The sequence below is a fragment of the Cnephaeus nilssonii genome (assembly GCF_951640355.1).
Source record: "Cnephaeus nilssonii genome assembly, chromosome: 18".
Lineage (NCBI taxonomy): Eukaryota > Metazoa > Chordata > Mammalia > Chiroptera > Vespertilionidae > Cnephaeus > Cnephaeus nilssonii.
Genome location: NC_137089.1, coordinates 44,949,617 through 45,021,705, shown reverse-complemented (window position 1 = coordinate 45,021,705; position 72,089 = coordinate 44,949,617). Strand labels below are relative to the sequence as shown.

The 72,089-nt window shown below is 46.0% G+C and overlaps 1 protein-coding gene across 1 annotated transcript; it reads left to right on the top strand.

Moving 5' to 3' along the window:
* Window positions 1-38,686: 38,686 nt before the first annotated feature.
* Window positions 38,687-71,751, top strand: FBXO32 (F-box protein 32). Its single transcript, XM_079796136.1, has 9 exons — window positions 38,687-39,495; window positions 45,793-45,905; window positions 46,758-46,807; window positions 48,228-48,320; window positions 60,055-60,148; window positions 60,950-61,134; window positions 67,077-67,259; window positions 68,456-68,599; window positions 69,028-71,751. The coding sequence occupies exons 1-9, from the start codon at window positions 39,380-39,382 to the stop codon at window positions 69,115-69,117; spliced, it is 1,068 nt and encodes a 355-aa protein (XP_079652262.1). The 5' UTR covers window positions 38,687-39,379; the 3' UTR covers window positions 69,118-71,751.
* Window positions 71,752-72,089: the final 338 nt, after the last annotated feature.

Here is a 72,089-nt window from a genome sequence, read left to right as displayed (position 1 = left end):
TTAGATTTATGGTTATAACCATAACATTAATTTATGAAAAGTAATATCAGAAAAGAAGGCAGTGTGCCCCTCTAAGAAGTGGGGTGGTGGGGTCAGGTAGAGCAGAAAGCTTTTTAATTTTACATATACCTTTTTCTACTATTTGAAATCTTAAATCAGAAATATGTATTATTATTACTATAATAAAAATAAAAGGACCACAAATTATAAAATTATATATCCATATATATGTCTATCTATGTGTATACATATGCATGTACATACACATGTTTACATGGAAACATGCATATATGTCTATATGCATTCTTTGAGATATTTTTTCCTTTGAGGGTATTTGTAAAACTCATATAGGTACCTATTTTCAGACAACTAATGCTGTCTTTTGATCAAAATCTGTATTATTTTTTAAAAGTGACTCTGAGAACTTCTAGCTAAAGATCCTTCTGCTACAGGTGGAGAAGGGAAAATACTGGTACTCTGTTAATTAACATTTATGGAGTAGCTACAAGTACCAGAAGACATGGTGTTAGGCCTTGAGGCACAGGGATGAATAAGTCCGAGGGCTTCTGATTATGATGAAGGACAAAAATGTAAATGGCTTAACTATTATCACAACACAAATGCAATAAGTGGCCAAACTAAAGGACAATTCAAGACTAAGCAGAAAGAAGCACCAAATTGCAGGTGTGAGCTCTTCCTTGGGAGGGGGAAGGATGTTCTAGAAGGCAGAGAATTGGAAGTCACTTCCACTTGCCCAAAGGGCTGGGACCCAAAAGATGCCCCACTCAATTCTCCCCATCCGCCATCCTGCTCCAGCCAGATCAAGGCCAAAGCAGAGCCCAGGGATCCAGGCACAAAGAGAAATCCTTTCCCAGCCTCTCTTCACTGGAGCCGGGTTATTTTAGGAGCCAGGGAACTAGAGGATGTTTTTCATTTTCCTAGAATATAGATCCCTGGAAGTCTGGGCTAACAAGTACATCCTATTCCTGCTCATGAACATGCTTCTGAAACAAGAGGCACATGAAAATCCCTCCCTAGTAACCAGTGAAACAGCAGTCTGGTGCTTTCATTTCTTACTCATCAGATTGGCAAACTGTCTAAAGACTGAGAAACCCTGTGTTGTTGAGGACGTAAGGAAAAGGACACCTCATTCACCGCAGGTGGGAGTATAAACTGGCTTAACTTCTTGGTAGGGCAACTGGAAGCATGTATAAAAAGTTCAAATGCAAACCCTTCCACCCACAGCTCCACAAGAATATATGGACAAGGATATCTTTGCACAGGGTTATATAGACAAAATGCTCACAGAGATGCTCACAATAGCAGAAACTTGTAAATAATCTAAATGCCCATCAATAAAGAAATGGTTAGCCGAGACCGGTTTGGCTCAGTGGATAGAGCGTCGGCCTGCGGACTCAAGGGTCCCGGGTTCGATTCCGGTCAAGGGCATGTGCCTTGGTTGCGGGCGCATCCCCAGTAGGGGGTGTGCAGGAGGCAGCTGATCGATGTTTCTCTCTCATCGATGTTTCTAACTCTCTATCCCTCTCTCTTCCTCTCTGTAAAAAATCAATAAAATATATTAAAAAAAAAAAAAAGAAATGGTTAAATCAACTCCAACGAATCCATACTAGGGAGTATCATGTGCAACAATGAAAAAGAATAAGGAAGATCTCTTTGTCTGTCATGGATATAATGGTACATGAAGAATGCAAGTATTATAATAGTACAATGTAATCTTATCTCTCTTTTCAAAAATCTGTGTTTGTGTGAATGCAAATGTGTGAGAGAAGGGTTGCCTATTTTTTGTTATTTAAAATATTACAATATATATTTATATTTGACTTACTAAATTTTTAAGTGAAAGAAAAATATAAGTATTTTCATGACAAGAGAAAGTTGAAAGAATTTTTAAGTGAGGAGAGAGTGTTACTTGGTGAGTTCAGCCCAGTCCAGGTGTTGGTCTTCAGACTGACTGGCTAAGATACTTGATTATATCGTAACTGAGAGTGGCTTAGTCTCCCAGCAGCAAGTTCAAACTGACTAAACTTGCAAGAGACTGAAATATCAATGTCATTGACAGCAGGGTTTCTGCATCTTAGTACCCTGACATTTGGGGCTGGACAATTCTTTGTTGTGTGTGATAGGACAATGTAGATGTTTAGCAACATCAGGCTTCTACTCACCAGATGTCACCACCAGCTGTGATAACCAAAAATGTCTCCACATCTTGCCACTTGTCCCCAGTAGGGAAATTGCCAGAATTATCCCAATTTGAAAACCACTGATTAGTTGCAGTGAGAAATATAACTGCCAAGACAGCTAGGTGCTCACTGCAGGAAACAACATGGACAACCAACTTCTAAAGAAAGGTAGCTGGCAGAGCTGGAAATCAGAACAAAGGCAGCTTATTGAGGTGGGGGGAGGAGGAGGAGAGGGAGGGTATGATTTAAATATTCATTGGCGTTGCCCTGGGATAGCCTGGGGATCCTCCCTCATTCCAGGAAATACCTGTTCCGGGACAGGACCTTGGTTGGGCACTGCCACTACCAGCTCTCTCCCCTCTGGCCCACACTGATGCATTGTTCCCCTTCTGATCAACACTTTTCCCCAGAGACACCAATGCTGTCGATTGTGTTCATGCTTCTCAAACATGCCAATAACCTTGAACAGCAGGGCAGCATCCACCCACGGAAGCAGGTGACCTCTAAGGGAGGCAGAGCCTCAAATGTACACCCCACCCCGCCCGTAAGTACATTATCTCTTTGAAGTTGTATTTCCACCTTAAAAGTTCATGTGATTTTGCCTTCTGTTCTATGTTTTATTTATATATCGATATCGATATATGCATATATGTGCTTGCTTGTTAGTTTTAACAAGAAGCAAGTAAATTTCCCCCAATAACCTTTGGGAAGGCACACAAGTTTATCCTGTGGCTTCATGCACTCCCAGGCACGCTCCAAGATAAAAAGAATACACAACTTCCTGCTCTTCCTTCATCTCATTCAAAAAGAATATTTCCATGAGCGGGAATAAGGCTCATGGAAGTTACTCAGGAAGTCATCTCTCTCTAGGGTGCGTCCACTCCCAGGTCTAAGGAAAGTCCTTTCGTGGCTGCCTGGGGCTCACAGCTTCTGCCCTAGCCAAGCTCCAGCCGCATCAACAAGGGAGTGAGTGATGCTGTCTCGGGGCAGAATTCCAGTTTAAGATAACCAAGTGGCTCGTTTTGGTTTCAAGTAATATAGCCTCCTGAGATTTATATTTTTAGAGAAATGTCTCATAGCCAAAAAGATGGGAAGCTCTATTTCTGAATCCTTGGGATTTCATGTTTTATTTTGAGGGGGTGGGGGGGATCTTAAATATAGAAGTCTATTTCAATAATGGCTCCTTTAAAGCATGTATCAAGACTGGCTTTTGCAGAGGACGGTGACTTATGGATTATAAGATAACAAAAAAGCATGGCGGGGGAGCAAGAAATGTGGAGCTTTGCTTGTCAGTCCCCCGAAGTTGGAGTGCTGGACCCAGCAGTGCTGGGTGGTTGCAGTCAGGACTTCATAAATCTCATGTCAGTGTATTCTGGAAGCCTAAGTTCATTTCTAGTTCCCATCTCTCCTCTTCAATCCCTTCTTTATGTATATGCCATAAATGCAAAACCTGAGAAAGGGCAGAACCGGACACAGCTTTTCTCTTCTGTTTCTTCCCAGAACTGGGGTGGAATTTCATGTTTTGCTGTTGCCTCCCTTACCAGGTTCTGTACGTGATTCTGATGTACTTTCATCCTTAAATAGTATCTTAATAGAACAAGATTTTTTTTTTTTTTACATTTTCCTTTAAAAACGGTCAAGAGAAATGGGCTCTGCATTTTCACCTTTTCTTCCCTCCAGAACGTTTTTCAAGGACTCAAATCTCAACCCTACCGGGCCGGCGTGGCTCAGTGGTTGAGCATCGACCTATGAACCAGGCCGTGGTTTGATTCCCAGTCAGGGCAGATGCCCGAGTTCTGGGCTCAATCCCCAGTGGGGGGCATGCAGAAGACAGTTGATCAATATTCTCTCATCATTGATGTTTTTATCTCTCTTTCTCTCTCCCTTCCTAAAATAAAAAAATTAAATTAAATTAAAATCTCAATCCTATTTGTCCTGAGTACCATGATATCTAGGGAGGGAACCAAAGTGAGGGCAAATGTGAAGCCCTTTGGAGAGACAGGTGGAGACATAACCATGCTGGTTCCTGCAAGTTTCCAGGTCCGTGGAAAAAACGCTCAGTCTCGCCAAGGAACATTTATGCCGAGGGGAGGTAGGGAGAGATGAGAGGTACAGTTCTGGGAGATCGTGTTCCATGTTAAGAAACGCAGGCTCAGCACCAATTGGGTGGCATGCCAGAACAGAAAAGGAATCCAGCCAGGAAGAGAAATCAGGCAGGGCAAGGTCACAGCACCATGAGGATGGTAATATATCAGGAGGAAGGGTGTCTGTCTGGAGACAGGCAACTTGGGTTCGAACCCCAGCTCTGCCAGTGTACTAACTGCAAGTTACTTAGTGGCTCTCGGCTGTAATTTTCTCATCTTTGAAACAGTGATAATAGCATTAATTCATTCTGCAAATGTTTATGAACATGTAGTTATGTCAGGAAAAACCGTCTTTCCTCCTGTTTCTCCTTTGTGCTCACCTTACTACCAGACTCACAACACGGCCAACACCAGTTGTGTGGGGGGTTTTCCCCACAACAAGCAATTCTGCAACCAGCTGTAGGATCAGCTGGGTGTCCTACAATTTATAGCATCAGCTATCCCACAGCTGAGGGCTCAGGCCCACAAGAAGGCCCTCCCCCTACCCTCTTCAGGTGCCAATCAGAAGTAGCAGGTCCCAGGTTACCCACAACTTCAGTCCAGCTTGGCTACAAACCAGAGGTTCCCAGGACATCCCTTTTATTTGGTAGAACAGTTCATAGAACTCAGGAAAACAATTATGCTACCACTGGATTGCCTTTAATTACCTATGATAAAGGATACAGATGGGTAGCCGGATGAAGACATGTATGGAGTAAAGCTGGAGGGTCCCGAGCACAGGAGCTTGTGTCCCTATGGAGTTGGGGCATCATACTCCCAGTACACAAATATATTCACCAACCTGGATGCTCCTCGAACACTTTACTATTGGGATTCTATGAAAACTTCTTCACAAAGGCATGATCAATTATTATTTCCATTTCCAACTCCTCTCCCCTCTCTGCAGGATAGGGGGTGGGGCTGAAAATCCCAAGCTTCTAATCATGGCTTGGTCTTTCTGATGACCAAACCCCAAACAGGAAGCCACCAAAAATCACCTCATTAGAACTAAAGATGTTCCTAATGCTCTTATCACTTAGGAATTTACAAGGGTTTCAGAGCTCTGTGCCAGGAACCAGGGACAGAATTCAACATGTATTTTTCATGTTATCTCATATATGCCAGGCACTCTTCTGGGTGCTAAAGGTGGGGAAGGGCAGCCTAGTCACCGGTCTTGGGGAGTTTACATCTTAGGGAGGAAAAACAAGCAATATAAAAATCCTATCTAATAAAAGAGAAACATGCAAATTGACCATACCTCCGCTACGCCCACTAGCCAATCAGAGCAAGTATGCAAATTAACCCAACCAAGATGGCAGCGGCCACAGAGCTGGAGCGAGCAGGAGGCTTGGGTTGCTCCTGGTGATGGAGGAAGCCAAGCTTCCCGCCTGCCCTGGCCGACCCTGGCCTCCACTCAAGGCTACAAAGTTTCAATACAGAAGATAAATAAATCCCAACAAAGATGGTGGCCGCCACGGAGCTGGAGCAAACAGGAGGCTTGGGTTGCCCCCAGCAATGGAGGAAGCCAAGCTTCCCACCCGCCCTGGCTGGCCCTGGCCTCCGCTCAAGGCAAAAAGTTTCAATTATAGATGATAAATAAATCCCAGATACCTGCTTCCAGCTGGCCCTGGCCTCCACTCAAGGAAGTGCTGAAAAAGAAAAAAGAAAAAAAGGAGGGGCTGGGAGCTTGGGTCGCCAGGGGGCGTGGCCAGCCTGCAAACAGCCATCAGCCCTCACCCAGGTTGGCCAGGCACCCCAGTGGGGACCCCCACCCTGAAGGGGGTGTGGCCAGCCTGAAAATGGCCCTCAGCCCCTCACCCAGGCCACCCCACACCCCAAAACCCCCACCCTGATCCAGGACACCCTTCAGGGCAAACCAGCCGGCCCCCACCAGTGCACCAGGCCTCTATCTATACTAATAAAAGGGTAATATGCTAATTAGACTGAGAGACCTTTCAGGAGACCTTCCAGATGTTCTTCTGGACAAAGCCATGGTGGCGGGGCTGAGGTAGAGGCGGTTAGAGGCCAAGTGGGGAGGGCAGTTGTGGGTGCCAGGATGGGATGGCAGTTGTGGGTGATCAGGCTGGTGGGGGGCAGGGCCGTTGGGGGTAAGCAGACCAGCAGGGGGGCCAGATGGGGGCAAGCAGGCTGTCAGTGGCGGTCAGTTGGAGGTGATCAGGACAGTGCTGGGGAGGCAGTTTAGAATGAGCAGGCCAGCAGGGGGGCAGTTAGGGGTAAGCAGGCCAGTGGGGAGGGAAAGTGGGGGCGAGCAGGCCAGCAGGGGGGGGCAGTTGGGGTGAGCACACTGGCACGGGGGGCAGTTGGGGATGATCAGGCTGGTAGGGGGGGCATTTGGGGGCAAACAGGCTGCTAGCGGGGGGTCAGTTGGGGGCAAGCAGGCCGGCAGGCAGGCAGGCGAGCGGTTAGGAGCCAGCAGTCCAGGATTGCGAGAGGGATGTCCGACTGCCGATTTAGGCCCAATCCCTGTAAACCGGCAGTACGACATCCTTCGAGAGGTCCCAGATTGGAGAGGGTGTAGGCCGGGTAGAGGAATACCCCCTCCCCCCGTGCATGAATTTTGTGCACCAGGCCACTAGTATATAGAATAATTCCCATAATAAATTCTATAAAGAAAATAAAACAAAATATGGTATGATAGAAAGTGATTGGGGGGTAGGGGGTGGTAAAACATTAGAAGACAACTGAGCTGATGCATGAATCATGGAAACAAACTAGCCATGTGAAGATGAGAAGAAGGGTGTTGGGCAGAACCTAATTCAGAGGGTATTTCATAAGGACTCAACGAGATAAAGTGTGGAAAATCTTAGTACAGTACCAGACACAACAAATGTAAGTTACTCAACAAATGTAGGCAGCCATTGTGATTCAGAGAGCTTGGAAAAGTTCCCAGAGTCAAGTCATAGGGAAAATGAGAGAGGGATTATCAAGAACATTGGGCAGGAAATTGCAGCTGGAGAGTTGACTGTATAGCCTCAACCATGGAGAGCAGATGGAATATAGGAATTGTGGGGGCTGTAAAGGAGACCAAGGGAAACTGGAGAGCTCACAGCCCATCTAGAAGGAAAAGCCAGAGCACACTCCACTTCCTCCATTTATCCTGATCCCTGTGACTTGAGTTTGCCACCCTGGCCTACACATGGCATTCCTCTCAACTCACTCTACCCATTACCTCCCCTCCTACACCTGGGCTGCCTCTGCCCAGCCTGTCCTGAAATCTTGGGCAGGAGGTGGACAACAAGTCAAAGGCCATCTGCCTAATCTTCCTGTTTCATATTCCGATAAAGAAACTGGGGCCCAGGGAGGTGATAAGATTCTAGAAGGAAACACAGTCTTGGCTGAAGACTGTACCTCGCCTCCCCGAGAAGGCTGTCTTCTTCCACCATGGCTCTCTCTATGTCTGTCTATAGCTCAAGAGGTGGCATACACAGAGCAGTAGGAGAGAGAGGGACACCTGCCCAGCCAACCAATCCTGGTGATCCATGGGGACACCAGTGTCACAGTGGGAATATCCCTCATACCCAGAGAAATAAAGCTCCAGTGCACCTAGGTTTTCAGAATTGTCAGAGGTATTTGGGGGCAGGTTGTGGGGATAGAGAGGGGGGCCTTGGTGTTATTACCATCAGGGGTGCTGATTGAGCAGGCCATGCACACATCAGGGCAGGACATTGGAGCACAGCCCTGGAAAGCAAATCTGACCAAGTGAACAATTCCATCAAAGAGTGTTGATGCTCCAGCCTCAGACACACAACGGCAGAGGAGCCCGAGAAAAGTAGTGATACCCATTCCATTTGAAAATTACTTTCCCATTCCTTGTCTCGGACAGTTTACAGAGGAGACAACCACGGCCCAAAGAGGTTGACTAAGATGTTTTGACTCCCACGTGCACTCCTCTCTTATAAGTCAAAGCCCATGGTATTTGGGGATGGCTTCCATTTGTGGGGAACACAATGATCACGCGTGAAACGATGAGAGAACAGAACAACATGCACAATCCCAGGAGGACCTGCTAGTCAGGGCTCCGGACTTTTGAACAACTTCTAATTTCTGGATGACACTGACTCTTTCATCTGTAGGTTTTTGTAAATACCACTTCATCTACCTGAAATCCTCTTCCTCTACCTGAAATCCTCTTCCTCTCCCCACCATGACCCTCGCTCACCTGTCTAAATCCTATTCACTGTGTCACAACTTAAATATCACCTCCTCCAGGAAGCCTGCTCTGACGCCCATGTGCTGGTGCCCCATCCATGTGCCTCCTTGTCACTTGAGACCTCTTAGAGCATTCACCAACCACACTGTCCTCTAGTGACATTACTGTGTTTCAGTCTTCCCCACTGGACTGATGGCAGAGGCTATGGACTCAAATAGATACTCACTAGGTTGTCATTTACAGACTCATGAACAGGACCGGAGCCCTCTCAGAGCTCACAGTGTGATGGGGAAGCTCACTGCCCAGGATGTTTATTCTACAGCAGACTCACCCTGAGAGCTCAAGGCCTCTTATGGCTCGTACTCTCTCTTTTAGGAATGTCTACCCTCCTTCACTGTCAACAACTCCATGCTAGTCAGATGAGATCTGGATAATGCCAACCCATTCCGGGAGCCAGCCAGCTCCTCTCTGAAGACTGGGCACCAATCCATCTGATTTCTCTTCTCCACTGGCATGAGAGGTCCAAAGGCAGCCAGGAAATCGGTCTTGGGAATGTTTGTCCTTTCTAGGCCCTTGGGAATAGATCTAAAAACCTGATCCACGGAGACAAGCTAAGAACCCATTCCCTGTTTATTGGTGGGATTCCTTACTTTCACTCAGCTACCTGGACCCACCTGTCTTTTCTCTCTCATTCTCCCAGTTCTTTATCACCATTTGTAGGTTTAATTTTGTTTTTGACAGTGACTCTAGGTATTGGCTACAGTGAACATCTTTTGGGGTGTCTGCCCAGTTTACACGACTCCTTAGGCATACCACTTATTGGCATACCTCATACTCTGTCCCCTCACCAGTGTTGACTGAACCAGGATTGGGCACCTGGAAATTGGGACTAAGAGAGTCTAGTTCAGTCTAAGCTGGTCTCTTAATTGGAGGTGAGATGACTAAGCAGCTGCATGATGACCTTCTCTTACTCACTAAGCAGACTGGGAAACATGGAAGGCTGGTCGTCAGAGAAAGAAAAAGAAACCAGAGACACTAGATTAAGACGTCTGGATTGTTTTTCTCATTCCTGGTTGCAACTTCTTTCTGAGACCTAGTCATATTCCTTTCCGTAATTTCCTCTTCCACATTCAACAGTTATCCACTGAACACCTACTATGTGCCAAGCAAGAGGGTCTAAGAACTTGATCTAAGTGACAGGAAAAAAAAAATAGACAAAATCCCTGCCCTCATAGAGAGTACAATATAATTAATCAAATAATGCAAAACTCAATATATAATCACAAACTGGTTTAGCTAGTATGAAAAAAGGATAGGGTGATTTTAAAATATGTATGTACCAGAAATACCTGACCTAGCCTGGAGAATCAAGGAAGGCTTCCCTGAGGGAGTGACATCGGGTTGAATTCTTGAGACAGAGAAGCACCCATGGGATGGTAAAAGGATTCCTAAACCAAACCAGTGCAGCAGTGGCAGGGGTTCAGAACAGAAGCGACCATGGGAATGTAAAATTAGCTGTCAACAGGGAGGATTCTGGGAATTCAAGTGAATCTTATCTAGATCTTAAAAAGCAAGGTGATACCTGGGTCCATCTGATTTAACTGGTTGGGTGGTACTTGGGCACTGGGAGTTTTTAAACTCCTCAGGTAATTATAATGTGCAGCTATCGTGGAAAACCGCTGACTCCAGGACCACAGTGACAGCTAACGGACAAGCGAAACCATGACTTGAAGCACCCCAATCCTCACAGTCATGTAACTTCTCCAGCATCATCAACTGGCCCATTCCTGTGATCAAATCTTGCACACTCTGTGTCATACTGATGAGGCTCCTGCCAGGTGGCATGCTGGGAATTTAGACCAAAAAATAAATAGAGAGAGTGAACCTGAACCAGCCCAAGGTATGATCCAGGCTCACTGAATAAGAAAGAAAAGCTCAGATTTCAGGGAAAACAAATAGATATAAGGCCAAGAAAGGGAAGGATGGAGGACAGCTGGACTGGGGTAGGGCATACAGAACTGAGAACAACTCTCCTTAGCCACCTAAACTCAGTCAGAGAATCCCAGGAATTTAGGAGGCAGAAAGCCAAGCAAGGGCACCCCTGGGGTCTTGCATGAGAGCCAGAGAGAGGTATAGTGTCAGTGGCTGCAGCAGTGATGTGCTGGTAAGCGTTGAACAATCCACAGTCAGGGAGAAGCCCTGGTTTGTTGCACTTGCTAATTTCCATTGTGTAAATACTCCTGCTATGGCTGATTTCGAGTTACCTATGTGGCATTGCTGAAAGTGGAGCTGGGAAGAGATGTGCACAATTGGCACTTGTGAGCTGGTGTGAATCAGCTCTGGCACACCCCTGGCCACAGAAGGTAACCCCCTCCCTTCCCCGGATGAGTTTTGTAGGCTGGGGTCATCCAGGAGCTGTGGGAATGCAGCATTCACATTTATTGGTTGACATAAGCAATAAATAGCACTTTCTGTTCATTAACATTCTAAATGTGAGAAGGGAGAAGGTTACTTGTCCTCTAGTTTCCCTGCCTTCCAAGGAGGATCAATCCCAAAGAGGCTGTATTCAGGTAGCAGGAGTAGCTACTGAAAGGGGTGGGAGAATATTTGGGGAAGGAGGAGACATGAGGTTGCTTGTGTTGAAAAGGAGCTTTGGGAAAACAACAGAGATGCTTAAATTTTTTCAAGTTCTGCTATGTGGTATGCAATATCATCATCCAGATTTCCCTAAGAAGTCTTCAGTAAAGTCTGCATTTATCACCAAAACTATTGGGGTTCAATTTGGTTTGAAGGAGGGACCCCGTAAGGTGCTGAGCTGTTTTCAAGGTGGACACAGAGTGAGAGGAGGAGCTGCCCCAAGGGTCATAGTTACATTCAGGTCAGACGGGAAATAATAATAATACCACAACAACATTAACAAGCACCAACTTTGTGCCCACTCTGCTCAACTCACTTTATGAATATTAATCCATTTAATCTCACAACATCTCTATGTGATAGGAACTATACAGATTAGCAACTGATCTGAACTCAGACAGGCTAATGCATCTTTTTAAATAAACAGTATATATTTCACTATAGAACAATATAGATCTTTGTAGTTAGGATGCTTGATCTAAGATTCAGATATTTCCAAGAGAGCTGGAAACTGATCGCCCCTTTGGTAAGCTGTCTGAAGTGAATGAAAGCCTTACCTTAAGGGTGGCTCCAGACATCCGCCAGGGAGTTGAATATTTTCTTTTGGGGGGCTCCTGAAATCATAACAGAAATGCCTTGTACACCAGCTGCATACAATTCCATTCAACAGACACTATTAAGCACCCTTTGAGGGCTACAACAATGAGGATGACAGTCTCTTATGCATCTCGCCCAACCAGGGAGAGGAGACAGGAAGTGAAGTGGAAGAGCAAGTATCCCTTAACTGTGTGACAGGGAGAGTGAAATGGGTGCATGAGAGGCACATCAAAGGTGCAGCTAAGCATGTGGCATAGAAATCATGATAAAATTAATAGGCTGATAAAGTTAGGTCTCAACTTTGAGGGGTTCCAACAGGCACAGGTAGAGAGTGAGGACATTTTGTGGTGAGAGAAACACCCAAGCTAAGGTGCTGGGATGGCATAGACCAGGGCAAGGAGTGGGACTGTAGGCACGAGTAGAGAGAGCACACGACAGAAATCAGATGCTAGTCTCAGAGAGCTCAGTCTTCTTCACGTTGTTTTATAATAATAAGCCATGATATAATGATAATAAAGTTATTATGAAAATCTGAAAAGTCAACAGGACTATTTTAATTTTGACAAAATAAAGAGCACCTTAAAGTTTAAGTAAACATAACCATACTTCTATTAACCTTGATTCTAATAATTAAAAATCAACTAGTTCATTGAGGTTTAAAATTTTAAAGGCTAAGCATACTCTGCACAGATTTGTGACACGATGCATTTTATAAGTACCTCCATTGCTTTCTCCTGCTCCCCGTCTAGATTTTTCCATCTTCCTTTGCCCATTCCTCCCACACACACACACCCACCCCCTACCCTGCTCAGTTCTTGAGGTTCCATATCAAAAGTTGTCCCTTCTGTGCCAGGCCTTTGGTGTCTGAAATGACCCTAATCGGAGCTCAGGTGTTAATGGTTAATTATGATCTTCAGTGGGAATATGTTGGCTTAGAAACCAAAAGTGCAGGTAATGGGAGAATTTCAGGCCAATTAGAGAGATTAGGGAGGGGTCATCCAATTCTCCTCTATCACAACCAAAAGGAGACTCCTTATTCCAGCTACAGGGCTAGCATCGGTTGGGGAAATTTCTTTAGGAAACCATAGGCCAAATTTCATAGAGGAGGAGGTAGAACATGGCTAGAGTGTCCTCTGTGCCCTCTTGTGCCCTGATCCCTGTTTTCCTTCCTCCCCTGAGGAAATGCAGAGATGTTTTTGGAATGTAACTCTAGATAACTCAGGCTATCAGGTTACATTTCATCTGGCAATCCAGACAGGCTGCATGAGCCAGGGTAAAGGGAGACCAGTGGTGGGGGAGGGAGGAAAAAGCCACAGGGGAGAGCAGAGTAAAAAGAAAGGTGATGACATGAGGAGCTTCTGGAGGCAAAGACCTGGAAACCTGGACCCAGCAGGTTCAGCTTCTGAGCCAATGTTCTTCTGAAGGCCAAGGGCACTGCCAACAGCCCTATGGGAATCTCCAGAATTTCCTAATTGCCTTGGCCAGGGGCCACCACAAATCACATCTCCAGACATTTCACTGTTTACAGAGCCCTTTGCAGACAGAATGCCTCACAATTGCCCTGGGACAAGAAGAGCTGCCATTACTATCCCTGTTACAGATGAGTAAACTGAGGCTAAGAAGTCCAGTGATTTGCTCAAGTTTATGCAGTGAATGAGAAGGGAAACTGGAACTTCACTCAAAGTCCACTAATTTTAAAGCCAATCTTCTCCCACCTGCCCCTTCTTCTCCACTATCTTGAACAAATGACTACCCAGAATTCTCTCTGATGTCAGTGAGTTGATGTCCTCTCAGAGATCTACTATAACAAGTCTATGGTACTAGGCAATGTCATAGAAAATACGGAGATGGGGGTTTGGGGGTTGTCCTGTCTCCTCTAGTTACTCACAAGCTTGAGCAATTTTGAAATAACGATACAGAGCCTTTTGGCCTATGTGCTTTCAAACACATCCATGAACTCCACTCTCTTACCGTCATTCATTCATTCAACAAATATTTCTTGAGCACCTGCGCTATGCCAGGCCCTGTCCTAGGTACTAAAGTTACAAATGAGGACAGGACAATTAAGGCTCTTGCTCTCATGCAGCTCATATTCTACCAGCAAGAGACAAATAAGAAACCAGGGAAATAAACAAGTGCGTGCTAAAACTAAAACAGACACAGAGCTGCTCTTGGGCAAAAACAAGCTCAGATCACATGAATGTCAAGCTGGGCTTCAAAAAATCAGCCTACAGTCTTCTAAATTAATACCAAGAGTTCTTTATTTACCAGAACACATAAAAACAAGTCCCTTTATTAGGAAAACAACACAAAAAATCACATGAGAGCCCAGTCAAACAGGGATGGACTACTGCAAGACCTAAGGAAAGAGGTTATTGCTAATAAACCACAGCTCCATCTTCAAGGCTGTAATGGATGCAGAGCCTGAGAAAAGGGCAGATTCTTTCAACAATGGAATGATCCGCGAAGATGACATTATTGTTATGACTTCAGGGTCGAATTGGAGACTCTTGTAAATCAAAATTAAATTACACTTTCAGTATCACAAACAAGGATTTCAGCTTCCAGGGTACCAATATGTGTTTGTTCACATGTGGCTTTTAGATTTCAAAAGATAATACCAGCTGACGCTAGCCCAGCACACACCACGGAGAGTGTTCTCTTTTTGAACTTGATGCATTTGACATCCACTGTGCTTGTTTGGCAATTAACCAACCACGCACTGTCTGTGAACTCAAATTGTTGTCTTGCATTGTTCCTTATCTCTTCCATTGTTAAACTTCTCATGCAACGATGCCTCATCTACCACTGTCCTACAGGAATCACCTCTCACCCTTGTGCTGTTTTAACCTTGCACTATAATATAGCCTTCATTTAGTCCACAATTTGTTGAACGCCTACTATGTGCTGGGCACTGGATTTAGACACTGGGCAGGTAGCCTTCTTGGAGATTTCAGCCTACAGAAATAGGTAGACATTAGTCCTCACTCAAATGAGCCTACAGTTATGCATTGCAGATCAAGACAAGTGCAATGAAGGAAAATAATTAAATTCCATGAGAATGGATTATATTCAGGAAACCCAACCTGGACTGGAAGGAAGAAAAGGATTTCCTAAGAAAGTAGAACCAGAGCTGAGATGGGAAGCAGAGAAAGAATGTGCAAAGGCCCTGGAGGGGGGAAACATGGATCAATGTGTGCACTGCACAAACGTTTGCATTGTAGACCAGCACTGGGGCCAAAGCAGAGAGAGAAATGGGGAGGAGGGGAGTGAGGCAAGAGACTTAGATGGGTCCTTGCATATACAACTTTGATTTATGTAATTTTATGTAGTGTACATTTTTATACTCACATCTATATATATGAAAGCTTAAGTGACCGTTACCACTGAACGACTGGAACTACCGGTCGACCAGTCGCTACGATGCACACTGACCACCAGGGGCAGACTCTCAACGCAGGAGCTGCCCCCTGGTGACAGTGCACTCTCACAGCCAACCTCCTGCAGTCCCTCCCCTCCCATCCCTCCCTTCCCCTTCCCCTCCCCCCCTCCAGCAGGCCCCAATCGGCCTGCCCTGATTGGGACTGGGCGAGAGGGCCCCAATCAGCCAGGCCTAGGGACCCCACCCGTGCACGAATTCAGGCCTCTAGTATACTATATATAGAGAAAAATGTTTAACACGTTAAGCGCCCAGTCAGTCACCTGTGACTGACACTATACTTTCCATCCGGAAGACGAAACAGGCTGGGCGCTTAATGTGTTAAAGGAGTTAATGACAAAAGAAACACTTTTTAAAGCCTTGTTTTGACAAAATGCTGATAATTGTTGAGGCTCAGTGATAGGCACATGGGACTTAATTATTATACTTTCTATTTTGTGCATGTTTGAAAACGATGATGACTGCCTACTATCATTAGTTAATATCTCAAAGCACAATACACACTTAGGATGAGGTTTGTTACCAATAATAGTAGATGTTGTTCCACATTCCTTATCATAACTCCATGAGGTAGTTAACTGTATTTGCCTGCATTTTACAGATGAAAAAAGATAGAGAGGTCCAATACTTGTGTAAGGTCACATAGCATGAATGATGGAGCGAAGACTGTATTCAAGATGGCAGGGAATAAAGCACACTACACCATAATCAAGAGACTTGAGTTTCTTGAAGTTCAGCTTTACCAGTCAATATCTACATGGCCTTGGGCAACCTCAGAGCCTCAGTTTCCTCCTCTGTAAGTGAGGAATGAGATGATCTCCCAGGCTCCTTCCAGCTCCAACATCCTATGAATCTACTGAGATATAATCTTCCATCCATCTGTCCTCCAGTCTAACCAGCCACTTTCCCTTCAACACAGTTTAACTAGCCATTGTGTGCTCTAGCTCAAAGAACAGGCACTATTTTCAAAGGACAACCAGGTATTACAATGGTTGTGTTTCTTTAATTCTTAAACTGAAAAGGCTGCTCTGGGTATTCAAAGACTTGGGTGGAAAAGAAATAGCAACCTGCTGAGTGGACAGGGCAATTCGAAGTCACGCTGGTGTGCTTAGCACTGTGTTGCCGTAACCAAGGCTTGGGAGGCTTAGTGCTTCAGCTGTTCTATCAGCTGGGAACTATTCGTGTTTCTCAGTTCTCACAGTTACTCTGCCTTAGGCAGAATTATTTTCCACACAGACACAGGACAGGTGGCCTGGGGTCCCACATAGCGCCCAGGACAGTGGTAATGGCCTTTCCAGAAGAGGACATGCCTTCTTCTATAACCTGGAGGAGTCTTCCTCTGAAGCCTGCCTCTTCTTGATTCATCTCAAGTCTGCTTTGATCATCCCATTAATAAACTACACCCAGCTCTGGCCATGGGGGTCATAAATCTCAGTTTTGCCACTTATTAAGAACAGCACCTTGGTCAAGCCAACTAACACCTCTAAGCCTCAGCCTCCTCACCTGGAAAAATTGATATTATAGTGCCTTAGAGGGTCATTGAAAATATTAAATAAGAGATTATTATATGGGAACATGCCTAGCATAGGGTTTGCATACTTTATGCATTCAATAAACATTTCTTCAATCTGTAAGCTGGGAGAGGAAAGTCAAAGATTTTATGTCACTCAGAGAAAATGATTTTGGAATTTCTGCAACCCTCAAAAGTAAAAAGAAATGTAGTTCCATTTATTCAGGCAAGTCTTTATTGAGTGCCTACTATATAGCAGGCATTGTTCTAGGCACTGAGGAGAAAGACATGAATAATACACACAGGAACTTGCTCCCATGGAACTGATTTAGTGTAAGCCATTTGAACTTTTCAAAAGTTTAAAGTCACTAAGCCTGGCCTCAGTGGAGGGCAGCCACACACTCTTGCAATACTTTCATTGGTGGCCCTATCTGAGAGCCCTTTCCAGTGCTACAAAGACTATAGCCTTGACTCAGTGTGACATTTCTAATGTCCACAGGTGTCCTTTCTTGCCTGAGTGGACAGGCAGCATAGTATAACACAGCTTCTCTCCCCTCAGATATGTTCCTCAAGACATAACTCAATGATCAATGAGAAAAGAGTTCCTTGTCCACACAAGTTCAAGAAACAATGGATTGATTCAAGTTCAATAGAGTTATTCGCTGCAGGCCTTCTTAGTCTTTAGTAAACTCAGGTACTTGTGAATCTCAGGAAGGATTACAGTGTGAAGCCTTTGACCAAAGTCCTGCTTTGTCCATTTATTAGGGGTATATGGTAAATCTGGCCTTTTGCAGCACACATTTTCAGAAATGCTGGATCCTTGGAAAGAAGTCAGGAGCCCCCAGTTCTGTACCCAGTATGCCACTGCCTCCCTCTATGATCTCAAGCACGTCAAGTTACCTCCTTAGGTATCGGTTTCCTCATCTAGAAACTGTATTCGTGGTGTTAATGTGGGGCGGGAGAGTGATGAAGAGGAGGCAGGAAGCTGGGCCACATCACCTCAAAGCTCTCTTTCAGGAGAACCAGTTTCTCATTTGGAAGGTCACCAGGCTCCCTGGTGTGCAATCAGGCTTATGTGTTCCAGTGGACCCTCAACACTTCACACCCCCAGCTTTGAATAGGATGAGTTCTTCGTCTATCCCAAGGATCACTCCTACTTATTCCTTCAATCCCATTAACAGCCTCTATATTCTATGGCCCACCAGTTCTTGAAAGAATTGCTCCATAGCTAGTCAGTTGGGGCCTTAAAGATGCTCCAGAACAAGCAAGAGTCAGCCCAATACCTTCCAAGTCTCAGATGGATATATATCATCCATCAAGAAACAGAGAGAGGGGAGCCTGAAGAAAATACAATACATTAGCAGTGGTTTCCTCTGTGTCGTGGACAATGGGTGACTACCATTTTCTTATTTAAACTTTTCTATATTTTCCAATCATCCGTCAATGAGCACGTATTATTTTTATGATAGAATAACAAAACTAACTCCTCCCCCTTTTTTAAAGGGTCATGTAGTGCAGGTCTGGGCGTGAAAGAAGCCTTCCAGCAGGAGTGTTCACATTGCCCCAGCGAAAGTCCTCTGCGTTCCTGTCTCCCATTACCTTGGCTTGTCTCCCTGATTCCTAATCTTCAACACCAACTCCTAAGCAAAGTTTTTAATAGCTCCCCAACTGAGTTCCTGGCATTTCCATGTGACCTCCCGCTATCAGCTTGGCAGGTGCCAAGGCCTCCGAGTGGCCACATGTATTTGTGCAGATTGTCCACTGCACAGCTCCAGGGGTTACAACGAACACAGATGACACTATGAAGGATACCTCCTGAGTTGTGCAGTGCACAATCCACACGGCCATGCATGACAGCCCCGCCTGATGCCCGGAGCCATCAGCATGGCCTTCTAAACCAGGCGTCCTCAAACTACGGCCTGTGGGCCACATGCGGGTGTTTTTGCCGTTTCGTTTTTTCACTTCAAAATAAGATATGTGCAGTGTGCATAGGAATTTGTTCATAGTTTTTTTTAAACTATAGTCCGGCCCTCCAACGGTCTGAGGGACAGTGAACTGGCCCCCTGTTTAAAAAGTTTGAGGACCCCTGTTAAACATTCTGTGGGGTGAAGTGCTGCTCAGAAGATGGCAGAGCTGGGCTTGGGAAGCAGTACACCTAATGCATCGCAGGGTGGGCTCTGAAATTAAACTGCCCAGTTTATACACTGCTTCTTCCACTTAGCAGTTGAGTGACCTCAGACAAATTATTTCACTTCTCTGTTAATACAGCTTCAGTTCCTGTAAAATAAGATAACGCTAGTACATACTCCCCAGTGTTGTTCTGAGGATTAAATGAAGTTAAAATATAGAACATTTAATCAATTTCCTGTCTCAGGGAAAGTGCTCAATAAATGCTAATTATTATAACTGTGATTTCCTCTGAAGTCAACACAGAAATCTAGAGACAGGGTCTTCAGTGCTAATTAAATTTTGCATTCTTATTTAGCTTTATCTGGGTGGGGTGAGGGGGAGGCCAGGGCGGGGATGAGTTCCATGGGGCCAGACTGGATCATGGGTGTTCACCAAGGCGGCATAGGGTTCAGAGAGTCCGAGCACCCAGCTGAGTCGGGGTTGGTTAGGATTACTGCCTAAGAATAGATACCGACAGCTAAGGCAAGAGACAGGAAGGAGCTGAGGGCTGTGAAGCCCAGAGTTAGGATCAGGCAGGAGCTCTGAATCATTGCTGGAACACCCTTGGGACACTCTCATCTTGTGGACACCGGGTCTGGATCTGGGTTAATGACTTTTCTTTCTACAGTAATTAGGGCCGGCTCCAGCTGTGAGTTTTGAAAACATGTAACAGTGGCTTGAACAAGATGTATATTTTGTCAAAGAGCAGAAGTAGAAATCCCAAGGCTGACTTGTGGCTCTGCTCCTTCCAGCGCATGCCTGCACCTCTGTAGGGTCTGGCTTTGTCCCCATGGTCCAGCTGGCATCCACAGCTAGGCAGCAGGATGGAAGAGAGGTGAAGAAAGGAAGTGGGTGGGGTGGGGGCGGGGCACTAATGCTGTAACAAATTACCACAAACTTAATGATTTAGCACAGCACTAATTTATTATCTATAATTCTGGTCGTCAGAAGTGTAAAATGTGTCTCACTGCGCTAAAACCAAGGTGTCAGCAGGACTGGGTTCCCTTCTGCAGGCTCTAGAAGGGAATCCATGTCTTGCCTTTTCCAGCTTCTACAGGCCACCTGTGTTCCTTAGATCACAACTTCCTCCCATCTTCAAAGCCAGCACTGGCCAGGTGAGTCTTTCTCCCAATGCCATCTCTCTGGTTCTGATTCTTCTGCCACCCTCTTCCCCATCTAATGCTTCGTGTGATTACATTAGACCTACCTGGATCATTCAGGCTAATCTCCTTATTTTAAGGCCATCTGATTAGCATCTTTAATTTAATCTGTAACCTCCATTCCCCCTTGCCAGGTAACATAACATATTCATAGGTTCTGGGGATTAGGACATGGGCATCTTTGGGGAAGCATTATTCTGTCTACCACAGGCAACCATGGCAAAAGTTCTATCACTATAGAAGAAAGGTACATGCCACACTCCCCAACAAGGCTATGATCTCAGAAAGTGGGTGTCCCTGCCCACCCCACCCCCCAGTGCCACCATGATGATGTGCTCATGGTGGAGGAGGTAAGCCTTCTTGTCTGCCCAGCGTCTCTGAAGGATGCTCCTCCCTTATGTGTAGTCCAGCTGGTTCTGGCGGGGCAGGCCCAGCAGATTGGCTGCTGGTGGTGCCAATCTGAATTCTCCTACACACTGCAATTGCTTCAGGAAATGGGCATGTCACACAAGCCAGGTCTATCGTGTCATTCCTGGGCTGGAATTTTGGAAACAATGGTCTCCTTTCAAAATTTCCTGCCAGTAGCATGCCTGGGTCCTGAAAACAGTGGTGTGCATCTGTTCCCAGACTTAAACATCCACCAGCACTCTTTCCATTTTCCCGGGTGGATGGAACCTTCTCTGCTGTGCAGAGCTGGAGAGCCTATAAGACCTATGTGGACTCTAGGGTCTTTGAAGAAAGCAACACCCTCTTTGGCCATTCATTAAATGAGAAATTCATCCTTGTAATCTTGGAATTTTGAATAAAATCAAATGTGAAATCATAGTAACTATGGCAAGTTACAGAGTGCCTCCCATGTACTTTACATCATTATCTCCTCTAAACCTAACTACAACTTATCATCCCCAATTTACAAACCCACAGAGGGTAAGTTAATTGCCAGGGACTTTCTTACAATAAGAAAGTATGTGCTCAGAAAGAACTCAATCCCACTGAACTAATTAATACATAAGTTCTACCTAACAGTTCACTCAAAATGATCTGTGCTCCCGATGGGACAGCTCAGCCTCTATTTATCTTCCATATGACTCTGTTATGAGAAAAGTCCCATAGTGACACATAGTTGGAAGACCGCTGGGATTGCAGAAAGAGTCCAGATCTTGGAGACAAAGGGTCTGGGATTAAATTCTGGCTCTGCTTCTAACTAGCTCTGTACCTTTGGATAAGTCAAGTAACCAAGCTGAGCTTCAGTTTAATGAAAATTGGAGCTACAAATACCCATTGCTATGGAATGTCGTTAAAGCACCTAGCAATGAGTTTATAGTCAATGCTCAATGGATGGTATTGATAGTATTTAGGTACTATAATTGGCTTATCTGAGACAGAAAAATAGTCTCAATGAGTGGAAGGATGGTAAGAGCAGAAAACCTCTTGAAAGAGACCTGGGAGAGGGGCTGTTAGGGGACTGTATGAGCAGAGGTCACCAGACAGCAAGGTGAGAGATACAGGGAGGTTATAGCATGGACCAGGGGCTGAGGAAAGAGTACTGAGAGCCACAAAAGACAAGTGGTTCCATTACCAATGGTGCCAAGAACCCCATGGCCTAGAACCCAAGGGCTGGCTGGAGTAAGAATTGCCTCTAAGACCTTTCTCCCAGAGGGAACTTTGCCCGGATGCTGACCTAACACCAAGACCCTTGGGTTGACTTCCTATGCAAAAGGGCTGAGGCTCTTAAGCAAGTTCACCTGCTCTGCTCTTCCATCACTAGATAAGCAACCACTCTGCCTCCCACCCACCGCCTCCCTCATCTCTCTCCAGGAGGCCGAGTAAAAACATTCTCTAGAGCTGCCTCTTCTTGCAAAACCATTGGAAGGAGGCTCTTAAAAAGAAAAATTTGGTCTCATAAACATGTCATAAATCCATAATCAGTTCTCCACATTCTTTATGTTTTTATTGATGCATCTAATATTGTTCCACCCTTGACTTTGAACCCATATCTTCTGGGTCCAAATTACTAACAAGTGGCTGTTCACAGGAGATTTTATTACTATTTATTACTTTTTTGTCAACGGGGCAGTTGCTTCTTTTTTATTTACCTCCAATAAAAATATATTCCCTGGTGCACCCAGACAAAATGTGATATTAGATATATTTTTCTGCAGAAGTGTGATATTATCTAAACTAGATCTCCCAAAGGTCAGCTTGCCTTAAGCGATTCAGAATGGTGTCTATTGTGTGGGAACCTACATCAATTTCCTTCCCTTAGAATGAATGTATTCAGGACAAGTGCCATCTGATGTCCAGCACACCCCCTTGCAAATCTATAATAATAAAAGCATAATATGCTAATTAGACTGGACAGCCGAACGACCTTCAAGATGTTTTTCTTTTTTTTTTTCTTTTTTCTGCCAGAACAATTTCTAGATTTAAATTGTGCTTTAAGTTCTTTGGTTTACAATATTTAGTATAAAACTCCTTCTACTATTCGATTTAGTTCTAAATAAGAACGTACCCAATCTTGGTGTCCAGTGGTTGCTTCGCCTGTAGTGGTACATCTCCTTCAGTATTTTGTTAGAGTAACCTTCATAGCACATCCAGCATGCCTTCTGAAGCAATGACAAGCAGGACAAGGTCCATGGTGTTTTCTCTCTCACTACTGGGACTTAGACCCATGAACAGAAGAGCTGTTGGTACTGCAGTCTCTCTTGAGCTGTTGAGTAGACCCTGGCACTCTCCCTCTACCAGCTCACTTAGCCCATCTTGAGTGATGAAGCCACACTTCAATCGTTTGACAAAATCAGACTAGATATTCTTCTTTTCTGTATGTGTGTACTAATTTTATAAACATTGCAAAAAAATTCATGCTATTTAATGTCACAGTATTAGATGAACAGATGTTCTTCCGGACGACCTTCCAGACGAAACTGCAGCTGCAAGGGCCGAGCCCCTTGCACAAATTTCATGCATCGGGCCTCTAGTTCTATCATAAATATGCATGAACCACAAAAAGGGATGGGAGCCAACTCTTGATTAACCAGCCTTCAATCAACCAGAACTCTCAGTTAACCAAAACTTGTATACTTGGCTTCAAAGAAAAAGACTAAGAACATGGAAGAAAGAAGCTAATACTGGGAGGTTAGCTTTAGAAACAAATGTTCCAGTGGCTGTTATTTCGAGCCAATACATCAGTAGGAGCTTACAGGGTGCCAGTCACTGTGCTGAGTAGCTTATATATATATATTATCTAATTTAATCCTTACAACAACTCTTGAAGGAAGGAAGTACTGTTATTATCCCCATTCTACAGATCAAAAACTGAGGCTTAAAGTGGTTAAATAACTTGCCCAGTCACAGAAGACTGACCTTGAACCCAACACTCTAACTCTAGAATCCACAGGCTTGACTTACACCACCTTATTATAGGAATCAATAAATTCAGGTCCAATGACTACATATTTTACAGAGGCATCTAGAACTACAGTTGAGGAAATAAATTCCCAAGGAAAGGAAGGGGTTGGCCTGTGGGCACCCAACCAGCAACTGACAGAGCCAGAATTTGAAACAAGTTCACCTGCAGGACAGTACCCAGAGGTTGCACATTTAGAAAGATGACAGCCAAGTTCCTCAGTTTCCAAGACAGGCCTCTCTACTCTTCCTGGGGCTCATTAAAGTAGGACAGTGGCTTTGGGGCAAATTTCCAAGAAGAAAATTTGTAGGGGAGTAAGTTAGTCACTTAATTAACTTTTTAATTTATCAGTCAAGTAGCAGGACCTAATTGAAGTTTCCCTTGGAAGTTAGATTCCATAACCAACATAATAACTAGCATTCAATAAGCACACACAATGTGCCAAGTTCTATCCCGAGTAATTTACATGTTTTAACTTAGTTAATCCTCATGCAACTTGATAACATGGGACTGACAATATTATTCCCATTTCACAGGTGATAAATTGAGGTGCAGAGAGATTAAGCACTCTGCTGAATTTACCGAATATTTGTACAATAGTGCTTCCACATATATTTTCTCATTTGATGTCAGAACAAGCTTATAACTCACAGGCAAATTTTATTATTTTTATCACCTCTATTTTAGATATGGAGAACCAAGGGGTTTTGTGTGTGTGTGTGTGTGTGTGTGTGTGTGTGTGTGTGTGTGTGTGTTTAATCGACTTCAGAGAGGAAGGAAGAGTGAGAGAGAGATAGAAACATCAATGATGAGAGAGAATCATTAATCGGCTGCCTCCAGCATGCCCCACACTGGGGACTGAGCCCGAAACCCGGGCCTGTACCCTGACCCAGAGTTGAACTGTGACCTCCTGATTCATAGATGGACACTCAACCACTGAGCCACACCAGCCAGGCTGGAGAACCAAAGTTTTGCCTGGACCCTGCCACCATTAAGCTTGAACTGTGAGCAGGCTCCTAACCACTCGTGGCCCCAATTTGGGGGCCTATAAAATGGTTTGGGGTGAAACTGGATTCTCTCTAAGAAACCCCCAGCTGGAACACCCAAGATAAAGAGAGATGGCCTTGTTCTCTGGAATGTCCTTTCTCTACAGCTAACAACCCTGAGATCTCTTGGCTTAAGTACAGGGAGCTTGGCATCTCCTTAGCGGTTCTGAATAATTATGCAGCTTAATTATCCATGTGCCCAAGGGCAGAGGAGGGAGGGTGCATTTTTACACAGATCTAATCAATGACTGCTTAATTCAGGATGAAGCCTCTCTGGTGGTGCAATAGCTCTCTTTCCATGAGCACCAGATGGATGGTCTGGGGCCAGCTTCCCCTGAGATTCATGTTGAGGGAGTTCACTCATGAAAAGTCCTGGGAACATCAAGGAAAAAGCCACGCGTTTCTCAATATATCCCCCTTTAGTACAAAAGGGGGAGATGGGTACTGCTACCAGGCCACTCCTCTCAAGGTCTACAGCAACAAGGAGACTCTCCAATCACACAGGCACGGCAAGATCAGCGGCTGAAGCCCTCATGTTTTTCTGAATATCTTTGTGATGTTTAAAATTATTTTGTAAAGCATTCCACTCTGCTTACATTTAAAAAGGCACTGTGTTCTGGCAGTATTTGTTTTTAAAATAAAAGGTGGAAGATAAGAATTAATAGGCCTCCTGAGTACTTGGTGACCTGTCATGGCTTTGACACCTGACATCTGGAGAGTGGGAAGCAGATGAAAAATAACACAGCAAGGCTTTCACTGACTCAAAAGGTTCATGGAACTGGGCATTTTTCAGAAGCTATCAAACAATTAAAATTTATTCAAGCCCTAACTGGTTTGGCTCAGTGGATAGAGCGTCGGCCTACGGACTGAAAGGTCCCAGGTTGGATTCTGGTCAAGGGCATGTACCTTGGTTGCGAGCACATCCCCAGTAGGAGGTGTGCAGGAGGCAGCTGATCGATGTTTCTCTCTCATAGATGGTTCTGGCTCTCTATCCCTCTCCCTTCCTCTCTGTAAAAAAATCAATAAAATATATATATTTTAAAATGTATTCAATTTAGAAAACTGACTTTCTACCTATTACGAGAGTGAAAATTTCTTTTCTACCCAATACTAAATCTCCCTGGTCTAGAGAACTCCCCACGAAGAGTGCTGGGTAAGGCAGAGCCCACCTCCACTACAGAAGTCTAAAAGGCCAAATACTCACTTTCCCACCTTCCTTTGCAACCAACTCAAGTCAATTAGAGGGTCCCCTAGGCTTTCAATCAGAAGCTGGTGATACAAAGAAGGAGGGCCAATGGAAAGGCATTCTGCTGAGGCCACAGCAGTAGCAGCAATGTCTGATATCCAGGGACATGATGGCGGCAGTGGCAATGTCCTCTGGTCAGGAGAGACGTCAGCAGTGTCCTCACTAGTCTGCTTTTAGACACCATTCTGGCCTCCATCCTGCCAGCCACCTTGCCTCCTTGTTCCAGCTCATTTTCTAAGCCTGGGTCTCCCTGGTGATTCTGTGAATTCCCCAAAAGCCTTTCCTTAAATTACTTTTCTTCTTAAATCAGCCAAAGTTGGTTTCCATTGTTTATAATTAGGAAGTCTGGTAGATAAACTAGTTATATGATTTGGGCAAGTTGCTTAATCTCCCTGACCCTTAGCTTCCCTGTGTGTAAAATGGGGGTCATACTCCCAGCTCTTTCATTTATTTACTCAGTAAACATGTAATCGTTGAACATCTACTGGCTGTTAGGCACTGTCTAAACTCTCCTGGGAAAGACAGACACTAAGAAATTATCCTAGAAATAACTTAATATAATTGTGTAAAATTCTATGAAAAATTCATAGCAGCATTATTTATAATAGCAAAAAAAAAAAAAAACAAGGCAAATGTCTATCAACTGATGATGGAGAAAATGTGGTATATCCATACAACAGAATATTATTGAACCATAAAAAGGACTGAAATACTGTTCCATGCTTCAACATGATGAACCTTGAAAAAATTATACTAGGTGAACGAAGGCAGGCACAAAAGGCCATCTATTATATGATTCCATTTATATGTAATGTCCGGAGTAGACAAATGTGTAGAGACAGAAAGTAGGTTTGTGGTTGCCAAGGGCTGGGAGGAAGGGAGAATTGGGAGTGACTCGTTAAAGGTTACAGCGTTTCTTAACTCTGTGATGAAAATGCTCTGGGATTAGATAATAGTGATGGCTGTATAAATCTGTGAATAAAGTAAGAACCACTGAATTGTACACTTGAAAAGGGTCCATTTATGGTATATGGAGTGCATTTCTAAAAAGGGCTCTCATTCTTATCCCATTAGTCATCACTGCTTCCCTTGGTGCTGGGCCTTCTTTCTCTCCTAATGCTGATAGCTCTCCTCAATGCTGCTGAGAAAAACAGCCTCCGGTATCCCGAGATGCACATGCTCTGGCTCAGCGGCCCCTCAGAAAGACCTTCCCTCTCTCAAGGTCTCTCCAGATGAATTCCAGAGAAGACCGCATGCCTATCTATGGATTAATCGCTGGGCCGGGTAGGGACTGTGATTGGCTCAGCCCAGTTACCTGGCAACCCCTGTGGGGAAGGAGGCTGGCACTGCGACTAACAACCCACCAGAACCACACAGAAAGGGGGCAATTTCCCCCCAAAGGAGGGGCTGTTCTAAAAAGGGGTGAAGGGGGTGAGACGGTATGCTTGACAACCAACATCTGCCCTGCGTCACTGTGATCACTACAGGATCACAAGCTGTCCAGGGGTGCCAGAAACGCTCCCTAAAGAATATCCAAGATAAGACCGAAAGAGTAAGTGGAGCCCGGCCAGTGTTGCTCAGTGGTCGAGCATCAGCCCAGGAACCAGGTCACAGTCCGGTTCCCCGACAGGTCACCTGCCCCGTTACAGGCTCCGTCCCCAGCGTGGGGCGTGCAGGAGGCAGCCCGTCGATGATTTCTTCTCATCATTTATGTTTCCCTATCTATATCCCTCTCTCTGAAATCAACAAAAACATGTATGTTTTTAAAAGAGTAAGTGTAGACTAGTGAAATAAAACCCAGTCCCTGGGGAAGAATGCTACAGGCGGAGGGCATAGCTCACAGGGGATAATATATGTGAAAACGCATCAACTCTAAACCACTAGGTAACTGAGTTATTCTTCTAGGGCCCGGGAATCCTGACCCCCCAGACGAGGGTCCCTGTGCTCTGGAGAGCTGGGACCCAGAACCCCGGCCTCAGCTCGCCCTCGGGAGCGCCCCCCTGCGGGCCATCACTGCGCGAGCACCTCACCCGATTCCTGAAGACTCTCCCGCTGTTTCTATCACGAGCAAAACAGACACAGTCTTGCACCAAAAAAATGATCTTCAGGCCAACGAGGGAGCGCATACAGGACCAGTGGTCCCCTAAGATTACAATGCAGCTGGAAAATGCCTACTTCCTGGTCATGACGTCCAGCCGTGGTGACGTCACAGCCATCCTGACGTCCCACCTGACGTCCCAGAGCAACGCATTACTCACGTGTTCGTGGTGACGCTGGTGTGAACAAACCTACTGGGCTGCCAGCAGCGTAAGAGTCCAGCACACACAAGCATATGCAGCACGTGATGATAATAAACAATTCTTTCTACTTATAAAAAAAAAATTGATGCAAAACGGTATGCCTTCCGCTGGCAGCAGCCTCATCCTTCTTGTGTTGACTGCGTCTCTTAATTGCATTGTTTTCTCTTGTGCTGGATTTAAGCTCGTGCTGTTCTAGAAGTTTCGTGTTGCCTAAGCGGACAGTGTGCATCACGTTCAGTAGTGCCCAGGAAGGTCCTAGGCCTTCACGATCACTCATCACTCGCTCACTGACTCACCCACAGCAACTTCTGGTCCTGCAAGCTCCATTCACGGTAAGTGCACTCACTATACAGGCGTACCATGTTTTATCTTTTATACCATACTTCTACTGTACCTTTCTATGTTTTGATATGTTTAGGTTCCCAAATACTTACCCTTGTATTACAATTGCCTACAGTATCCAGTACAGTACCATGCTGTACAGGTTGTAGCCTAGGAGCAATAGGCTATACCATATGGCCTGGGTGTGTGGTAGGCTAGACCATCTAGGTTTGTGTAGGTTCACTATGAAGTTTAGACAATAAAATCACCTAACGATGAATTTCTCAGAAGGTATCCCCATCATTAAGCAGCGCATGACTATACTATTTTAGGCCTAGTGTTCCACCCCTCTTCCCAAGGAAGAAATTTCCCATAAAAGTTGCAAGCAGACATGTTAACAGTCCTCATTTTCATCGAGGTATGACTGTGCTCAAGGACGATAACATCAGCTCACGCACATCGCTTGCATTTTGGGACACCTTGCAAAGCAGGTTTGTTTTATTTTCATTTGAAAAGCGGAGAGGAGGAGTTTGCAAGACTGGACTGATACAGATGCATCGTTTTTACAGGACTGAAAGAGAGCATAAAAGTCATCTACCCACTCTTCTCAAAGATGATGAAATCAAGGAATACTGGAAGACGTTGGTACCTCGATCAAAGCCACACAGATGCTCCTGTCCCCTAAGCTGCCCATGTCTGGCTTAGTCAGGACCCATTTGGCTGCAAAGGAGAGAAGCCAGTGAAAAATCCACAGGCGGGGCTGGATCAACTAAAAACTTGGAGAGGAATAAATAAATGTTCCGTGAGTGAATATCCTAAAGGATTATAACTTTACAGAGAGGAAGGGAGAGGAATAGAGAGTTAGAAACATGGATGAGAGAGAAACATCAACCAGCCGCCTCCCGCACACCCCCCACTGGGGATGTGCCTGCAATCAAGGTACATGCCCTTGACCGGAATCGAACCTGGGACCCTTCAGTCCACAGGCCAAGGCTCTATCCACTGAGCCAAACCCGTCAGGGCAAGGATTATAACTTGATGACAACCAATTGGAAAAGTAGAGTAACAGCAAAATTCTACTACATACCTGTAGAAATCAACTTTCTCATATATGACATAGAAATGATGTATCTTGCCACAATAATGCTAGAAGGAAAGTATATTTGCCTAAGTTTCTTAGGTAAAAAAAAAAAAAAAAAAACTTTTAAAATAGCCCCCTCCTCTTATTTTGTATTATTCCTGGCATGACTTCTCCCTGGAAGGCTGCATGTGAATCAAACATTTTACATGAAATTGATTTAAATATTACAGGAACCCTTGCTTTTTCAAGAAACACCACTGCCTATCCTTGGGGAAAATTAAGGCTGCTTCAGTAGAATAAATAGAACGGTCATTTTATGCTTCAATAAAATGAAATCAGCTCCTAATGTGTTTCCCACAGGGGCCCAATAGGTTATAAAATTCTGCTCAAATAGTTTAACTTAAGAAGTTTAAAGAAGGGATCAGTTACAGAGGAGTGGACAGAGTTAAGGGAGCCTGCAAGAGGTGAGGGCAGCAGGAAGCGATTGCTACCTCTGTGTCTTAGGGGGAAGAGGAGGAAAGTGATTTTGCAGAATCCAATGAGAGCTGAAATCAGGGCAGAGGAGCTGCTGGCAGGAACCAGAATCGTGGAAGGGCTAAGCCTCGGGTGCTGAAACAAGGAGAAAGAGAGGAAGAAATACTCTGACTTGTCTCCTCTCACTGTTTAATCTTTTGCAGGTAACTTTCATTGACCAAACCCAACAGGAAACCAGAGGACAAGGAGCCTGGGGGAGGTGGTGTGTGGGGCTCTGCCTACCTGGAGGACGCTGAGAGGAACCTGCAGGATCCACCACTTCCCCATCCAGTCAACATCTATTGTGTCCCTCATTCAGATGAAGAGACTCTCATCCCCAGCGTTACTGATGTCGATACAGTCGCACTCTCACTCACAACCTAAACTGTAACATACCCTTCACACCAGGTAGCAGAGAGGCAAGCAGAAAAAGAAAAGTATAATCTATTAGAGAAGACATGCTACAGTCCACACCTCAGCTGCTGGTCATGCAGCAAAAATCACAAGTCCTTCTTCACCACCATTCCACCTTCTCCCTACCCTCAGCACCTCAAATGCCTATAATTTTGTTTTCTGATAGGATAAAGTCAACCTTTCATTTCCATAGGATCAGAGCTCTTAATGACCCTCTATATGCTGAGTTGTCACACTTTTCCATTAACCGTTATTATTGTATATGAGAGTAGTAAGAAGTGACCCAGTGAGTCTTCCGGGCTCTGGATATAGTTCTTCTTGCCTTCATTGGGTAGCAGTAACCTAATTTCCCCTATTAATGAGGGTCAGTTGCTCTACTTAATACAGTAACCTTCTGTCTGCTTGTTGCTTCAGTGACTTGAATAGTCTAAATAATCAAGGACAATTTCAACCTTAATGAAACCATGCCAAGATTTCAGGGATGGGAAGCCAAAATGCTCTAAGTGAATTGTTAGGTGTAATAGTCTAACGTGAGGTGGGGCTACTCCCATCTCCTTCCTTGCTTCTAAGACCATGCATTCTGGAAATAGGAGAGACACTATGTTTACTGAATTCTGTAGGACAGGAGCCCCAAACTTTGAAGATGTTATTTCCCAGCAGTCTTTAGATGGTCATTCCATGTTCTGTCAAGCTTCTGAGTGATGGGTTACACAGTAAAATCAGCTAGCCCTTGCTGGTTTGGGTTCAGTGGATAGAGCATCAGCCTGCAGACTAAAGGGTCCTAGGTTCGATTCTGGTCAACGGGGGCACATGCTCGGGTTGCGGGCTCGCCCCAGTGGGGGGCATGCAGGAGGCAGCCAATCAATGATTCTCTCTTATCATTGATGTTTCAATCTCTCCTTCCTCTCTGAAGTCAATATAGTTGATTTATATATTTAAATCAACTAATGTCAGCACGAACCCAGCACTAAACTTCTTTTGCCATCAATGAGTTCCTTGGTTACTTAGAGGTTATATTATGTAAGGCAGCAAGACAATCAAGGTCCCTTCACACTACACAATGGCAGCTATGTTAATAACTATCAGCTATATCTCCGGTCCTGAGTCACTTATATGAAAGAAGAATTTTCTTCCTAACAGCCCCTTCTCTGCGCTTACTCTCCCTGTTGCCCTCATGTGACTTTCAGGAGGCAGAATGGTGTCATAGGAAGAGCCTGCCCAGGTTTGGAGTCAAAAGTCCTGGATTCAGATTGCAGCTCTGCCTCTTGGGAGCTGTGTGATTCTAACTATGCAGTTTCCTTGTGAATAAAATGGAGATATATGCCATGTAGGGTTTGGGAGTGAATTAAATAAACCAATAGGCACTCAATAAATATGACTGCCTTCCAGCTAAATTCCACATCTGAAACATCAATTTCAGAAACAGTTTATAACAAAAGGGGTACCTTAGGGAAATTTATAAAATATCACCAGTTGAACTTTCTCTGGGCTTAGCCTTGCTGCCCTGATGATGCTCATTCCATGGTTTTATAAGCAAAATCTACAGCTCTAAGCTTTTCAATTCCTCATCTTTTGCTTTCGCATATGGACAGCTCAACATTCTTTTCTGTCTCAATATTTCTAAATCTGCCAATTTTGTGTAAGCTAAAATCCCCTGTCTGGGCTTGAGTCCAGTCTTCTCAGCAGATGATTTCTTTGGTAAGTCCTAATACTTACAAATCATCCTCTCTATTCTAATTCAACTCTTGGCCCAAGTGCACACATAAGCACATGAGACTCAGGGGCTTAGAGGAGTGATGGGTGGAGGAGACGTTTTGTGTTTTGTGTGTGACCCAGTCTCTGAATACTTCTCCTACATCGAAGTTCCACACCGTCAGGATTAGTGTTCACAGGCAACAGAAATCGACCCTGACTCTCCTAAGCACAAATGTTTTATTGGAAGACTATCAGGGTCCACAGCATCATCACGAGGTTAAAGAAATAGGCATGGAAAACCGAGGTGGGAGCTAAGAGAGCCTAAGAAGACCAGACAGCAAGGACCAGGGCAAATCTGCTGCAGCAGAGACCACCTGGCGTCAATACCCCTCCATCCCATGCTGCCCACAAATGCCCTCCAACAAGGAGCCACCAACCTCCTGTCACTCCCCGCCTCCCGCCCCGAGAGTGTGTGATCCCTTAAGCTTGTCACAGGCCTGCCTCTGGCTAGACCACAGCAGGGAGCGAGAAGATCTGGTCCCTTTAGGTCCTGTATTTGAAAGTAAGCACAGCCTTCAACCACCACACAGGAATGCATCCCTCTGAATCAGGAGACTAACAGGAGGTTCTAATTGAATGGCCTAAGCCAGCAGTCAGACATCCTTAATGTTGCCTCAGAGCTGGGCGAGACTCCCGCCACCACCACTGCACTCCAGCCGTGAGCCTGGCTTCTGGCTGAGCGGCGCTCCCCATGTAGGAACACACTGACCACCAGGGGGCAGCCCCTGCATTGAGTGTCTGCCCCCTGGTGATCAGTGCACATCATAGTGACTGGCCGTTCTGCCATTCAGTCAATTTGCATATTAGCCTTTTATTATATAGGACTAGAGTCCCGGTGCACAAAATTCATGCACGGAGGCAGGGGGTGTCCCTTACCCTGACCTGCGCCCCCTTGCAATCCAGGACCCCTCAGGTAGGGTCCCTAGGCCTGGCCAGTGATCAGGGCCTATTAGGGCTTTCCTTCCCCCTGCTACCGGCAGCTGACCCCGCCCCACCGCTGCCACTGCTTGCCATCTGTGTGGCCCACCCCCCCTCACCCCCAACACCAGTTGCCTCCCTCTGCGGGCAACAGGCATGGGGTGCGATCACTTGACGGGCCTGGGCCTCCCTCTGCAGGCCAGCCCCACACACCTGCCACAGCGTCGCTGGCCCGTGGCCTGGGCCTCCCTCTGTGGCCACCGGCTAGGAGGCCCTGCCCACCCACTGCAGCGCCACAGGCCAGGTAGCCTGGGCCTCCCGCTTTGGGGCAGTTGATTTGGGGCTGTGCGATCAATCGCCCAGCAGAGGGAGGCCCCGCTCACCTGACTGGGGCTCTGCATTTGTGGGGGCTCCCCACCCCCATAGATCGCCCCGTTGGCTGGTGGCCTGGGCCTCCTTCTTTGGGGCAATCGATTGCGGAGCCCCCCCCATCGATCGCCCTGCAGAGGGTGGCCTGGGCGGGGCCCCCCCACCACCAATCGCATCGAACCAGCCTTGGCTGGCCTGGCACCAGTGTGTGTCATAGCGTGGTCGTCCAGAAGGTCATCCAGACGGTTGTTCTGCTGTTCGGTCATTCAGTAGATTTGGAAATTACTCTTTTATTATTACACACACACACACACACACACACACACACACACACACACACACGTATTTTCAGCACTCACCCATTCATTTGTTACTTTTAGGCAATTTCATCTTTTGCTTATTTGTTTAAAAGTGTTTCATAACTGATTTGTAGTGAGAAATAGCACTATATATATTTATCACGTTTTCAGGATGTGAAAATGGAACATTTCATTTCCTGGTACAGGACCGTGTGCTGTGACCACTGGCAGAGGAAAACCATCTCCTTCAAGATGGGTCAGATCAGTGAGCGCAAAAGAGAAGATCCTTCTAAACATTGTTCCAAATGGAGTTCCCGCCTCCTCATCCTTTCAGAACCAGTTGAAGACCAACTCCAGGAAGCCTGGCCTGACGACTCCAGCCAGGTTGGGCTAGGTGCCTTATCCTCATGGGTGTCCCAACAGCCCATGTGCAGATCTCTATCGCTGCACGTGTCACAAATTTGGAAATCCATACTTATGTCCCTCTGTCTCCCTGTGGCCTATATGCTCTGAGAGTAAATGTTCGTGTTTGTGTTTCCTGAGATGCTTTAGAAGAGTACCAGAAACATAGCAAAGGTCTGATGTATCCCTGTTGAGACAATGAATAAATGATATTCTATAATAAATTTTACAGCCTGGCCCTGGCCAGTGTGGCTTAGTTGGTTGGACATTGTCCTGTGCACTGAAAGGTTGCTGGTTTGATTCCTGGTCAGGGTACATGCCCAGGTTGTGGGCTGGATCCCCGGTGTGGGGTGTGCAGGAGGCAGCTGATCAGTGTTTTTTTCTCTCTGTCTCTCCCTCTCCATTCCTCTCTCTCTAAAAAACAAAACAATAAAAGATCTTTGAAGAAAAATAAATAAATGTTACAGCCTTTAAGATGCTTTTTAAAAAAACAAACAGACCTAAGGATCACCACTCCTTTTGTTTAGTTGACAGAGAAGGGGAAAAATCTAATTTATGTACCAGCTCTGCAACACATACACAATTTGAAGACCTTGAGCAAAGACTTCTATGGAATACCATTTTTAGCCAAGAAGATATTTTAAAGACTAAATTATTTCTTAAACTACTATCAACAGTAAACCCTGATTGAAAACATTATGTCCCTTAGGGACTGAATTTCTCAGGCAGTAGTCAGGATGGGAAAGAAGATGAACATTCTGTACTTCTTGTTAACTTACTTTCTTCTTCCTAAAATGAATAAACTGTTGTCTAAAAGAAATCATGGGCTCTTTTTTATTTTTATTGCTATGGAATCAGCTGAGACAAACAGTAAAATGGTTTTCAGCCCATGGTCCACAACTTTTAGACATTCAGTTCCACATGCACTGACACCTCATATGTGCCAGGCATCAGGCATACATACAGCAGTGACCACGGGACATCTGCAGACTTTTGCTTTCTGGGGGGAAATGATGGGTTTAAGGCAGGCAGAGATATACAAAGCACCCAAGCGGGGGGGGGGGGGGGGGGAGGACGGAAGATTGTATTTTTCTATTTCCCAATGAAATTTTGTAATTCTTGTTAATGATTGCCCTTCAACCAATGATGTCACAGAAACATACAACCATCCCTATAACACATTTGTGTAAATACATGTAAAAACTGAACAGGTTAAGTGACTTCTCCAGAATTTGACACATCAGTCGCTGACTCATATGAGGAAACACGTTTAACGTGACTCAGAAGCCTCTTCTCCAATCACTAGGCTTGGCAAGTCCAAACATGCAGTGCCTACAGTTTGTCGAAATATAACAAGCTGCGGATCTGCATTTTATCTGATGGCCAGGTAAGGACGCACAAAGCACCTGATTGTTCGATTCTGCTCTTTCTCTGGGATCCTGGCTGACACTGAATAGTAGCCTCTTTAAGGGCACAAAAACCTTTATTGCTTTTCTTGTACCCTTTGGACCAAACTCATTGATGAGAAGTCCTGATAATATCCAATCACTGGAATATGTAAATCATAGGATTTGAATTTTACTTTGAAATTTACATTTCTCAGGGGCATTGGCCAGTCCAGCAAGATTCACGGAATATACTAACCTTTGGGTTTGATCTCATGGTGCCCACTAACCAGGACTGCTACTAACTAGCTCTGTGTTTGAGCGAGTCTCTCTTCTTTGGGCCTTACCCTCCTCATGGGAAAAAGGAGGGAATTGAACTAGGTAACCTCTAAAAGTTTGGTTTGATTTCAAGCAGACTTTTGAGTAAGTGGTTAAACATAGCTGAGCTTCAGTCTCTTCATCTGTAAAATGGGGATAAAAATACCTACTTTGCAAAGTTCTGTGAACATTAGTGATGAAAGTAAATAAACTACCAGATACAATGTCTGGATGAATTTTAGTCCTTGTTGCATAGGAGAAATCTCAGCACTAAAATTTGCTACTAAACCGTTCAAGATACCATTTGACAGGTTTTAGATAGGTTTGTTTTAATCAATTTCAGGCACTAACACAGTATTTAAAGCTTTACATCCATAATAAATTTAACAAACTTATCATGACAAATTTAACATCCTCGTTTTTTAAATTGTGCTTTTTAAAAAGGCACTGAAAGTCTGGGTAACTGGTGTAAATGCTGTGGTTTCAATCACTTCCCTATAGTATACAACAGTTAGCAGACTTGGCTGCAAATGGAAAAAGAACTTTCATTCAAATTGAACGACTGGGCTATGAAAGAAGGAGGATTATAGCAAAATGTCCTTAACCCTCTCTCAAAAACAGAACCAGGACCACATTTGAGGAACACCAAATGATTCCCATTAAAGTAATATGAATTTTTTAGGTGACATGTGTCTGACAGATTCATGGCAGCCAGAGACCCAAAAATAACACACAGCCGGCAGTTCCTGCTCAAACACACCTAACAGACGTAGTTCACACTGTTTCAAGGATGCTCCACCCTAGACAGACTGGGTGGGAGGTCATATGCTAATTGTTGTGGCTTTAAACATGCATTCCTTGTGACAATACTGACAAGTTGGATTTAATATGCTGAGTTCCTCCAGCTCTTCCTTCAAAAAAGTCGCTCTCACTTGGACAGGGCGAGCCAACAAATTTGGTTGTTTCCAGCCCCTACCCCACCCAACAGCTAGTTATTTTTAACTTACAGCTACTGTTGATAAGCATTTTTCATACACACACACACACACACACACACACACCCTTTCAGAAAGAGAAACTCCGAAAAAACAAACATCATTACATTTCAGTGACAAGTGGTCAGTCCCTGGGTCAAAGCTACAAACGAATGTCATTTTGGTTAGGAACAACAGAGCATTTCGTATGTATCCAAGTTTTTCAGTCCTTTTTACAATTTCTCTAAACTGCCTTCATGAGGCAGTGAGTACGCTAAAATTGTACCAGGTGTACCTTTGAATAATCTAGAATTCTGAACCAAATAAGACCCGTTTCCACAGTTCAAGTGCAATAAAAAATAACTAATGAAATGAAAACTAACATTTCATTGTACAATTTGCTCCAATCAACACATTTTCCTATATCTGGAAATTAGCTGAGTGAGCTACGCTCCATGACCTCAAAAGCTAAAATATGGTGAGGAAGATAGACAGGGCCTTAAGGAAGTCAAAGATGGAGGTGCCAACTTTGCATAAAAATAATAATAATGACTACCATTGGTGTCAACACCATCATGGGTACTTTATACACATTATCTCAATAAATCTTCACAACACCCTTTAAGGTAGCTACTATCACTATTCCCATTTTACAAATGAGAGAAATGTGGCACAGAGAGGTTAAGTAACTTGCCCAAGGTCACACAGCTATTTAAGCGGGGGACTATGATTTGAACCCAGTCATATGACTCTAGTTGGAATTGGCAATAGACATGGGTACCAGCTTGGATTCCACCCCAGACTAGCTGGGGGTTCTTAAACAGGCTATTTAACTTTTCTGAGTCTCGGTTTCCTCATCTGTAAAGTGGAGACGACAATACCCAGCTCACAGGATTTTATGAGGAGTACTAAACAAAACCATCTGTGCAAAGTGCACCGAGTTGGTGGAATGGAAGGTATGGATGGCTGCAGAGGAAGGGATCTGGATGAATCAAGTGGGAAGCTAGCAGAGACACTTTTCACTCTGCTGTGACTGCTCTGTGCACTCTAATCACCAAATGGCTCAGACTGAAGCATCATAACTACAAGTCACGAAGGGCAGGAAGCTACTCTGACGCCAGCAGCCTCTCCCATCCATTCACCTGTTCATACTCTGGGCCTGGCGAGGTGCTGGGATGCATCTTGAACAGGATGGACTAGCTCTCTTGGAGTTTACATTCTGCAGAGAGGGATAGATGGTTACCCACCCACCCCCAAAAAGTGAAAGCAAACAGTTTAATTTCAGATCCTACTAAGGGCGGTGAAGAAATAGCCCTGTGACCTGGGTAAGTCATTGGCTTAACCTTCACTGGGGACCTCATCCGGCATTCACAGTGCGGTTCCTTTAGCCCGGGGCGCAAGGGCATTCTGGGCCCCTCTCCCTTACCCCTCACCAAGGCGAAAACTCTTGCCTTGTTATTTCCCAGAGAGAGCTTAACAGCCAAAGGATGCGGAACAGTGGGAAGGAGAGGAGGGTACAGCGGTTCTTCAAGACAAAAGCCCAGCCCCAGCGCCCCGAAGGAGGCTGGAACCGAGCGCGGGGCTAGGACCTCCCTAACCTGCTGCTCCCTGGCGGCTGTGCCGGCTCAGGCGCTGCGGACGCCCGCGCTGCTCGCTTGGGGTGCTCAGGGTGGGCTCAGGGACTGTCGCTGCTCTCCACTCCCAGCCGACAGGGAGCGGATGCCACTGGGCCTCCTTTCCTCTCCTCGTTCGTTTGACACCCGGGAAACAAGCCTGAAAATGGACCTGGGACCCGTTAACCAGTTCTTGGGGCAGGGTGGGGTGCGGGGCTGTCCCTCCTCGGTCCAAGAGCGGGGTCTAGGCTGAAAGGGGTCAGAAGGCTGCGCCCCCCGCCCACCCTGCTCCAGGCGGCGCTGCGCCCGGCCTTGCTCTGACTGCCGGCCTCGACTCTGACAGCTCGGGGTGGAAGGCGAGCTGCCCCTCCTCCTCACCCCGCCCCACAGTGACCCAGACGCCGCTCTGGCCTCCTTCCAGTTGCACCCCGCCAGCCGGGAGCAGAGGGAGGATGGGATGCTGCCTCCCGAGCGCCCGGCCTTGCTCTCGGGGCGGCGGTAGCTGCGCCCGGGGGGCGGGGAGGCAGCGCAGGGGACTGGAGCGGAGGGGCAGCGGGAGCCCGGGCCTGGCAGCTCGGCTTCAAGTTTCCACCCGCGCGCGGTTGTGCAACAGCTCGCCGAGCAGGAGCCGCGGGCGCCTCGGAAAACAAGCCGAGCTCATAAACAAAGCCACGTGGCCTCCGGGCCGGGGGCCGGGCTAAGAGCAGGCGGCTCTTCCGGCAACAAAGAGCGGCAGCCAGCGGCCCGGGATAAATACCGCGGCCGGGACGGCGGCGCCGCACACCGCGAGCCCCGCGACCCTCCCCAGCGCAGCGCCCAGCGCCCTCTGCCAGCGCCTGCACTCCGCTCTGCACCCCGAAACCCGCAGCCCTCGACCCCGGTTCCCTGCAGCCCGTCCCCTCGGCGGCCCCCGCACCCCGAGCGTCCGCCCAGGGCGGCGCGTCCCCGAGGCCGCCCGGCCGGTCCGGTCCACCAGGTTGACGCGCACCTCGGTGCGTCCGCGCGCGCTGCCATGCCGTTCCTCGGGCAGGACTGGCGGTCCCCCGGGCAGAGCTGGGTGAAGACGGCCGACGGCTGGAAGCGCTTCCTGGATGAGAAGAGCGGCAGCTTCGTGAGCGACCTCAGCAGGTGAGCGGATGTGCCACCACCTCCCAGCCCCGAGAAAACAGACCCAGGCTGGTGTCGGGGGGCGCGGGGGCGGGTGAATGGGGGTCAGGCAGGGTTGGAATAGGGTGAGGAGGAGACCCCGACCCGGGAGATGGGAGGGCGTTGTCTGGTTTCTGCAGAGGTCACGAGAGCACGGGATCCGGGAATTGGATGTTTCTGGTGGTTCAAGGTCAGCGTCTACAAGTGGGCGCTACTTACGGAACCCTGGGCAGCTGAGGACAAACGCAGATATTGTCCGCAGACACTCGAACTTAAGCACACAGGGGTCCCCTGCCTTAAGGACAACGGAGTGGCGCAGTTTGCAAGTGTGGGGGCGCGGGCGGGTGGGCCACGCGCTTCCCCCGCTGGGGTGGCGGGGCTCCCGGAGCCCTAGCGCTGTGGGTACCGTCCGGTGACGACATTGGGTGAGGGTTCCGGCCGGAGCGCCGCCAGGCTCTTCCCACGCAGAGGCGACCACAGAGTGGGCTGGGAGGATGAGTAACCAGGCAGGGGCGGCCAGATGGCCCCGGGGCACCGGCTTGCAGGGCGGACTTGCGAAGCGGTGGTCCGGAGTGGGGGCTGCAGAGCTGAGCAGGAGGGGAAGGAGGAGGAAGGTGAAATCCACAAGTCTGCTGCTTCTGAGACGACCAGCCATTTGCACCTGTTTCCTCCGTGACGCTGTGGGTTCATTTTCTTTGCACAATGTGTGCACCCCTGTTTCAGTGGTGCTTATCAAACGCAGAAAGCCCACCTGGCTCAGCTGAGCTCCTCGAGGTCCCCCCGGAGCCCTGTCTGGTGGGAAATCCGGAGGCCCGCTGAACCGGGAGTTCTGCGTGGTTAACAGCACAGAAGCACTGACTAAGGTCTGGAATCTGTCGGTCTGGTTCTTAGCCGTTGACTCTCAGATCCCTGGCATTTGGCCCAGGTGAGGAGAGCAATGAAAGTGGGTCCAGAGGGGGTCTGTGCAGCCTGGTCACCCTTGGGTGCCTTATCCCACCCACTTTGGTTCAAACCCCTGCCCTCCCTCCTTGACTTGACCTCAATGGACAGTTTTGTAAGGGTCAGGTTCCCACTTACAGAAACCCGTGGTTGTTTGGCTGGCCTCTTGACGCTTAATTTTAAGAAAACTACCAAGAAAATACGGTGATTTTGACAGCTTGACCTCCAGAGCCCCCCCATCTGTTTGTGATTTGTAAAGCATCAAACTCTTTGTCTCCCAATGGAGGAAAAAACAAACAGTATTTAATATTGAAGGCCTGTCTGGAAGAGACAAGAGCTCTATGTTGAAGATGCCTATGGGAAGGTCCTAGGCAGGTTGGGGAGCACTGCAAATAAATTTTATTTATAGAAAATCAGATATTTACTTACAGAAAAACACTGTGGCCCTAGCTGGTTTGGCTCAGTGGATAGAGCCTGGGCCTGTGAACTGAAGGGTCCCAGGTTCGATTCCGGTCAAGGGCACATGCCCTGGTTGCCGGCACCAACCCCAGTAGGGGGCGTGCAGGAGGCAGCTGATCAATGATTCTCTCTCATCATTGATTTTTCTATCTCTCTTTCTTCCTCTCCCTTCCTCTCTGAAGTCAATAAAAATATATTTTTTTAAAAAAGAAAGAAAGAAAAACACAAAGATCACCTGCTGTCACCAGACTATGTCTTTTGGGAACTCAGGTTACCAATTCTGCCTAAATTATTCTGTCCTGGAGAGAAGATTCCTGCCTTCTTCCTCATTCCCCAGAATGATGATCTAATATTTGGTACTTTATTTCTGCATAACAGTCCAGATTCTTTCTAGAGAGCCATGTCTCGGTGACTCACCCAAATATAATTGCAGGATGCTCCTCAGTGGGAAGCAGACCACTGGGTTCAGCAGGAAAGGGTTCAAAATAGAGCCTCTGGTTCATAGAAATACTCCCACTGTACCTGCTCCAGGAGATGAGGTGGCATCACTCTCCTTTCCCAGTAAACAGGGGTGCCTCTCTCTCCATCGTATGGGAGACCTGAAGATGGTTCTAACTTAGCACAAACCTTAAACCCAGACTGAGAGCCCTTCCGGAGTCTCCTTTCACACCCTCTGAGCTCCAGCTGTGGCACTCGCTCTCATTATCACAACTGGTGATCAATATAGCGACTGCCTATGGTTCTTTGATGAGTCACAGTTTAGGAATCACTCGGTAGCTCCTAGCAAAGCAGCTGGCTGTTTGTTTGTGGAGTCCTGTATTTTTCCCCCCAGCAATTGTAAACAATCCCTTCCTTACTGAGCATGAGAAGTCTGCCAACTTCTTCAAAGAGGTTGGCCTTCTGAGACCTGAGTTTAAAGTCTCAAATATCCTCACTGTTTTCGGTCTTAGTGATGTTTCCCTGTGATGTCAGGTTTGGGCTGAGTGCCTGCCTACACAGGTGAAGCTGAATGCCTCTCCTGTTGGAGAAAACAAAAGGCAGTCCCTTTCAAAAAGGAAAGGGGAGGTGGGGGAAGCATTGTAAAACAGAGGACTACAGAGACCGGTAACGTCTCTAATTCCAGGTCCCATTCAGTGGCCTGCCCCAACAAGACCAGGGATGAAGTGTGCACTGGGAGTGTTTCTGCCGGGGGCTAGTGTTCAGTGTTGACCACAGCTCCTCTGCCCAGTGCACCTTCTCTGGACTCTGCTGGCCATGCTCTCTGTGACCCGAGGCCCTGGCCTCCTCCAGCCGCTGAATGTCACAAAGCCCACCGCTGCCAAGTGCCCCGAAATGAGATCATGGAGGATTTCAGATAAGCCTACAGCAGGGCCCCTTCTCAAAAAAAAGCTGAAACTACGCAAGAGAGAGAAGGAATGACAAGTGTTAAATTTGGTGAGACAGCCCTACCCGGTTTGGTTCAGTGGGTAGAGCGTCGGGCCACAGACGGAAGGGTCCCGGGTTCTATTCCAGTCAAGGGCATGTACTATGGTCGCAGGCTCATCCCTGGCCCTGGTCAGGGCGAGCGTGGAAGGCAACCAATGTGTTTCTGTCACATCGATGTTTCTCTCTGTCTCTCCCCCTCCCTTCCACTCTCTCTAAAAATCAATGTAAAAATATCCTCGGGTGAGGATTAACTATAAATAAATAAATAATAAAATCTCAAAACAAAAATTTTGGTGGGACACATTTAAAATTCAAGAAAAGAGCTCAGAATGAGTTGGGTGATCCAAGAATGTTTCAAGGAAGTGCTGGTGGAGGCACCTGAGACAGCCGTTTTCACCGACAACACCCCTCCCTACCCCTCACTCCCCCCCAGGTGAGTAATCTCAGCTGAGCCGCAGCCACCCTGCTCCAGGCCTCCAGGCCTGCAGTTGAAAAGTTTAATGTTGCTTTCCAGTATAGCCAAGGCTGAACCAGGAAGCAGGAAGTTTACCATGGTGCCCTGGATGAGTAGGGCATAAGAAAAGAAAAATAATAGTTGAGATTTTTATGAGTGCTTACTGTGAGCAGGCTCTGTTCTGAGAGCTTTATACACTACGCAGGTTTTTTTTTACCATGCAATCCCTGTACTAACCATATACATTTGACAATTGGGGTATGTAACGGGGCAAATGAGCATAGAAATCTCATTGGCCTTCATCTGCAACTGAGCCCCTCAGAGTAGCCACCGCTTTCTTAAATGGCCTGTTGTTGCAAATAAAGAGAAATAAGGCTTTTACTTTTCTGCCCCTCCCTTTATCTCTGCTGCCAAAACAATCTTACTTTGAAATCTTTCCACCTTTTCTAAAGTTGTCTTCAAGTATCTTGGAATGTGTGATGATATTCTAGGGCTGCGAGAGGCCTTCTTTCTTATGCTAGGCCTGTGCCTATACAAATCAGCAATAGTAAGAAGTGACTACAAAATAGCAACTGACTGGCTGTGATTGAAGCAAGCAACCTCCTTCAATGGTTTTGCTTTTTAAAAATAAATAAATAAATAAATAAATAAATAAATAAATAAATAAATAAATGCAAAGGGTTCCAGAATGGTGGTGGCTATTCTTGTTTAAAAAAAAAAATTTTTTTTCCCGTTGTAATTTCCCATTGGCTTTGCATATCCTTGAAATGGACATAATTGAACTCTCGAAATAGTCTCTGAGTATATTATTGCTTAAAAGAAAACATATAAGCAGGCATCATAAATAAAGCCCATAACCATACTTTCTAGACCTTCCCTCGGGGGGTCCCAGAACCTAATAACCAAGAAAAAAGTACACAGTTTCCGCTTTGGTTCAAGCTTCTCTACATTCTACAGTGAGAGAGCATCATCAGTTATGTCAAATTCTTCTGAAACAAGCCTTGGGAATGACTCACTCGGGCTTAGCGCAGGTTATTGTCATTTCCTTGCGGAAAGCAAGGGCTTGATTTTTTTTTATTTTTTTTTTCAGGAATGTTTTCAACTAGAAAGGAATAAGGTGAAATATAAATATTTAAAATTTCCGAGGAAAGGTCACAGTCTATGGCCCGGGCTCTGAAATGTTTCTCCTCTACCTTCCCTGTATGATTCAGAATAATACAGCTTTGTTTTATATGTGGGATTTATATATAAATTTATATATAAAAGACAGGGTTTTGTCTGTGGTGCATGTGTGTGCTTCCTTTAAAAAGAAACACACAGAACGGCCTGCCTGCTTTCTAAAGCTGTTCTCGGCCTTAGTACATCATGGATCATCAGTCAGATGACTTTCCGTTTTTCCCTTCTCCTCAACCTTGATTGGAATTTCTTGAGTTAGCTTTAAGGACTCAGAGTTCTGCCCTCCCTTTGTTCTGCCCCTCGTCTGCTGCAAGTGGACAAACACACACTCATGTGTGACACAAAGCTGGCCCAAAACACTCACCCTCGGCTTGCGGGAGAAAGAACCTCCAAGCGAGGACATTTCTCCAGCAATCTCTCTGAAACCTGAAAACACCCTGACTCTCTGGATGAAAAGGGGAAGGCTAAAGATATTAGGAAGCTCAGTAAATGGTATTAAGCAGGGCCTTGCGAAGGAAGATTAACAAACGATTGGTTATCCATCGAGCTTAATCCCGATGAGTCTAGACACACTGAGTATATTGTTGGTATTGTCACGTGCAAGCATTTTAGCAAGTTACTCATTGTACTCATTGAAGTGCTATTTGAGAGACCATTGTGGCAACAGGGAACTGGAACTTGCTTCAAACCCTCTTTTCTACCATTTACACAATGTCCACAGATTGGAGAAAAGACAGATGTGTCTGATTTGACTCAATCGGTGTTTGTCCAAAAAAAGATATAAATCAAATCACATTTTAAATTTAGCAGAGGAACTCAGGGAACTGTAAAGGACTCTAATATATTGGTGGTGTCGTTTTTTAAAAACCTAATTTATGTTTTACTCCTTGGCATTCTAAAACCCACCTTGCATATACCTACATACCCCATGGGAGTGGGAGAGTTGGGAACCTACCTTCCCATTCTACCTCAGTGTTTCTCCTGCTTCCCTTCCGTGGAAACTCTGCAGAGATTGGCCTTGAAGGGACATTGTATAGTAGGTCAGAACTCGGCCCAGTCCTCCCAAATGATGGCTCAGCCTAAGAGGGAACAATCCACGTGACCCAGGTTGACCCTGCGATTCCTCCCGTGACCTGGGAATTGGGCCGTTCTGTCTTTTCAGCCCTTGTGAATGTGTGAGCTGTGAACTCAGCTTGTTTCCTCTAGAATCCAAGGTCCTCACCTCGCAACATGACGCCAGGTGTTAGTCCATTACATGAAAACTAAACAACTAGCTCGGCTCACAAATCACCTCCTAGAAATGGAGTTTTTGCAAGTCGGATTTTTGTAAATGTGATCACGTTTTAAAGGCTTACAGAGGCGTGCTAGCTTAAAGCAGCTTGGGTGCACTTTCAACAGGAGAATTGTATGGTAGGTGAATTCTGTCTTTTTGAAAAACAGCTTGGGGTGGGTGCTTTTGCAAAATAAGGGCATTGTGCATTACAGGGATACCAGGAATGGCCCCTCTCCTACTCCCTCCATTCATCCTTTCTGCTTCCAGTAATATTGTACTCCCTGTGAGGAGAGTGCAGGGCTGTGTGTCAGATACAATGGCAGGCACTGTTGGGAATTCAAAAGCAGCAGAAGCCCCCATCCCTGCCTTCCACTGAGATGTGACAATATCTGATCCTAAAAGGGGGACGTCTGTGCCTGGGTAGACCTCTTTGGAGGGATTTTTATTGCTGTGTTTGAGAAGCGTGTTTTATAACCAGTAAGCTACTTAGGGAAACAGCTCATGTTAAAGTATAGCTGTTACAGCACTTCCTCTCTCGTCTTGTTTTTCCTAGCTACTGCAACAAGGAAGTATACAACAAGGAGAATCTTTTCAACAGCCTCAACTATGACGTCGCGGCCAAGAAGAGAAAGAAGGACATGCTGAACTGCAAAACCAAAACTCAGTGTAAGCCCTTTGTTGTGGACTAAGAACCCTGTCTGAAGATGTCCTGGTGGGTTTGGGGAGGGCGAAGGGAATCGTCACAATTCATGTTAGACATCTGCCTCGATGTTTACTGTGTCATCGACGGAGGATGCTGGGATCTTCGCACTCAGAAACCTGGCTGTGCATTTTACGAGCGAGATTAATGTGTTCTTTATAGTCTTGTTTATAAAGTCAGTTGCTAGCTGGGGTGTGTTTTTTTCCTGCTTGTCACTTAATATTTGACATAGTTAATTTAGTTATGATACAGCGATATAGTCAGCTGAATCAATTCCAGCACATGCCGTTATTTTGAACTGTTTTGAGGCTTTGAAAATGGATTTGTTTCTCCCTCTTTCCTTGTATAAATATTAGTAACACTTCTAGATGCTGTATGTGAGTATCAAAGGAGAGTATAAAGTTCTATTAATAAGCAGGAATGACAGATCTTTAGTTTAATCCACCTGCACTGCATGGTTCCCGTGTGTTATCTGCTTTATTTCTACTTTTTATGACCTTGTATAAGTTGTAGGCTTGGCATATAAAACGAACTTGTACTTGGGTATTAGATTTTTTTTTTTTAATTTGGAGCTATGAGACATTAAATTTGAGTATCAAAGATTTGGAGTGCTTCAGACAAAGTAAATTGTAACTCCAGTATCTATACACTGCAGAAATTGGGCATTTGCAGCCTCTTAGATTATCAGTAGAGTTTTTGTATTTTCTTTTTTTTTTATTTTGGTCGAAACTTTTTACACTTTGGGATAAATGAAAAAGAAACAAGTTTAAAATCTTGGGCATGTTCAAACTGGGTATGTTTTCTTATTGTCTCTGTAGATTTTCACCAAGAAAAATGGATCTATGTTCACAAAGGAAGTACTAAAGAGGTGAGCATCATCTGTTATTAAAGAGTACGCTTAGCTTTACACCTTTCCCGACAGAGTGGGGGGAAATTGAAATAACAATGTTATTTCAAATCATGACTGTCTTCTGGGGTGTGGGTGATGGTGACGAGCAGCCCACTAACTAGCCAACCATGAGAATCTAGGGCTCCAGAGAGAGAGAGAAGCAAAAGTCACTAGTTGCCCCCCCCCACCCTGAATCATTCAGTAAGATAATATATGTAAAAATATGTATAAAGATGCCCACCTCAAATATATTATTATGAAGCCCAGGCCTTTTTGCCTCAAGACAGTGCCTCCTTTTTGTTCTAAGATCTCTTTAGATTTCAACTCAGTTAAGTTTTAGCCCTGGGAGAGCTAATCACTAAATAGAGCAGAATGTTTTTGCCTGATCTGTGTGAGGCACCGAGCTGGATGTAGAAGGGAACAAGACTGTAATTACCGCACTTGCATGACACTTTATATAACCCTTTGTGCATACTTTCTCTCTGCACAGGCATTATGTGCTCAGACAACTAGGATACAAGGCAGTAGGAGAGGTTGATAGACTTTCTATCATTGGAGAACATCTGGTTCCCTCTGCGATATGAGACCCCGAAGGGTCAGTGATGTGCCCAGATACCCAGAGCTGAGCTGGGACTCTGAGTCAGGGCTCTCTACTCCCAGTTCCTTATGGGTTCATAGGTCAAAGATCAAAACTACTTTTTTAAAAAAAAAATAATATGTTGTCATTGATTTTAGAGAAAGGGGAAGGAAGAGGGATAGAGAGATTAAAAACATTGATGAAAGAGAGACATCGACCGGCTGCCTCCTGCACACCCCCTACTGGGGATTGAGCCCGTAGCCTGGCATGCGCCCTGACCGGGAATGGAACCATGACCTCCTGGTTCACGGGTCAATGCTCAACCACTGAGCCACACCTGCTGGGCCAAAACTGTTTGCTTCTTCATGAAGCCTTAAAAACGCTTCGGATGGTCAGACCGAGAAAAGTACTGGCGATGCGAGGCAAGGTAGCAGGCAGAGTTGGCAGGTAGGTCTGCTGCTGCTCCCCGGAGTATGTTACCATGAAGCATCTGCCACCATCTCACACACCACACATCCAGCTCCTAGCCTTTGCTTGATGAGCAGCCACTTGTGAATTTCCCCGGCTACTCCATGCAGGGAACAAGGGCCCAAATGGTTCAAGTCACGAAGAGGGGTGTTAACCTGTGAGTCACTGACCAGAGCAGCTGCCAGCTCCACTACCCCCATATTTGTGGCTCTCGGGGGGTTCCCAGAAAAGGCATGTCGTGTCACAAGAAAGGAGGAAATGGTCATGGTTACCTAGGACAGGCACCAAGTGTATTCCTTCCAGTCTGGGTGGATTGTTCTGGAATAACCTCCGCATCCCTCTTCTCATGTTCAGCGCCATGGTTATTGCACGTTGGGGGAAGCTTTCAACAGGCTGGACTTCTCCACCGCCATTCTGGACTCCAGAAGATTTAACTACGTCGTCCGGGTAAGTCCCAGGAACCCGAAGGCTGACCCAGCCTCTCTCTCAAGTTAAATTGTCTTTCGGGTTGTCTACAAGTAGTTTCCCCAAAGAAGTAACTTGTTAAGACCCTGAGAACTTGGAGGAAAGCAGAAATGGACTCCTCAACTTCCCCCTTCCCGCCGTACTTGACGTTCCTATGTGGATTGTTAGGGTGTCCCCGAGATTGGCCCCGATAGAGGACAGGGGGCAGATGGGATGCCAGGACACTCAGTGAGCCGCTCCCAGCCCCCGTGGGTACAAGGGAGCAGGTTGCAGCCAGCAACACTAGCGAGAGAGAACTGAGCAGTCAGCAAGCCATAAAGCACCTGGGCTGGTTTTAAAAACCTCCTGCACCTCTGCCTGCTCCCACTGTCCACGTCCTTGTCCCACTGCAGCTGCCCCTAGGTGAGCCCAAGGCTTTCTGGGCTCCGACCACAACACGGGATGAGTTCAGAGCACCTCAGTGCTTCTTTCCCACGACTCCCTCTCACCTCCACCCTCATATGATAACAGTAGTCAGTCCTGTGTTTACCCGAAACTACCTGTCGGGGTCAGTTGCTTTCCCTTTGTTTTTAATGAGCTGTCGCGAAATACCAATGATGATGATAGAAAAGCAAGTACTAGTAAGTCTAACCACGACCTCCAAGTCAGGGCTTCTTCTTAATTGGTTTATTATTGTGCGTTTTTGTCCGTGGTGCCCGCCTCGGAGGTAGCAGCTATTTGGATTTTAGGCTCAGGAGTAGGAGGGCACATGGGCGTCGGTCGGTTTGGTTTTTATTTTCTTCTTCCCGGGTTGTTGTGCTCCTCCGTGCCATGCCATTGAGTCAGATGATTGCGAAGGCTCGGCCAGAGCGATGACATTCAGGCTCCCTTGAGGCCCGGATCGTTCACCTGTCATCTGGGCAGATGCAGGGCTGCCGTCCCAGCTGACCTGATGAAAACCCAGGCCTCCTTAGAGGGAGGAGCCCTGAGCTGCGCCGGGGCCACGTGAGCAGATCTGTCCACTCTTCAGCTGAGCCCTTATTCCAGTCCAAAGGTGTTGAAAATAGGAGCCCGTCTCGATGAAACGTTCGTGTCATTTGGTGTGACTCTGTCACTCCAGGGAGGTCACTGAGGACTGCAGTCCAGTGCAGGCTGGCTGGAGGCAGGCCAGGAAGATCTGGACACTGTTGCTAAGAATATGAATAGTTTCCATCCCCTCCGTGTTGGAGCCAGACACCCAGATCTGGTGTCTTCGTTACAGACTGGTCAGCAACATGGCCAGTTTTCAGACGGTTCTCCTTCCCACCTGTTATTCCTTTCACAGGAAATAGAATTACAGAAAGGAGCAAGGATCACAACAGAGAAAATCTACTTCGTGCAATTGTGCATTCTCCTCCTTTATCCTTTCAATAACCCTACAAAGTGTAGGTGCTTTTATTATCTCTGTTTAAACAAATGGAGGTGTAGCAAGATAAAATGAATTTTCCAGCAGGCGTGGCTCAGTGGTTGAGCATCGACCTATGAACCAGGAGGGCACGGTTCAATTTGTGGTCAGGGCACATGCCCAGGTTGCGGGCTCGATCCCCAGTGTGGGGCGTGCAGGAGGCAGCCCATCAATGAGTCTCTCTCATCATTGATGTTTTCATCTCTTTCTCTCCTCCTTTCCTCTCTGAAATTAATAAAATAATATATATTTTTAAAAATAAACAAATGGAGGTGTAGCAAGATAAAATGAATTTTCCAAGGTCATGAAGTTACAGAAGTACAAAATGAGGATCTGAAACCAGCGCAGTCCACAGTAAGTTTTATGTAAGCAGGGGACTGTCAGTAAAATGGCCGGGGTCAGAGGATTGAAAGCTCCTACCACCTTCACTGTTTCAGCCTCTCCAAGACTCAGTTTCCCCCTCCGTAAGAGGGACTCAGAATAACCTCAGCTGCACAGGGTGGCTGTGAAACCCAGTAACGCATTATGTATGGAAATACTCTGCGGGCCAGAAACTATTATGCAAAGTCAGCTACTGATATTCATTGTTAAGTTGGTAAAAATGTTTTTTTCTGCTTTAAAAATAATAGTTAACTAGGAGATCTTGCCATTGATTAGGACTCAGCACAAAGAACTTGTGTCTGATAGTGTGTAATTGCAAACTGTCTCATGAGCACTTTCTCTTAAATAATTTTGAAGTTAGAGAAACTGCCCAATGCGTTCAGAGTTGTTAGGTTCCAAAGTAGTGGAAAAATATTACTGTTTTGGAAAGAACAATCTTTTTTTCCCCTTCCCTGTCAGAACCCTCTGTAATTTGAGAAATAATATGTTATTTTTATGAAGAGCTTAAAACAATTTAATGACAGGCACTGCATTTTGAGGCTTTCTTATGAGGAACTCAATACACTTCTCATATATTCTTCTTATCCTTAAACCAACTTTGCAAAGTGGCTTGCCAGTATCTTCTCCCCATTTACTACTTTGACCTAATGGTTTCTTGATGCTGCAGCAATTTCTTAGTTCCAGTAAGAAGCTGAACCAACTTTGAAGGCCTTAAAAAATTGTTTTATTCTCTTTAAAGGCAAAGTCCATTTCTTAAATACATTGTGTTCATGCTGGCTGTCACCTCCAGAAAAAGAGACGCAGAGGGAAGCAAAGAGATGGCCAACGCTGCTATCTCAGAATGTTATAATTTTTATCAGTCAGCACAGGAATTTGTGGAAATTTTGGAACCAAATGTTTTGAATATAAATTGCAGAGGTTTTATATTTTTTAACATAAATGGCATTTGTACCCGAACTGAATTCAAGCTACACCTGTTGACATTATCCCCTTCCCCACACACACCCAATGGCTTGAATGCTATTTTGACTGTGAGTTTTGAAGATGATTTAAAGTCTTTAGAAGCAGCAACTGACTCATTTATGAATGGTCACTTTTTAAAAAATGGTTTACACCATACCTCAAGACCAACACATTTTGGAAATTCCCCTTGTGGGGGCCGTGACTGGAGAGGATCCCAGGAGTTGGGCTGGTGGTGAGGCTCAAACTGGGGTAACCACAGGAGGGAAGTGCTGACTGACTCACCCAGGGCCCAGAGAAAGTGAGGGTCCAGTGAACTGGGAGGGGCTCAGAGACCACACACGGCTCGTGGCTCCATGAAGTGAGCCTGCTGTGACCGTGGCCCCAACCCTGGCTGCGTGTTAGAACCACCTGCGAAGCCGGTCTACAGAAGGCCACCTCAGCTCTGGCTGATGGCATTAGCTGATGTGGTGCCCGGCACGGCTATGAAAATGCATCCACCACGTGATCCCATTGTGTTTTCAAGTTTGCAAACCAGCTCAGGAACTCCTGGGGGGCCCGAATGGCATATTTTGCACACTAGGTTTTTAAATAGACAGTGAGGCAGGCACACGGGATGCTTTAATGTCAGGAGGGCCTTTGACCTGGTCCTCCCAGCTCTCTCTATGGAATGAGACTGTGGCCACGTCGATGGTCACCACAGATGCCATGTGCAGACCCGGAAGGTCCTGGAGAACCCTGCCTACCAGTTTCCGGACTGGGATGAACTAACCCCCCATAGCTAGCGGATCAGGAAGGACAAGCGAAAGCTGTCTACTCTCTCTGTCCCTCTGCAGCAGAGAATCACAACCTGAACCCATGCTTGTTCTTATTTTGTCCCCGCATTACCACCCCAAGTCCATTTGGATATTTCCAGCAACTTATGCATGCCTACCCCCTCCTAAAAGTCTCTTCCAAAAACATGTTTCAGTTTAAGTTGACTGGCGGTTTGGCAAACAAAGGCTGAAATAGGGCACCATGACTCAAATGCAAACCCAATGCCTTTAATTAAGGGCGTGCTGTTGCCAAGCCCCTGGTGGGGCGTGATGTGCATGGGCAGCCAGCCCCTCTGCCACTGTGACCTTGGATTTAGTGCTGCACACACTGGGTGGCTGGCCTCCCTTGGATGGAGGGTGGCCTCTGCCTCTTGGATCTTCAAACTGATGGTATCTTTTTCCATTGCGACTGAGAAGCTGGGATGAAGGGAAGGTGTCCAGCCCTCGATGGCAACAGAGTCAAAATCGAAGAGCCATGAGCCCATTTAAAAATGGCCCACAGAAATGGTAGGGAATCGTGAGGACCCACTGCAGGGCACCATCAGTGAGGGCACAGGGCTGTCCGGCAGTGAATGCCCATCAGACTGCTAGCGATTTCCCAGGACAAAGTCCGCGTCTCTTGGAATTCCTGGCCGCCTCAGTCGGAGTAAGCATTGAGATAAGCAGAACCTGCTGTGTCTGGGAGCCCACAGAAGTGGGGACACTCACAGACATGAGGATATGACCACAGAAGTGAGGAAGCGCATGTAGAAGTGGGGGGCTACCTGAAGAAGTGAGGGTGCCCACACAACCACAGGAGGCATTGCAGAAGTAGGAGGGTTCCCACAGAAGTGGGGGCACCCAAAGAAACGGGGGAAGGCTGACAGACGAGATAGCGGTATCTTTGACCATGGACTCCTAACAGTAAATAAGTAATGAGAACATGTGCTGTCAATGTACGTATACTCATGAATTCAGCTTGTAAATCACATACCTTTAGAAGGTGCTGATAGTGGTGTCTGCCATTGTGTTGCTGTGAGAATTAAACTGAATACAAACAAGTAAAAGGCACTCAAACAGTCCCTGGTACCTGGTATCCGTTGTTGCTGTTACTATTATCTTTAGGGTCCTAATTACAGGCATCAGAAAACTCTCAAAAATGGAAATTAAAGATGAAATAAAATATACAGATTGATTTTTAAAAATTCTTTCCCATCCTACTTTGGAGACTGCTGGATCAAAGGTGTGCCCATTTTTTGTATGACGTTTTTCTTGAGGACCCAGAGTCTAAACATATCCCACCACAGGTCCAGAAATACATTTTAGACTAAACGTCCACCTAGGTTTCTAGGCTACTCCAGGTGCTCAATACAGGGGTTATGCTACCCCGGACAGGTGAGCGGAGTTTTAAGTGCCTATTCAGCAGACTTTTCTCCCATTCATGGAGGGAGGCCCCTGAGAGCATTAGTTCTGAGTTGCTGTGATTGAGGGTAGGACAGAGGGTTATTTTACGTATCTGTGACCCAGGACCCGAAGGCCGCTGGAGTCCACTAAAGAAAACTCTCCACTGGCCAGAAGTTAGCAGCATCCTCCTGCTAGGTCCCCCTACCTAGCAAATTGTTTGAGGCGAATGCTTTCGACTCTCTAAACTGTATTAAACCCATAACCATATCCCTAGCATTGCCATAGCCATTTGAGAATCATGTAAGACCTGGCCCCTGCTTGTCAGGAGCTTCTGGGCTACTCTGGGGAACAAGGTACAGCTACTGAAGTGGCAAGTTGAGTCTGGTTCTGTTTGCAGCATGGAGAGGGGAGCACTGGAGACAGCATCTTGGAAGAGGTAGAACCTGAGTGTCTCCTTCCTTGAAAGATGGCCAGGTGCAGAGGAAGGTGGAAAGCTTTGCAAGGACAAATGTCCTGAGGAGAAACCTGAGATGGGAAAGAACGGAAGTGGAAGGGAGTGATGGTGGGCCAGGGGCTGAGGGCCATGTGACATCCAACCTCATAGAATCAGAGGGTAGAGGTGAGGGGCGCTGGAGTAGATGGGGAGTCCAACTTAAGCAGGGACATTGAGTCAAACAGAGCTGTTCAGACTGATGCAACAGAAAGCAGGATGCCATTGCAAGTTCAAAAATATCTGGATGGATGGAAGGCAGAGGCAAGTTTCTCTCGGCTGAGAATACAATTAATCCGTGTAAACTTGGCCCTCCTTCTTAGGATCTTAACGCCCTCAGTTAGAGAGATGTTTCACTTGCAAATAATATTTACCCAGTCTTGACATGCCTGCAGATTATTAATGTAGCTGAAAAGTTTCCCTCTTCCAGCTTGTCAGTGTTCAAGCTCAAAGTCAGGACAAAACTTTCCAGGTTTTTAACTTGTTTTAAATTGTATTTATCCATTAAATAAAGTACAGAGCACTCGGTGCAGGCAGAGGCATTGCCTGATGTAACCAGGAGTTTATTGCAAGAAACATTATCTTCCTGTGGGCAGCCGGCATGGGTACTGGGCATGTGAGAAATGGCAGGGGCTTTCTGGAAGCTACTTTTCTACCTTTGATAATCCTGTGGCATGTTTTCCAATCAGACTTAGGATTCAAAGCGAAGAGCACACCGTCATAGGAGATGAAGGGATTTGGGGATAAATTATGTTCTTAATAGTCTATGCAAAATGGACTGTACTTGGGCAATAGCCTGATGGTTAAGCTTGGTGTGGTTTTGTTTCAAACTAACAGGCAGCTGCTATTTTTTTGTTGATGCTTCTGAAGCCCCAGTTATTTGGTGTCCCTCTAGATCTCAGCTCCTTGCCCTACTGGAAAGTATCTGTGATATGTTTGCATTGTAAGTAGAGGGTAGAGGTTGGGCATCAGTCTGGGACCAGAACCCATATGGATACCAGCCTGACAATTCAGACCATCTACCGTTGACCTTGATTGTGTCACTTGACCATCGTGAGGAGCCACCTCCTCTAGAGCAGGAGGAATTCGAGTATACTGTTTCCCAGGTCCCTTCCAACTATCACACTCCTTGGTTCTAATCTAATGTATTAACAAACACATATTGGGTGAGCACCTGCCATGTGCCAGGTTGGGGTAGAGGGATAAACAAAACAATCCTTGCTGTCTTGGGATTCATATCCCAACCAAACAATTAGTAAGTAAGTAAACAAGATCATGCCAGATATGTATAAGATGGAACAATGAAGAACAATGAAACCATAGTAAGACGAAGATGGCTACTGGGAGGTTTCCATAGAGGATGGTGGGGGAAGGCGGCTCTGGGCAGGTGACATTTGAACTGAGACCTTGGAGATGGGATGGAGCCAGCACGTGAAGACAGGCAAGGGCGAAGGCTAGGAGGTGGGAATGAGCCTGTTCGGGGAACCTGTGGCAGGCTGTGTGGCCGGAGCGGAACGAACTGGGGAGGCACTGTGCAAAATGAGGCTGGAGAAGGAGCAAGAACCAGTTCAGGGAGGACCTTGCCATTCATGGGAAGGAGATTGGATTTTTTTTTTTTTTAATGCAAAGGGAAGCCATTTGAGGGTTTCAAGCAGAGAAGTGACATGAGCTGATTTGTTGGTTAAAGATAAACTGAAGGGAAGAGAAGAGAGGAAACCTGCCTTTTTCTGTGGGTAAAGTGAGGTAGGAGGGAAATCTCTTTTCTGCCCATTTATCTTCAAAGTGTGGGTGATACCCACTCTGAGATTCGCTAGATGCTGTTGCTTGCAACTAGATTTTTCTCCTACGTGTCCAAACGAGCATGAGCCAAAGCACAGGGGCAGGATGTGGTTTCGGTGTGCGGTGACCACCCTCCCTTCCTCCGGTGGCCCAGAACCATCCCTGTTACTGCACAGCTCGTCGCTGCAAATCATGCTACAAACCCCTCAACCCACAGGGTGATGACACCACGGAATTCAGGAGGAGCCGAGAGCCGTCCTCCTCCTCCCCCTCCGCCCTCCTGCCTCTCCTTAAACACGGCCACAAATACCCGGCACCTGGGCTAAAACCTGCCCAGCAGAAACCGACAGCCACTTCCAAACAAGACATTTTCCTCCGCTCTCCTTTCCTCTTGTGGCAAAGAATCCAACTGGCTAAGCCATCTTGGTAAATCAATGGCTAAATACAATTCTACTCTCCTAGACACACAGCTCCCTTGACAGAGAAACTAATAAATCCTGTCCTCTTGACCACGAATTTCACACAGTACTACCTACTTGTTGGTTCTGGGCCTATTTTTCATGCTGATATGAAAAATGGGTCTAAAAGGTTTACCCAAGGCTAATAAAGGTGTTATTAACACTTTCTGGGTATTATTTCTCCCTTAATGTTAAAAGCTGATTACCTGTCACAAGGTCATATTGATATAAAATTTCCAGACTCTGTTTCCCAGAACATAACCATACATGGCATTGCTACTGATTTTAGAGTAAAGTTTAGATGCAGATTTGATTGGCCTTGAGACACTGAAGTTTTGAAGCTATCAAAATATATGTTAAACATATCTGGGCCCAAGTGCTGGCTCCATCACTTACTACTGCTGGTTTGTCTTAGGTGAGCTACATAACTTCTCTGAGCTGCAGTAGCCTCTATTGTCAAATGGAGAACCCATCCCCATTGGGTTACCATTGAAGCTTAAAGGAGATCACACATGTAAAGTGCTCAGCACAGTTACTGTCATATAATAAACATCCTTTATTATTATTAGCTAAATAAGACTTCATGGTAGATGTACCTATAAAAGTCATAAAATGTATCAACATCAACTTTTATTAACAGAGAGGGAGGTATTAAATGTACCACAAACAAAATAAAAATGACATAAAGGAATATTAAAATTTTGAAAGCATTTAAGCAGTTTGTTGACAATACATAAAATTGAAATAGAGGAGTTCTAAAAGTCTTTAAACCAACAATAATTTTACCTAGTAATATTCTCTGTATTATAATAATGATAATTTATTGAGTATATTCTTGGTACCAGGCACTATTATGAGTGCTTTATGAACATATTTTTATCTTCACAACAACTCTGAGATAGGAAATATTATTATGCATGTTTTGCAGATGGGGAAACTGAGGCAGGCAGTTTGGCTCTGCAGCCCTCACTCTTGAACTCTATGATATATACGGCAGAAGTTGGCAAACTAGGATGCAAGGGCCAAATATGGTCCCCCACCTGTTTTTGTAAATAAAGTTTTATTGGAACACAGCCACACCTGCTCATTTACATATTGTCCACAGCTGCTTTCATGCAACTGCTGAGCTGAGTCGTTGCAATAGAGACCATATGGCCCAGAAAGACTATATTTACTATCCAGCCCTTTACAGAAAAAGTTTGCTAATCCTGACATCAACTTTAAACTTCACTAAAAGATTGGGGTTTGGAAGGGGAAGAAATAATAACTTATAATACCAATACGGTCTTATATTTCATTTACAGTGGGTTTTTTACATATTCATCTCATTTAATTCTCATAAAAACCCTGTGATGTAAGTAGTCCTTCTATTTCCATTTTAGAAATGAAGAAACTGGGGTTCTGAGAGGTTAAATGACTTGAATCATAGACCCGACAGTAAACTCCATGAGTGTAAGGATCATGCGTGTATCCGCATGTCCACGTCACCTACCACAACACCAGGATAGAGTTGCCACTCAAAAGGCACTTGCTAAATGAATGACAGATGGAAAGGTCACCCAGCTAGAGAATCTAGGTCTCCTCCTGACCCCACAGCTGCCCTGGAGGTGAAAAGAAGGACTTTCCATTAAGATAGGATTAACCACAGGGTAGTGAACATGTCATTCTGCTGTCGATGGACAAATTTTGGCTGCTGTATTCCTTCTCCCCCTTAGAGATCATTTCAGTCAGACCAAAGGGTTTTTTTCTTTTCCCTCAAATGCACAGTCATAGCTCTGAGATCATTCTTGTCCTTGTGATTGGCACATTTTTAGACAAAACTAAAAGTGACACCCTCATGAGAGGGTAGTCACATGGACTCAGTTTGGGATGGATTCCAGACCGAGCTCTGCCCGCCCTCCTCCCACCCCCTTGACCCACCTCCCACCCCCTCACCCCTATGAGTCACACAGCCGACTGCCCTTCCAAGAACGACTCAAGGCTTTGTTTTCTTTCATCATGCTTTGTGTTGGTCATGTGAGCCTCAGGGTATTAATAGACCATCGCTTGGCCTTCTGAATCTTGTTGTTGGTCCGGGAGATAAATGAAGGTTTGGCCAGTCTCTCTGTGCCATTTTTCACTCCTCTCTTGCCTGTCACGTGCTGGTTGGTGACAGAGCTGAGCCAGACAGGCAGAGGGCATCCAGGGTGGCCACTGCCCATGGACGTTTTGAATTCTTGCCTCTCTTAGTGGCCACTTGGTCAGCTCCTGACTTCCGACCTTGGGTCACCAGTACTAATCTTAACAAACCAGCCGCTGCCTTTGCTAGGCGCCTTCTCCCAGTCAGGTGACGGCGTCTCTGCCTGCATGTGTGAGAGAGATAGATGCCAGGCAGGGAAGGGAAGCTTTGGGGTGGGGGGTGCTTTTTGTTTTTTATTTTTGAACTTAAAGTTATGCTCAGGAAATTAAAAGCCTGTATGTGGTTTGACAGGCTCCCAAGGGGCTCCATGGGGACAGAATTTTTAAACAAATGCTTTGGAAGCAGAGGTTCTTTGAATTGCTTGGGGGCTTGGATCCAAACGTTTCAGTTCTCCTCTGCGGCCCAATTTTTAGAATGTCACTTAGCTAGTTCCTCAGCCTTGGTTCCAGCACTCAGCACAGTGTCATAGCCAGTGTTTACTGATCTGAAGGAAAGTTCGGTTGGGGCCTGGCCAGGAGATGAAACTCCCCTGGAAAGTTTCCGAGGAGCAGAGATTCAAGCTTTCAAATAAAGCCGAGATCTTGGTTCGCTATGTCTAGTTTACTTTTTAAGACTAAGGCTAGTTAGTTTTTCCTGAGGCCTATTGGATTCTGGTAAAATTATTTTCACTTTACACCAACCTCTTTTGTTGATGACTCTGTGAAAGCATGAAGGGTGATGAGGATTCTGCCAAGGCCTCTCACTGCGTGTAGAGTTATTGGTAAGGTTTAGTTTCTCAAGCCTCCCTTTGCCCATCTGTGAAATGGGTCACTCCAGCCTGCAGTTTCACTTTTCAACAACAGAATCTTTGAATTTTTTTAAAAAATCTTTCCACATCTGTAAAGAATCTTGCTATGGAAGGGAAGGAAGATTGGGCTGAGGGTGGACCAACTTAAGTTATTATCTCTATTCTTAATTGGTGATCATGGGGGTGGTGGGAATGCGACATACTTCTTTAATGAACAAACTCACCTTTATTTCCCACCTAATTAATGCCAGCCACTCTGCTCAGGGCTGCATGTGCATGCCCTTGTGAAAAGCTCTCAACAGCCTTGGGGACTCTAAGTATTAGTAGTACAGATGAGGAAACTGAGGCACCAAGAAATTGAGTAATTTTCTCACAGTCACAGAGACAATAAGGAGTCAAACCAAGACTTGAGCCTAAACCCAGAGCTGCAAAGATCCTAGCCGCTTAGCAACAGATACTCTCTATCCCTGAACATATCTCTCTCTTCCGGTGATTGGACTCTTTCTACAAAAAGTTAAGTGCAATGAAAGGGTCTAATTAATAGGCATTTTCATTGAATGCTGCATACGCAGGAGATATCCTGGTAAGAACGGCCACTTCCATGGAAAGTGCCCGGGAAAGGTGAACATGAGCATTTAGGTGCCTTGCAAGCAGTCACTGCCAGGAGGGAAGAAGTTCAAGTGCGGGTAAAGAATTCCTGCTTGGAGCGATGATACGGAACTCAGACATTCGCAGGTCATGGGAGGTTTTGTTCCCTTCAGAGTACATCAGCTCCACTTGCTGAAGTAGGACAAGCAGAATGAATTAGCCCCGGCTGCAGCCAAACTCTTTATATGTAAAAGAAAAAAAAGCAATTAAATATTCAGTCTGATTCTTGGGTTTTGAATTACCCCCATTTGTCTTTCCCTTTGAGCATCTGCTTTTTATTGCACCGTGGCCCTGCCTGCCGTTTATCTCTCCCCGTCAGTCTGTATCTACGTGTCATGTGACTCAAAAGCAAAGATTAGAGGAGAAAAATATCTCTGTATTCTAAGCCTGGCAACTTCTATTTTTACCCACAGCTGTTGGAACTGATAGCAAAGTCACAGCTCACATCCCTGAGTGGCATTGCCCAAAAGAACTTCATGAACATTTTGGAAAAAGTGGTACTGAAAGGTGAGCTCTCTCTCACTCTCGCACCCCTTTTTATAGGCATGGGGATGGACAGATGGATTTTCCAGCAGAGTGGACATGTCATTAGGTTTAGGGGAATGTGAGTGGATGGACATGAATAACTCCAGATGCACCTCAGATCCCAAATGAGAAAAAGGCACAACTCATGGCCATGGCAAAGCGTAAGAGCATCACCCTCCTGTCCTTTTACTGAAATCATAAGCCTCTCGGTTTTCTCAGGGTCAACACATGTCCCCACCTTGGGTACCAAGCCTCTGGAGCCCAAATCCCTAGAAAATTGAGCTGTGCACAGGGCAGAAGAGATTCCTGGGCTCTTGGAGCTAAAAGGAATCTTAGGTTTTTGGATCAACTGAGTCATTGTACATATGGGGAAACTGAGGCCCATGAGGAAGAGTGATTTGTCCATACCACACCAAGAGTCATCCATACAGGATTAGGACCCATGCTCCAACTCCCATATGCTCCTACCAACAACCATCTAAGAGGGATGGCACAGCTTTCAGGTCAGGTGAACCGCTGGTGTGGGTGGAACAATGAAAAAAGAAAGAGTCTTTGTAGAAAACTAGGGAGACTAGATAGAACAAAGAGGGACCTAGATAATGGAAACTCTACCCAGTAACCTCGAGTGCAGAAGCTTGGCCAAGTAGAAAGAAAACCATATCCCCAGAGGCCGTACCCTGGTAACACGAGCAGAATACAGGAGAAGAAAGGCCCACTTACACAAAGTAGGGTGTTCCAGTAGCCCTAACTATTATTTCTTTTTTTTTTTCCTCCCCACCCAAGTCCTTGAAGACCAGCAGAACATTAGACTAATAAGGGAACTACTCCAGACCCTCTACACGTCCTTGTGCACATTGGTGCAAAGAGTCGGCAAGTGCGTGCTGGTCGGGAACATTAACATGTGGGTGTACCGAATGGAGACGATTCTGCACTGGCAGCAACAGCTGAACAACATTCAGATTACCAGGGTAAGCAGGGCCGCCCAGCTTCGACCTGGCAGGGAGAGCCGCAGTCGGCTCTTTATCGCCACTCTGGTGATGAGGAGCCTGGACCGCTCTACTCGGATGCTTTCTCCTGGGTGCTGGAGGGGGACTTCCTGATAAAGGGAGGCTGGGAAGAAGAACTTGGCGAAACAGGATCAGAGTGTGTGAAAGATGAAACGCGGTGGGAAACCCGGCAAGTCAGCTTTGGGGAAGATGCTGGCTCTACCACTGAAATCTTCAGTGCACTTTGGAGGTCTCTCCTCTCTGGCCTTTTCTTCTTAAGGCCTGTGTTGTTTGCAGCTTTTGGATGCTGCCCTGGATACAATAGAGCTGTGGTGGCCGTGGCTTCTAGTTCCATACTCTGGTTTCTCTTCAGATCGTATAAACCTTTCGCCTTTTTTAAAATTCTAGTTCCGATTCTCAAGGGTTATGACAAAGGAAGCCTTTGGTTAAAGACTATGAACATACATGTGAGAAAACACATGAGCAATTCTAACTCAAAGCCCCCCCCCAAAAAAAAGAAAAAGAAAAAGAAAGAAAAGTCCTATATTACCAGCTTAACTACTATCGGTAGTTTCTTTTAGGTTTTAACTTGGCCCTCGGCTCTCCTCCTCTGACCAGTGAGCAGGAGGAACGAGGCCCAAAAAGCTGTGAGGACGACGCTGGGTAATCTCCTGAGGCTCACTAATGGACAGGCGCACTTAGGCAGCTCACATAGCACTTGGCTTTCTTATCTAGCCACTGACCACGGCTGCTTTAAGTGGTTCCGGGACCCACGCTGATAAAGTTTGGGTCTGCCCCACCTCTCAAGAAAACAACATGAAAAACCTCTTTGACCTCTTTTAAATGATTCTTTTGCTATATGAAGTTTTCCCAATGCAGTGTCCTTGACATTACTGTTAAAAACCTCTCTGTACCTTAGTTTCTTAAACTCTGAAACAGAGACCTCATAGTATGTGACTTCCTTAGAATCACACACATGCACACACATACACACATGCACACACATTCACACACACACACAATGCAGAGCACAAGCCCAAGTAATCTATCAAAAGCCATCTCAATTATTTGACTATTATAAGGGAATACAAGACTTTCTTATGAGCGTTTATCTGACTTATTTTAATAATTTATTCCATTCCCATCTCTCAAGAGTAGGCATAGTTTGACAATGTAAATTTGAGACCCAGGTTTCCAGCTTATCTCTGGAAAACCCACTTACACTTTCTATCTAATCTCTGGCATTCTCCGTAGCCTGGACTTCCTACTCCGTGTTTTTTTCTAAGCCCAGAAAAGAATTACCCAGCCAGTGATATAAATGAGCAAGTCCCATTTGTCCCAAAGCCATCTTCCCTCTAGCAACTATGGGACACCCATTGGGTGTCACTCTTGCCCAGAGCTGGCCTCTGTGCCCTCTGTCCACCTCTCAGGAGCCCCTTGGCCACATCCACCCACGTACCTTGCACTTCCATGGGCTGACTTCCCCAGGGCCCCTTGCATTTGACCCACACACTCTCTTGGGAAGTAGCACTGTAGTTGCTATTTCTTCATGAGGGTCGGAGGGACCAGAGAAGTCCAGTGACTTTCCCCAAGTAACTCAGCAATTAGAGACAGAGCCGAGGCCAGAGCCCTGGACTCCTTATTCCTAAAATGGCAAAGCTTTCTTAACATCAGTGCTTTCCAAACTTTCAATCCAGCTTTCTTCCAACTATTTATTCGGTGATTCAGCTTTTTGCAAATCTTTTAAGTCCAAAGAAATCCCACATAGAGCCGATTAAACACTGAAGTTCATCTCATTCTGCTCATGGTGCTCCCTAGGCCAAGCTGTTCTCTGCACACTCTCAGCTTGGTCCCGGCATGGGCCTTTTAACTTGTCACCTCCCCTGACCACCCAATCTGTTGAAGCCACTATCATCTCACCTCCCTCAGAGCAGTTATTACCATCTGAAATGACCTCATCCGGGGATTCACTCTGTGGTCTCCATCCACTGTCTCATCACCTCCACAAAGAAAGGACATTACCATCTTGTTCCCTGCTCTGGCACAGAGCAGAAGGCAGCCAATAAATTTAATTGAATGAGTGAATGATTGAAGGGAAGTTTCCTCCCACCGCCTGCCTGAAGGACTTGTTCAAAGGTCAGAGGATTACAATTGAGAAATAAGTCCCCGTATTATGGATGATGATGATGATTTACCAACTGCAGGATTCGGGGCAAGTTATTCAGCCACTTCAGGTCTCAATTCCCTCATTTGGAATATAGGGCAATAAAGTGTATCTAATAGCGCTGGGGTGAGATTTAAGAAGTTAGTACATGGGAAGCACTTGGCACTGTGCCTGCCGTGCAGTAAGTATTGTAAATGCATCAGCTGTTGTTATTATTAAGGGCTCACTCGGTGGCAGACACTCTTCTAAGTCCTTTACCTACAGCAGGACGGGGCAGGAGTAGGTTTATAGTTGTATGTGAAACAGAGTTTATTCTTGTGTTATTCTTAATTGTATTACTTTCTATATGAACAACTGTAAACCCACTTTTGCCCCACCCTGTGTATTAACCCATCTAGTGAATGAGTAACTGTAAGTAGGAGTCATCACAGTAGCTAATAGTTCCTGGGCACTGTGCTAAGGACTTCCATGCATCCTCTCATCCATTCCTCCCAACAACACTCTGAGATACGCGATTCCTCATTTTGTATGTGACTGAGTAGTTAGGAATAACCTGGCCAGGGTCGCTCCACCTTTAAGACAGAGCATGGGGACTGAACCCAGACCTGTCTGCAGAGGCTGTGCTTTTGTTCAAGGCTCTCTCCGCCCTCAGGCCCTCCTTCATGACCCTCCCTGGCTATGAGCTGCACGATTTTGAGAGCAGGAAACCCTCAGAGTCCTGAGGAGCTTTTCATGCAAATGGATAGAGAAAGAGAGAGGGAGGGAGAGAGAGAGAAGAAAGAGAGAAGGAGTTTAATTACTTCAGTCTGCACTGTATTTATTTTTTTAAAATATGTTTTATTGATTTTTTACAGAGAGGAAGGGAGAGAGATAGAGAGTTAGAAACATGGATGAGAGAGAAACATCAGTCAGCTGCCTCCTGCACACTTCCCACTGGGGATGTGCCCACAACCAAGGTACATGCCCTTGACCGGAATCGAACCTGGGACCCTTCAGTCCGCAGGCCGACCCTCCATCCACTGAGCCAAACCGGTTAGGGCTGGACTGTATTTTAAAAGCTTACTTTTTAACTGTTTGGACAAAAGAAAAGTACTTCATTACACGAAAATATTAACAGGTGACATTTATATGAATTGCTTTCTAGTTGTCAAAGTTCTATCAGTATCTTCTTTTCCATAAAAATTTTATATCTAACGCTATGTAGTCAGTTATTTATTGGCAAACTAATTAGTATAATAAAGGATGAAAAATGAAAAGAACTGGGTTGGGGGAGGAGGTTAAATAGAATCACGGTGCACTGTGAGCGAGGCATCGTTTTGAAGCCTGTGGGCAGGGTGGACATAAAGGATTTTAGCCAAGTGCTTGATCAAAGGAGCAAGAGTAACTTATTTTTCTCTTAAACGTCTATATTCAAAAAGAAAAAGGCACACAAGCAGTTAACCGCGTATCAGGAGTAAGGGCTCAGCATGGGGTCTGGGCAAGAATTTTGGAAAAGTTCAGGTTTGAAAATTTGAGGGTGCACTCTGCCAAGCAGACTTTAATAGGAGTTCATGTAATAATTGGCCTGGGAGTTTTAACCAAAAAAGTAGATGCTTTGAAGTGCTGGGAACAAAAAGAAAACCTCCTGGCAGTTTTATTAGCTCACATGATCAGCAGCAGATGATAAACGACAAACAGGTCCCGGGCCTTCTGCAGCCCGGCAAAGCCCTGAATTTTACAAACAATTGAAAGTTCAACCCCGCAGCCTGAGCAATAAAAATTGCCAAGTCATAGACACTTCTGATGAGTTAGGAGGCTGAAACGGCTCCAGGTCCGAGCTTGTTGGAGCTGGAAGGGATCTTCGGAACCCTCTAAACCAGTTCATTGTGGACATGGGCGGACTGAGACCCAGACTCCCAAGGGTACCTGGGACCCAGATCTGTTGCGTGTCCATCCCGTGTCCCTCCTATGTCAGTTCCCGTTCTTCTTCGTAGGCCATCCTTCCAGGTCCCCCGCCACTGCCACCTTCCCTCTGCATGCCTGTCCTGCTTTGCAGGGGACACGGGAAGGAATTGCTAATTGCATGTCGCCCGGGAATCCTGTGTGGTCGGGCTTTGATGTGCTTCCTATGGAGTCTAGTCCCCTAGAAATTTGAGAAGGAAACTCGATACCCATTTCCAGGGTATTTTTCCCTGAGCTAAGGAAGGGTGCCTGCATTCCGTACTTTTTTCCCTGTGACCCGCAGAGGTGACAGAATACTGAGCTAAGAATGTCAGTAGTGCACTCTCAGAAAGCCCACCCAGGAATCCAGAACCGCAGTCTCAGGGGATTGGTGCTGACTTCTTATCCAGATGGCAGCATCCAGTTGATGCTCAAGACCTGCCAGCAAATACTGAGGGCTGTCTATGTAGCGATTGCTCACAGAGCACATTCTGCACGCCTCCTAGGTCGAGTTTAACAGATTGTTCTAGACGTATTTGCTTGTTTCTGGGTCTCTCGCCTGCCTAATGAGCCACTGCAGCACCTCCACGGCCAGCCCATAGGAAGCCCTCAAAAGGTGTTGCTTGGCTGGGCTAGTCTGCAAAGAATACTAAGTTAGACCCTGGCTTCAGGGATGGCGGGCTGGGTGAAATAACACGAGCTCATCCAATCTAAGCAACAAAGGGCTTAAATAAATGTTCAGGAATATAGTTGAGAAGCTCGTGATCAATTACCAAGGCATTATCCACAGACAGTTTCAAAATGTTCCGTGGGGCCCTAGGTTTGAACAGAGATGCCTCCGCGGCTGGTGGCATTTAGGCTACCAGGGTTCTGGATGCCATTTTCACAGTGCGAGTACATGTGTGCACACGCAAGCGTGCGCGCGCGCGCTGCGCGCGCGCGCGCGCACACACACACACACACACACACACACATACCAACCAGTGCAGGGTCGTTTTGCTGTTGTTGTTGACCTATTGAATGATTCGGGTGTCATTCATTCCACAAATATTTTTTGAGTGCCTACTACATGCTAGGCGCTCTTCCAGACATTGGGGACACAGCAAAGAAAAAAAGATCCAACTTCCTGCCTCCTTGGCGCTTACATTCTAACAGCAGTGTCGTACCCCAGCTTCCTTTTGTAAAAGGTTGCATTATAAAACCAAAGGGCGCTTGCAGCCAAAAGCACCTGAAAGAGACCCTAGGGATTCTGGAGAGAGGCGAAGAGTAGGGCCGGAGGGAGTCGCGTGAGCCAGAAAGGCCTTTCGGAGGAAGCGTACCATTTGGATGGGCGGGGGGGGGGGGGGGGGGGGGGGGGGGAGGGCAGGGGGTGTGGAGGCCTCGTGGGCAGCATGTTTGGGTGCTGGTGAGCAAACCTGCTTGGGGGTGTCGGTGGCCACCAGGGGCCAGTGAGATAGGAGGCTGGGGCGGCGGGCAGGGGGTACTCTGTCCAGGACAGTGAGCTCTTACGGGAGGTAGCGAATCTCGTAATTGAGTGAACTGACTCAAGCAGGAGAATCCAACACGTGCTGCTGGGGAAATCTTGAGTCAACACATGAGGCTTTGTGAAGCAGGAAAATCTCCTGGCACCTTTCAGCTCTGGTCGGTCCAGGATCTTCTCTGTGGTCTCAGCCATGGGCCCTGTGTCTGTGCTTCGGGCTGGGAGAATTGCTGCTTTGATGTCTTGTCAATAAACCAGCTTGAAGGTGGAGAGTGAGGGGACAGCTGCATCCTTGGGAGGTGTCGCCTGGTGACCTGCTGCTCTCCGCCCCAAGACTTAACATCACCCTTCTCCCCGCAGCCTGCCTTCAAAGGCCTCACCTTCACCGACCTGCCTTTGTGCCTGCAACTGAACATCATGCAGAGGCTGAGCGACGGGCGCGACCTGGTCAGCCTGGGCCAGGTGGGCCCCAACCTGCACGTGCTCAGCGAGGACCGGCTGCTGTGGAAGAGGCTCTGCCTGTACCACTTCTCCGAGCGGCAGGTGGGTGCGGCCCCGCGGACACTCCTTCCTTCTCCCCTCTCCTTTGTCCCCACCCTCAAGCTTCCGTGGCATCTTCTCAAGCTTGAAGTGTGGGTGCCCACCCTCCAGGGCTTCCTGGTTTGACTGGAAAACAACAGTCTGAGGACTTTCTAAATTGTGTGTGTGAGATTTTGGTATTTTTTAGGTGGTTTTGATGGGGGGGGAGGGGGGGAAACACACCTTCATAACCATCCACATTTTACAGCTTTCTAAAAAAAAAATTCACAAATTGACACCAGTCCTTCTTTTCTATAACAAAGTAACTTATACTTTTATGACATACTGTATTGCAGCTAAAGTACTTTTACAGGTATTATTTCATTTTATATTAATGACCCCAGGAAGGGTGGATATCATGATGCCCACTTTAAACAGATGAGGAGACTCGGGCCACAAATGGCTAAGTAACATCGAAATTAGTGAAGGGGTTCTCTAGTTGAAGAAACTGGCCTTGAATTTGAATTTGGGCCTCCTGACAGCAACTCTAGGCTCTTCCCCCGCCTCATGCTGCCTGAGTCTTGTTTTCCAACTTCTTTATATACAAGTGTGAGGTCACCTAGTTCTGCTCATGAAGCCTGTAATATTTCTATATAAAATAGAGCCACTGGGCCAGGCAGTCACTGCATCTCCCTGGAAATGATCACTCAAGCTAGAGCAAAGAAAAGGTTGACATTGTTCATTGAGATCACCTAAACTTTAATTTTTTTAATTTATTGATTTTAAGGGAGAGAGAGAGAGAGAGAGAGAGAGAGAGAGAGAGAGAGAGAGAGAGAGAGAAACATTGATTTATTATTTCACATACTTATGCACTCATTGGATGTTCCTTTTATGTGCCCTGACCAGAGATCAAACCCACAACGTTGGCATACTGGGACGAAACTCTAACCAACTGAGCTACCTGGCCAGTACTAGCCAAATGCAGTTTAGTGGCGGTCACTAGAAAGATGTCACCAACCACCTGTTTCCTTTAAAGACTGATTAAAAGCTACTGTTTATCAGAATCTACTTCTTTCTATCTTGGCTATTTCCCCCTAGCTTTTATAGGATAGAGATGAAAAAGGAGAAAAGTGGGTGGGAGCAGGACTTTCAGAACCAGAAAACCACAAGCCCTCTCCTTGCTGAACTCTCCTGCAATGACTTTTTTATTTGATATTTAGATCCGCAAGCGATTGATTCTGTCGGACAAAGGACAGCTGGATTGGAAGAGGATGTATTTTAAACTTGTGCGATGCTACCCACGGAAAGAGCAGTATGGAGACACCCTTCAGCTTTGCAAACACTGTCACATTCTTTCCTGGAAGGTATGTTCCTCGGAGGTGGCAGCCACAGGCCCCTTGCCCAGCCCCTAAGAGCCAATAGTACCAGCCATTACGACGCCAACTCCTTTCCTAATTGCAACCTCCAGCTGAAGGTGAAGATAAAACCAGTTCTGTCCCTGGGGGGAAAAACTTCCAAAGACCATAATTTCCTTAAACCTCCCTTTAGGTTTATTTTTTTCTGCAACCCACCCACCCCCAAATTCTCCCATCTCTGCACACAAGTGCACAAGCGTGCGCTGGCATGCGTGCGCACACACACACGCGCACACACACACACCTCTTTAGTGTTTGCAGAATTTATGGCATTCTTGGCAGAGGGATGTTGTTTTGAGTTGGGCAATGCCTTATGGTGCTCCAAGCCAACGAGATGCTTCTGAGAACTCAAATCTGACCTTGATGTTCCTTTGCAGGGCACCGACCACCCGTGCACAGCCAATAACCCCGAGAGCTGCTCCGTTTCACTCTCTCCCCAGGACTTTATCAACTTGTTCAAGTTCTGAATCACAGCCCAGGACAACACTTCCGAAGGGCTCCCTACTGATTGGATGTTGGGAATACAGAGTTTGGACACTTCATTTGTAAATAGTGTACATTTTAAACATTGGCTCGAAGCTTCTGAGATAAGTCACGGAGAGGACATTGGAGGGGAGAGACAGTCACTGGCTGGGAACTTAAGAATATGGACTTCTCATTAGAATTGGTATGGAAAGCAGAAATACTGTAAATAAACTTTATTTTCCCTAACAATTTGCCAGCAAGACTATAAGGGCAGGAGTTCCGTGTCATCGGTGAAAATGGAATTCTCTTGATGGTCACGGGAACTCCTGTATATAGAGTTCCTCAGAGATGCGGAAGAAGAGGGCAAAACTCAAATAGAAGATAGAACACGCTCTGTTTACAATGTGAAAATGTGTTTAAAAAAGAAAGAAGAAAAACTGCAGATGAGAAATCCCTGGGCTTTTGGGTTAGATTTTGGGTTAGCTTTGAAGAGGCAACGGAAGTACCACCCATCTTAACCCCCCACGGGCACACATAGGGCCTTATCTTATGAAGATATCACACAATAGTCTACCTCGGAAAGCATACAGCGATCTCTCTGACACAGTGCGTCGTCCAGTAGGCAGTGTCTGTTCGTCTCGTTTTCTCATCAGATAAAAAGTGATTGAAAATGGGCAGGGGTCTTGGAGGCAATCCTCATGATGCTCCTTGGGAAGAGAAGGGGGCAGTCTTCAGAGTTGCCTCTCTACTAGAACAACCTCAAAACATGCAGGCCTCTTACCCTTTTGTGTCATAGCTCATTCAGGGCAACAGAAGGCCAGTTAAAAACCAGCCCAGAGGATGTCCTATCACAGAAAAGATAGAATTAGTCGCACCCTGCTGTGAAGACTTTCTTATTCCTGTTTAATTTCTCGGCATGTCTGCTTCCTGGGGCATCTTCTCAGATAAGCGTCAGTGTATCTCTGTGGACTGGTTGGAGCCAGAGGGCTGATAAAGGCCTGTGAAGCAGGTTTGACATGTCAGTGAAACCCTTCCTCTTGATGGGTGATGAGCTGAGGAGCTTTCTTTTCGTTACGCCCCACGTCTAAATGTGGTCGACCTGAGCGAGGGCTTCTTGCAGGATGATAAACTAAAGCCTGGAGTTCCAGCCCAATAGGGAACAGAGAGGCTTAGAGTTCATCCTAAACATGCTTTGTACCCCAGGGGATCTTGCTAGGCCAATACCAGTAGGTAACTGCGTGGGAGAAAAGTCTCAGGATGTCATGAGTTCATTATCAAATATTCCTGGGATAGGGTGGGGAGTGTTTTCGTTTTTTACTTTTTATAGAACTTTGCTTTTCTACAATAATGTACATATTTTTGCCATTGTATTTGCTTTGCCTTTTTTTTTTCCTCTTGTAAATAAAGTTGCCACCCTGCATGTGCTTGAAAAATAAGTGAAGCAAAATAGGAACTTGGTTCACATTCACTCTGAGAATCAGTGAATCCTTAGGGGTTGAACTTGGGGTGACCTGAGAGGGGAGAGATGGCTAAGCATGTACAGAAACAAGCCCAGGGACCAGCTAGTGAGGCAGGGCCATCGCATGCCCTTCCCTCAACACGCAACTCAAGGACCAGCATTTGGAAGAGAAGCCAGTTGTTAGTTGATGCTCCTCACTTTGCAACGTTGGTGCCCACACCAGGGTTTCTCAATAATTTTTTCATGATCACCCTCCAAGAAGAAAAAATGAAATTGAATTTAAATTCTCCCTAATGAGAAAAATTAATTAAACAAAATCTTATTGGGTAATATTGAGCTCTGGAGCGGCACAAACCATTGTAATACCGAGAGGTATTGCTTGCTCTCCTCTCTCCGCCGAGTCAAGGTCACATTGAGAATGCAGGGTCTACACTGAGGAATTTAAGAGCTCCCATAATTCAGACAGCTTTTCTCAAATGTCTCGGCTTTCTTAAAGATGTGGGGTCAGAGCTTTGGAACCTTTGACCTTCTGTAATTTTAGGGTTAGGTGTTCGTGGCCTTCCACATCTTCCCACCAACTCGTGACCTCTGACCCTTCATGTTGATCAAGGAGGTGGCAGCTCTTGGGCACCTTCAGGTTTACAGTCCCAGAAATGTCACCTGCTCTGGACTATCGGCACAAAGCTGGCGAACCAGCCGCGGTGGGACTGTCCGCAATGCTCATGCTTGCTCCAGGCAAGGTGCGTGGGTGCAAGGCACCCCCTCCCACAAGTGACAGGGTTATGGTTTTCTGAGATGTTTGCCTAGATGGTGTCTCTGGGCTCTCCCACCTCCTCTGGCGTCGCTGGAGGTGGTGTGTGACCGTCAGGAGGAATTTTTAAGGAAAAAAGGAGAAAGCGACATTTGTGGTTCTCTTTCCGTGGAAGAGGAGAATAAAAAGGACATGGCAGGTGCAGAGGGAGAGGGAAAGGAATAGAAATGGCATCTCTTGGGAGCTGTGGTTTGTGTGAGGGCAATGGGGACGGACATAGCTGTCACAGAGCATGTGTTGGTAGCATGAAGCGTGTCAGAGCCTCACATGTAAGTAAAGTGAGGTAAAAAGAACATTCGTGTTCCCTGGGCACTAATCATCTACAGAATGTCTAGGCAAACCCTCCTAGGACAACCCCACCTAAAACCACAAAAAAACAAGGAATCCCTGTCTCAGAACTGCTGGCCTAAAAGCCAGAAGGGACATGACAATGGAAATGTACTCTCTTTGCTGTACACCCCAACCCTGTGGAGTAACATTTGACATTGATGGCAAATAGGAAGTAATTTGGACTTCCAGAAAAGGAAAGAGTTTTGTACAGAGTAGTGTGAGCAAATCCACAGGGATGGTACCATTTGGTCCAACTCAAAGGTCTGTGAGCAAGAGCCTAGGCTTTCTAGAGACTAAAGAACAGCATTTGAGGAGAGGAGAATATGCGAAGCTTAGGAGTGTTCACTTTATAGCAAGATCCAGAAACAAGTGTA

Coding starts and splice junctions, on each gene's coding strand:
- FBXO32 (XM_079796136.1), top strand. CDS start 39,380: ATGCCGTTCCTCGGGCAGGACTGGCGGTCCCCCGGGCAGAGCTGGGTG. Junction 60,149..60,949: donor GGAAAAAGTGGTACTGAAAG/GTGAGCTCTCTC, acceptor TCCCCACCCAAG/TCCTTGAAGACCAGCAGAAC. Junction 67,260..68,455: donor ACCACTTCTCCGAGCGGCAG/GTGGGTGCGGCC, acceptor TTTGATATTTAG/ATCCGCAAGCGATTGATTCT.